At 45.1% G+C, this 72,089-nt stretch overlaps 1 protein-coding gene and 1 non-coding gene across 2 annotated transcripts; both read left to right on the top strand.

Moving 5' to 3' along the window:
* The first annotated feature begins 3,178 nt into the window (after positions 1-3,178).
* AKAIN1 (A-kinase anchor inhibitor 1) lies at positions 3,179-28,191 on the top strand. Its single transcript, XM_029066551.2, has 2 exons — positions 3,179-3,692; positions 27,410-28,191. The coding sequence occupies exons 1-2, from the start codon at positions 3,605-3,607 to the stop codon at positions 27,601-27,603; spliced, it is 282 nt and encodes a 93-aa protein (XP_028922384.1). The 5' UTR covers positions 3,179-3,604; the 3' UTR covers positions 27,604-28,191.
* A 15,311-nt stretch (positions 28,192-43,502) lies between these two features.
* LOC114812708 lies at positions 43,503-43,640 on the top strand. Its single transcript, XR_003760359.1, has one exon. It is a non-coding gene; the product is annotated as a small nucleolar RNA SNORA7 (small nucleolar RNA).
* Positions 43,641-72,089: the final 28,449 nt, after the last annotated feature.

A 72,089-nucleotide genomic window follows, 5' to 3' on the forward strand; every position in this document is an offset into this window, starting at 1 on the left:
CACATACAGAAAGATGGTAGGAGAGGCCATGGGAGCGAATGAGTTCTCCAAGGGAGCAGTTAGAGATGGAGAATAGAAGGGGATTGAGAACTGAACTTTGAGGGACTCCCATTGTCAGAGGATGGGGCATAGAGAGAGAACCTGCAAAAGAGACTGAGAAGAAGCGGTCAGAGATAGGAAGAGAACCAGTAGTGACAATGAAGCCAAAGTTGGATAAAGTTTCAAAGAGAATGGGTAGCCCAAAGTGAGCTGAGAGGTCCAGGAGGATAAGGATGGAGTCTGAGGGCTTTGGATTTGGCAAAAGGAAAGGCATTGGTTACTTTAGAAATGTCTGTTTCCATGGCGTGAAGGGGGAAGATTTGGAACATTGGAGGAGAATTGGAGGAGAAGAAGCAGGGACAGCAGGTGTAGACAACTCTCTCGAGGAATTTTGTTAGGAATTGATAGGAGGGAGATGGGGCAATAACTGGAGAGATCTCTGTGGTCAAGGAAGGTTTTTTTTTAGGATAGGAGATACATAAGCAAGTTTGAAAGCAGTGGAGAAGAATGTCTCCAAATGTCTCCCCCGATTAGACTGTGTCTCCCCCGATTAGACCGGAAGCCCGTCAAAGGACAGGGACTGTCTCTATCTGTTGCCGACTTGTTCATTCCAAGCGCTTAGTATGGTGCTCTGCACATAGTAAGTGCTCAATAAATACTATTGAATGAATGAATGAATGAAAAGAAGCCATTGGAAAGCAAACATTTGAAAATGGCAGTCAAAGGGGGAAGAGGGGAAAAGGAAAGTGTTTTAATAAGGTAAACTGTCGGTTAGACTGTAAGCCCGTCAATGGGTAGGGACTGTCTCTGTTGCCGATTTGTACATAGTAAGCGCTCAGTAAATACTATTGAATAAATACTATTGAATGGAGGTATGAAGGGATGGAGAACAAAGCACAAGTGGAGTGAGTGGATTTTGAAAGGAGGTGATTGCTCTCTTTTTGAGATCCTGCTGGAAATTTTAGGAGAGTCAAAGAGGGTGGAAGAGAAGGGGGAGGACTGGAGAGGAGCAAGGGGGATTTCAGTGAGGTCACATCTTGTGGTTTCAATTTTGTCACTAAAGTATATGTCCAGGTCATTAGGGGAAAGAGATGGTGGGGGCTGCGGGAGAGGTGGATTGAGAAGGGAGTTAAAAATCTGGAAGAGCTTGCAAGGGCAGTGGGTAGGGGAATCAATTAGAAAGGAGGAATATTGCTGTCAGATGGAGGAGAAGGCAGAATGGAAGCAGGTGAGAATGGATTTAAGGTGGATGAGGTCAGACAGGTGTCTGGATTTCCACCAACAGCACTCCACAACTGGAGCCCAGGGACAGAAGAAATATACTGTGGAGGTAGTCCAAGGTTGCCGGTTAGTGATACGAGATCGGTGGATGGACAGGAGAGAGAGTTCAGTGGAGAGGATGGTGTTGAGGGGGTCAGTTTGTGTGTCAAGAGAAGTTCGGATATGGAGACCAAATGGGCCATGATGGCTTTAGAATATTGGAGGAGGTTGAAAGGTCAGAAGTCTCTGCGGGGAACAGGACAGATTAGCTGGGGTTGGGTGTATGGAAAAGAGAGCAAGTGAGGAGGTTGTGGTCTGATGGAGGAATTTCAGGGTTGTCGAGGGTAGAGATTGTAGTGATTAGAGTGGATGAGTGCTTAGTACAGGGTTCTGCACACAGTAAGCACTTAATAAAGACAATTGAATGGAAGTTTGTGATGTTGGGTGGAGCAGGAAGACAGTGGAGTTGAGAAGTGAGAGCAAGTGGACCAGGGAAGTATCCAACCTGATTATTTGTATCAATCCCAGCTCTTAACAATCACCACTATAATTTTCAAGATTGGAAACTCCTTATGTGCAGAGAACGTTTCTAGTGATTCGGTTGTGCTTTGTGCAGTTAGCGTTCAGTTAACACGAGTGATTGATATAAAGAGATATATAGATTCTTTTTAGCTTAATTGACCATTTAATGCCTATCTAATTATACTTTTCAGCTTCACATAGTGTAACCTGAATGATTTTTGCAAAGGTTAAGTAAAATGGATGCTCTATCTATTCACTATAAAGGCTTTACACAAGAGATTCGACTCCTCCCTCGGGTCCAGGTCAGTTCTGGGAATTTCTCTGGGGCCTCTAGGAGACCACAGACTGAAATGGAGGAATAATGCCCACCCAGAAGTGCCTTAGAAGGATGAACGAGTTAATCTTCCTCACTATACTCTGTTGCCTCGTTGTGTTGAATTTCTACCTTGGTCCTTGTCCTTTAATCATTTTAGCTTTGTTATTTTTTATTTTGTCATTTTTTACTGGTATTTGTTAAGCACTTATTATGTGCCGGGTACTGTACTAAGCTCTGGGTTAGATACAACCTAATCAGGTTGGATACAGTTCCCCTCCCACGTGGGCCTCACAGTCTTAATCCCTGTTTTACAGGTGAAATAACTGGGGACCAGTGAAGTGACTTGCCCAAGGTCACAAGCAGAGAAGTGGCGGACCAGGGATTAGAACCCAGGTCCTTCTGACTCCCAGGCCCGTGCTCTAACTGCTGTTATTACATCTCCCCATAGGGGTCTGTCCTCAGACTGTAAGCTCATTGTGGGCAAGGACTGCGTCTATTTATCTTTATATTGCTCTCTTCCAAGTGCTTAGTACAGTGCTCTGCCCACAGTAAGCGCTCAATAAATACGATTGAATGAATGATTAAATGAGTACTCTTTCGTCCCTTTTATTCTAATTTTTTTTGAGCCCCGTGAGAGAGTGGGTCCGTGTTTAATTCCCACCCTGTTTAATTCCCACCATGTATTCTCTCCCAGTGTTTAGGATGGTGCTCTGCACACAGACTGAATTTAGTAAATGCTACTACTAAAGGGATGTAGATCCAATTGGAGAGGCTTATCAGTTGTTCCAACTGTAGATTATTTGCTATTTCCTGTTTTAGTGTTTTCTTTCCTCCATCTTTTGCAAACCACTTAAGATGCACGATATATAATTCATAGCTGGGAATAGCTAAATGGGGGCACTGGACTGATAGCATCAATTTCAAACTGCACCTGGCTCTTTTCCTGTAGGGGGAAAAAAAACGTAGCTTTCTTACCTTTTCATTATTGCATCACCTGGGCTTGCTTTATAAAACTTTAAAGCTAATGGTATAACCAACTCCGGTGATGATGTAGCAGATCTGTGAGTGGATCCCGGGATGAATAAGTAATGAATCACGGAAAGTTGCAATTTGAAGGCTAGCAGCTGCATGCTTGAAAGCAGATGGTCATGTCGCCGATCTGAAGAGACCCGGTGCCTAATTTTAAAAGCGGAATAGGTCTACGTCTTGTCGGTATCTGCGTGAAGGCGGGGGATCACCGGCTCTTTATTTTCAGGTGGAAACGGCCGTAGCCCGGTGTATCGAGGGAGGATAAAGTTTCTTTCTGAGCTAGTTTGTGGTCTTGCGGTCCTTCCGCTGTGGCCTTGTGACACAGCTCCACAGACTTACGCTACTCCGTCACACCTCCGCCCGTAGAAAGCCCACTGCTATTGCTGAGACGGGCTACTGCCCCAAAGGCTTTTGAAGAGGGGCGGGTCGCGGGGTAGCATGCTCTGTTGGAGAGAACCCTGGCCCAGGACTCAGGAAATGTGGGGTGTTTTCTTCAAACTGCTCCTGGCTTGCTACATGACCTTGGGTAAGTCTCTTTGCTTTTCTGTACCTTCCTCATCTGTAAAAATCCGTCTTCCCCCTTCTAGACTGTGAGCCCTTTGTGGGCAGGGACTTTCTTCATTTGTTGCTTAATTGTACTTCGGTTAATTATGCGCTCAGTACAGTGCTCTGCACCCAGTCAAGAGTCACCTTTGGAGGCCGGGGAAAGGGGCGATATCATGTTGGTAAAGACTTCTGTGCTTCTCAGAGGACCATCCGTGGAAAAAAGAAAGAAAGGAGTTTCCTACTGGATGGGACCGGATGTAATTTCTGTTTTCGGCTTTTAGGGCTCTCCCCTATAATGGGAAAGAGAGCAACTTCTTTTTCAATTCCATCTTTGGCTCTTGCATCAAAATGTTGATGTGAGCATTGTTTAACCCGGCAGCAGTATATTCACAAGCTGAGCCTTCTAGGCAAGTATGAAATGGGGGCTCCTTTTAATGAGAAGTACACCGAATTTTGGTTTTTTGCAAAAACTCAGAAGAAGCACCGATTCCTCTTTAAAAAATGACCCGAGATTGAGAATATGGCAGATTGTACTACAATAGTCTGTGTGCCGGTTTGCTCATAAACTAAGATGCGCCCGTCTGCTATTTGGACAGAAGGTCTCAGTGGAATACCCATCTTCTGTTACCAGACATCAGCAATTCATTTTATTCCCCTGAAATTTATGTCTTGGGCTCGGAATCTGTTTCTGCCTTTCGATTTTAATTTGATTCTTCGAGGGCTTCTTTAAGGAGGAAACAGCATATTTACTGCCGTGCTAAAATGGCATTTTAATCAGTCAGATCGGGAAATCTGGGAGTTAAGTTTCCATAGCCGTAATTACAATCCGACTCTTATGTGATAGAGAGGTTCCTTCTCTACTTTATCAAGCTGCAGTATACAAGTCAATCTGTAATTGATAGTTTGTTCATAAAACTGCCTTTCTATAAGAAGAAGGATGTGCATTTTTAGCTAGGGCTGGCCATCCACCCTATGTACCTATACATTACATATATGCAGCGTGGCTCAGTGGAAAGAGCGTGGGCTTGGGAGTCAGAGGTCATGGGTTCGAATTCCAGCTCCGCCACCTGTCAGCTGTGTGACTGTGGGCAAGTCACTTCACTTCTCTGTGCCTCAGTTCCCTCATCTGTAAAATGGGGATGAAGACTGTGAGCCTCACGTGTCAACCCGATTACCCTGTATCTACCCCAGTGCTTAGAACAGTGCTCTGCACAGAGTAAGTGCTTAACAAATACCAACATTATTATTATTATTATTACATGCCTCTTCATTATGTATACCTGTAATTTGCAGGGATTGTCACCGTTTGTTGTATTCTTTTCCAAGCTTAGTACGGTGCTCTGCGCAAAGTAAGTGCTTAGTAAATACAATTGAATGAATGACTATTAATGTCTGTCTCCCCCTCAAGACCGTACACTCGGCATGGGCGGGGAATCTGTCTGTTACGTTGTATTCTCCCAAACACTTACTTAGTACAGTGCTCTCTCTGCCCATAGTAAACACTCAACAGATACAAGTGACTGACTATATCCTGTTCACTAATGGAGCTAAGAAGAAACTTGGGTATTGGAAAATGATCAATGAGAAAAAGAGGGGATGGGGAAGAGTGGCTTTCACGGATCAGACCCTTGTGGGTTGACAACGTGTCTACCAATTGTATTGTATTGGACTCCCAAGTGCTTAGTACAGTATTCTGCACACTGCAGGCTCTCAATAAATACCACTGATTGATCGATGAATAGCAAGGTGATGGGTGGCCAGAGCAGACAGGAAATGACAGTGAGGACCAGAGGGTTTCTTCCACCTTTCAGAGCCATCGTCGCCGTGTGCTGTGTCGGCGTTGTTTTCATTTGCCCGGATCATCTCCTGCGCCGGGATTGTCCGGTGTCACGGAGAGGCCGGTACCCTTGCAGAGTGACACCGTGCCTTGGCCCAGGCTTCTGGGGGAATCCCTCCCTGTGGTAACGGTGGGGAGGCTCCTTGCGGGAAGGGATCACAATAAAAATAATGGTATTTGTTAGGCACCTACTCTGTGCCGGGCACTCTACTAAGCGCCGGGGTGGATACAAGCCAATAGGGTCGGACAGTCCCCGTCCCCACATGGGGCTCGCGGTCTTAATCCTCATTTTACGGATGAGAGAACTGGGGCCCGGTGAAGTGACTTGCCCAAGGTCACACAGCGGATAAGCGGCAGAGAGGGGATTAGAACCCAGGACCTCCTGACTCCCAGGCCCGGGCTCTATCCACTACGTGGTGCTACATCTAGCAACTCTACTATATTGCATTTTCCCAAGCATTCAGTACTGTGCTCTGCACATTAAAAACACTCAATTGATACAGTCGGTCGACTGATTGATTGAGGAAGGATCAATTACTCTTTGGCCACCACTCCTCCGGAATCCAGGGACGGTCCCTGTCCCCCCCGTGGGGCTCGCGCTTTAAGTAGGAGGGAGTAGGATTTTATACCCATTTTACAGATGAGATCACTGAGGCCCAGAGAAGGGGAATGACTTGCCCAAGGTCAAAGAGCAGGCATGTGGCAAAGCTGGGATTAGAAACCCTGTTCTCTGACTCCCAGACCTGTGCTTCTTCCACTAGGTCATGCTGTTTCTCTTTTATGGTATTTATTAAGTGCTGCTTATGTGTCAAGCACTGCTCTAGGCACTGGGGTAAATACAAGATCATCAGGTTGGACACAGTCCCTGTTCCCCATGGCGCTCGTGCTTTAAGTAAGAGGGGGTAGGATTTGATACTACCCATTTCACAGGTGAGGTAACTGAGGCTCAGGGAAGTTAAGCGACTTGCCCAAGGTCAAGTAGGTGAGGTACCCAAGAGTCTTCCCTTGTTCCTTCTGAGGATTTCAGAATTCCACCTTTACCACCAGCATTGATTTGGTGTTTTCAGTCAAACTATAACAATAATAATAATAATAGTGGTTATTTGTTAAGCGCTTACGGTGTGCAAAGCACCGTTCTAAGCGCTGGGGGGGGATACAAGGTGATCAGATTGTCCCACGAGGGCCTCGAAGTCTTAATTCCCATTTTACAGATGAGGTAACTGAGGCCCAGAGAAGTTATGACTTGCCCAAAGTGACACAGCTGACAAGCGGCGGAGCCGGGATTAGAACCCATGACGTGTGACTCCCAAGCCCATGCTCTTTCCGCCGAGCCACGCCGCTTCTCTGTGAGAATCAGTGGGGCCTAATGGAAGGAGCACAGGACTGGGAATCAGAGGGCCTTGGTTCTAATTCCAGCTCCTCAGCTTGCCTGCTGGGTGACCTTGGGCAAATTACTTCTCTGCGCCTCAGTTACCTCATCTGTAAAACTGGGATTAAGACTGCGACTCTTATCTGGGACGGGGACTGTGTCCAACCGGATTATCTTCTATCTAGCCCAGCGCTTAGTACAGTGCCTGGCAAAGAGTAAGCCCTTAACAAAGACCACGATTAGTATGGTTCTGAGAGTCAGAGGATCTGAATTCTAATCCTGTCTCCACCGCTTGCCTGCTGTGTGACCGTGGGCAAGTCGCTTAACTTCTCCGTGCTTCAATTTCCTCATACGTAACAATACCTGTTCTCCCTTTCTCTTAGACTGTGAGCCCCGTGGGGAGACAGGGACTGTGCCTCTTGTATCGACCCCAACACATAGTACAGTGCTGGTTACACAGTAAGTGCTTGCCCAAGACTATAATTGGTATTATTATTATTATTATTAGCAATAATAACTGCGGTATTTGTCAACTGCTAACTTTGTGCCAGGCACTGTATTAAGCACTGGGGTGGATGCAAGCAAACCGGGTTGGATACAGTCCCTGTCCTACATGGGGATCACAGTCTCAATCCCCGTTTTTACAGATGAGATAACTGAGAACCTGAGAAGGGAAGTGACTTGTCCAAGGTCACAGCAGACAAACGGCAGAGCAGGGATTAGAACCCACGACCTTCCGACTCCTAGGCCTGTGCTCTACCCACTGCGCCATGCTGCCTCTCTTATTATTGCAAGAGCGGAAGGTAGGATCAGGGACTGGATCTGCAGTTGGGTAAGACCCTTGTGCATAAGGTCAAGGAGACGCATTCTGTCCTATGCAAAGCTGCAGACAAAAGCTATTTCTCTTAGCTCTTTGTTGCTGATCCCCTACTCTATCCCCTTCTGGAAAGAGGAGGAAAATGGGATCACGCTAAATGTTAGAAAGCTACACATTTCCTCCAACCTTCTTTACCAGCTTGACATTTTCACTGGAGCCAAAATAATAACGTGAAGAAATGAAAACTCCTGCATTCAGTCGTGATTGAAATGTACTGTTCTCTGTAGACTTAGCAGGCCAGCCAAATTCATGTTTAGGATGATTTAACATACAGTTATGCCCAATTCCAGTCTGGAAAAAAACCCAAAACACCCTTGGGCTGAGCTGTCTGGATTCTGGTTAATGGTGATATTCAGACGTAGAGGTAGGAAAGAGGGAAAACCTTTTTTGGTTTTTTTTTTTAGTTGATTTGGGTGGGGTGGACAAGGAGGGGGCTTATATTCCACAAACTTGCTCTTTTTCATAAAGCAGGGCCTTTTGATAGGTTCCAAGTGCCTTGAATCCAGCTCAGGTCACAGATAATTTATCTTGCCAATTTACTTCATATTTTCCTGACTTGCAGTAAGAACTTTCCTCATGATTATAGGGAAATGGAGGGTGGTGACTCATTCTCTTCTTTTCTGTGGGCAAAGTCCTTGATTTTTTTTTTTTTATTTACCAGCTTGTTCTTTCCGGACTGACCCCACAGAGGTCCCAGAACCCCATCCTGGTCCCCCCCGGTTTGACTAATCTTGATGGTCGGCCTTAGAAACAGAACTGTCAAGCCCAGGTCACAACCATAATAATGTTGGTTTCTGTTAAGCGCTTACTATGCGCAGAGCACTGTTCTAAGCGCTGGGGTAGATACAGGGTCATCGGGCCGTCCCACGTGAGGCTCACGGATAATCCCCATTTTACAGATGAGGTAACTGAGGCACAGAGAAGCGAAGTGACTTGCCCTCAGTCACGCAGCTGCCAATGTCTGTCTGTCTGTCTGCCCGTCTCCCCCGATTAGACCGTAAGCCCGTCGAACGGCGGGGACCGTCTCTATCTGTTGCCGACTTGTACATTCCAAGCGCTTAGTACAGTGCTCTGCACATAGTAAGCGCTCAATAGATACTATTGAATGAATGTAGTGGCAGAGGCGGGATCTCCTCCATCTATCTTGGGGAGGCTGTGAGGTTGAATCAGGCAGCATAGAAAAAGTCTCCTGAGGTCTTCGAGAAAGACATTCCAAGATTGCAAGCTCGTTGTGGGTGGACAATGTGTGTTTTGGTTTTTTTTTATACATTGTACTCTCCCAAGAGCTCTGCACACAGTAAGCCCTCAAATATGATCGACTGACTGACTGACAAGAAACCCCGGGGAGGGTAAGTGAGAATCTCTATCCAATTACCTGTAATAGAAGAGTTTTCTGAATCCTCAAACTAGTTTTCAAACTCTCTTTATTTTGTTTTGTTTTTAAGAATATCTGTCAAGCGCTTCGTGCCAAGCACTGGGCTAAGTGCGTGGTAAAGACGACAGAATCAGATTGGACACAGTTCATGTCCCGCACAGTCTTAATCTCCATTTTACAGATGAGATGACCGAGATCCAGTGAAATGAAATGACTTGCCCCAGGTCACACAACAGACAAGTCGTGGAGCCGGGATCAGATTCCAGATCTTCTCACTCGCAGGCCCGGCTCTTTATGCTAGTCCATGATCATTTCGTTCATTCATCGATTGTCATATTTATTGAGCGCTTACTGTGTGTAAAGCACGGTACTAAGCGCCTGGGAGAGTACAGTACAACAGCAAGCAGACATACGCTTCTCGCTAGGCCATGTTTGTTCAGACGGTCTGAAGGTTTTGCAAGGTAGAAATAGTAGCGGCAAGTTAGAGAGCGCCCTCTTAGTGCGGGGCAGTTTACTCGGTTCTAGACTCTAAGCACATTGTGGGCAGGGAATGTTGATTGTTATTTCATACTCTGCCAAGCACTGAGTACCGTAGTCTGCACCTGGTAAGTGCTCAATAAATACGATCGAATGAATTGGGAAGTGCCGTATAAAGAAGTGACCTATTCCCTGCCCACAAGGAACTTCCACCTAACGAAGGAGACCAACCAAAAAATTTCCCGCAGAAGTCAAACTACATTACTGGCACACTCAAGAGTGCCGAAGAGAGGTGGGGAGAAAGAGCATCAGCACATTGGATGATCATAACACTGAACCAATAAACAACGTTGTGTTTCCGTGAATATAGTCTTGGGACTATCACTCCGGGGAAGCAGCGTGGTCTCGTGGCTAGAGCCCCGACCTGGGAGTCAGAAGGATCTGGGTTCTAATTCAGGCTCCGCCACTTGTCGGCTGTGTGACCTTGGGCAAGTCATTTTACTTCTTTAAGCCTCAGTTTCCTTATCTGGAAAATGGGGATCAAGACTGTGAGCTCCATGTGGGACAGAGACTGTGTCCAACCCGATTAACTTGTATCTACCCGAGTGCCTAGCACGGTATCGGATAGACAGTAAGCGTTTAACAAATACCATCATCATCATTTCTATCTTGTGACCCGGAATTGGTGAAGGAGGAGCAGCGTGGCTTAGTGGAAAGAGCCCTGGCTTGGGAGTCAGAGGTCGTGGGTTCGAATCCCGGCTCTGCTGCTTGTCGGCCGTGTGACTGTGGGCAAGTCACTTCACTTCTCTGGGCCTCAGTTCCCTCATCTGTAAAATGGGGATTGAGACTGCGAGCCCCACGTGGGACGGGTACCGGGTCCAACCTGATTGCCTCGTATCGACCCCGGTGCTTAGCACAGCATTTGGCACATAGGAGGTGTTTAACAAATATTTAACAAGTGTTTAACAAATACTATAATTATGATTATTACCATTTGTTCTCCACTGGCGCTAATTGTCTGCAGTGGGCCAGGCTACATATGTCTAAGCAATTCCTCTGTTCGAGCCCTGTCCCTATTCTGCAAGGGGATTTTTCCACCGAAACCTCCTTAATAATGTTGGTATCTGTTAAGCGCTTACTATGTGCAGAGCACAGTTCTAAGCGCTGGGGTAGATACGGGTTATCAGGTTGTCCCACGTGAGGTTCACAATCTTCATCCCCATTTTACAGATGAGGGAACTGAGGCCCAGAGAAGTGAAGTGACTTGCCCACAGTCACACGGCCGACAAGCAGCAGAGCCGGCATTCGAACCCACGACCTCTGACTCCCAAGCCAGGGCTCTTTCCACTAAGCCACGCTGCTCCTCCTTCACCAATTCCAGGTCACAAGATAGAAATGATGATGATGGTATTTGTTAAACGTTTACTGTCTATCCGATACCGTGCTAGGCACTCGGGTAGATACAAGTTAATCGGGTTGGACACAGTCTCTGTCCCACATGGAGCTCACAGTCTTGATCCCCATTTTCCAGATAAGGAAACTGAGGCTTAAAGAAGTAAAATGACTTGCCCAAGGTCACACAGCCGACAAGTGGCGGAGCCTGAATTAGAACCCAGATCCTTCTGACTCCCAGGTCGGGGCTCTAGCCACGAGACCACGCTGCTTCCCCGGAGTGATAGTCCCAAGACTACTCAGGGATGAGTAGCTAAGTGTGGAAGTGTCCCTGAAAACTCTCTCCTGGATCCTCCCACCACCCCCTTTTTTTTTTCAGTTGATCCTTGCTCTCATGGGAAGCTCATCACATGGGGTTGGGGAAAATGTACGCTTGTCTCTCTTTCCTTCAATAAACAAGAGAGAAGCAGTGTGGGATAGTGGATAGAGCATGGACATGGGAGTCATAAGGCTCTGGGTTCTAATCCTGGTTCTGCCACTTGTCTGCTGTGTGACCTAGGGCAAGTCATTTAACTTCTCTGGGCCTCAGTTACCTTACCTGTAAAATGGGGATTAAGACCGTGAGCCCCACATGGGACACGAACTGTGTCCAACCTGATTAACTCGTATCTATCCCAGAGCTTAGAACAGTGTTTATTACATAGTAAGGATGAGAGCCCCTTGTGGGACATGGACTGTGTCCAACCTGATCAATTATATCTACCCACTGAACTCTTTCCACTGAGAAGCAGCGTGGCTCAGTGGAAAGCCCAGGCTTGGGAGTCAGAGGTCATGGGTTCGAATCCCAGCTCTGCCATTTGTCAGCTGTGTGACTGTGGGCAAGTCACTTAGCTTCTCTGGGCCTCAGTTACCTCCGCTGAAAAATGGGGATTCAGACTGTAAGCCTCACGTGGGACAACGTGATTACCCTGTATCCACACCAGCGCTTAGAACGGTGCTCGGCGCATAGTGGGCGCTTAACAAATACCAACATTATTATTAGTAAGTGCTTAACAAATTCCATTTAAAAAAATGAGAAATGAGGAGGTGATAGGCAGTAGGAGAATTCCCAGAACTCCCTTTTCTCTCTCATATTTGTGCTGCTCTACATCTCTGGGACTTCAAGGAGTTCTCTTCCTGGTCTGAGGACTATATCAGTGAACTTTCATTCAGTTGCATTTATTGAGTGCTTACTGTGTGCGAAGCACTGTACTGAGCGCTAAGGAGAGTACAATATAACACACACACATTCTCTGCCCACAGAGAACTCACAGTCTAGAGGGGGGGACAGAAATTGATATACATAAGTAAATCTATAAATTGCAGATATATACCTATGTGCCGTGGGGATGTGAGGAAGTATGAATGATGTGAGCAAGTCAAGGCAATGCGGAAGGGAGTGGGAGAAGAGGAAAAGAGGGAAGGCTTCTTGGAGGAGATGTGCCTTCGATAAGGCTTTGAAGTGGGGGAGAGCAATTATCTGTTAAGTACGAGGAGGGAGGGCGTTCCAAGCCAGAGGTACGGTGTGGGTGTGGGTCGGGGGTGAGATAGATGGGATTGAGGTAAAGTGAGAAGGTTAGCATTAGAGGAACAAAGTGTTTGGTCTGGGTAACAGTAGGAGAGTAGCAAGGTGACATAGGAAGGGGCGAGGGGATTGCGTGCTTTAAAGTCAAGGGTGAGGAGTTTCTGTTTGATGCAGAGGTGGATGAGCAATCTCCGGACTTTCTTGAGGAAGGGGAAAATATGGTCTGAACGTTTTTGAAGGCAGCAGAGTATAGTATGGACTACAATGGGGAACGATAGGAGGCAGGGAGGTCAGCAAGGAGGCTGATAAGGTAATCAGGGTTGGCTAGGACAAGTGCTTGCATTAATGTCGTAGCGGTTTGGCTCATTCATTCATTCATTCAATAGTATTTATTGAGTGCTTGCTATGTGCAGAGCACTGTACTAAGCGCTTGGAATGTACAATTTGGCAACAGATGGAGACAGTCCCTGCCCATTGTTGGGCTTTCAGTCTAACCAGGGGAGACGGACAAAAACAATAGCAATGAATAGAATCGAGGGGTTGTACATCTCATTAACCAAATGAATAGGGTAATAAAAATATATACGAATGAGCAGATGAGGACAGTGCTGAGGGGTAGGGAAGGGAGACGGGGAGGAGCAGAGGGAAAGGGGGGGAAGGAGGGGGCAGAGAGGCAGCAGAGGGAGCAGAGGGAAAAGGGGAAGCTCGGTCTGGGAAGGCCTCTTGGAGAAGGTGAAATCTCAGTTGGGCTTTGAAGAGGGGAAGAGAGTTAGTTTGGTGGAGGTGAGGAGGGAGGGCCTTCCAGGATCGCGGGAGGACGTGGCCCGGGGGTCGACGGTGGGACAGGTGTGATTGGGGGACGGTAAGGAGGTGGGCGGCAGAGGAGCGGAGCCTCCGCGGTGGGCAGCAGAGAGAAGGGAGGTGAGGTAAGAGTGGGCAAGATGATGGAGAGCCTTGAAGCCTAGAGTGAGAAGTTTTTGTTTCGTGCGGGGGGTCGATAAGCAGCCACTGGAGGTTTTTAAGAAAGGGAGTGACATGCCCAGAGCAAGATGATCCGAGCAGCAGAGTGAAGAATAGACTGGAGCGGGGAGAGATAGGAGGAAGGGAGATCAGAGAGAAGGCTGACACCATAATCTAGCCAGGATATTATGAGAGCCCGTACCAGTAAGATAGCCGTTTGGGTGGAGAGGAAATGGTGGATCTTGGTGATATTGTAAAGGTGAGACCGGCAGGTCTCGGTGACGGATCGGATGTGTGGGGTGAATGAGAGAACCGAGTCAAGGATGACACCAAGGTTGCGGGCTTGAGAGACGGGAAGGATGGTCGTACCGTCCACGGTGATAGGGAAGTCAGGAAGAGGACAGGGCTTGGGAGGGAAGATAAGGAGCTCAGTTTTGGACATGTTGAGTTTTAGGTGGCGGGCAGACATCCAGGTAGAGACGTCCCGGAGGCGGGAGGAGATACGAGCCTTAAGGGAGGCGGAGAGGACAGGGGCAGAGATGTAGATCTGTATGTCATCTGCATAGAGATGATAGTCGAAGCCATGGGAGGGAATGAGTTCACCGAGGGAGTGAGTGTAGATGGAGAACAGAAGAGGGCCGAGAACTGACCCTTGGGGAACTCCTACAGTTAGAGGATGAGAGGGGGAGGGGGAGCCCGCAAATGAGACCGAGAATGACCGGCCGGAGAGATAAGAGGAGAACCGGGAGAGGATGGAGTCCGTGAAGCCAAGGTGAGATAAGGTGTGGAGGAGAAGGGGATGGTCTAGTGTCAAAGGCAGCTGAGAGTTCAAGGAGGATTTGGTTGGAGAGGAAGGGAAAGATTTTAGGAGTGTTGTGAATGTAGAACTGACAGGATTAAAATGGGGATTAAGACTACATCCTGACAGGATGTAGTGATGGCTTGAATTGTGGGTTGAATCAGAGGAGTCCAGGATAATTCCAAGGTTACGGGCTAGGATAGCGGTGCTGTCAACAGTGATGGGAAAGTGAGCAGGAGGGCAGGGTTTGGGTAGGAAGATAAGTTCAATTTTAGCCATTTTAAATTCGAGGTGAAGGGAGGACATCCGAGTAGAGATGTCTTGAAGGCAGAAGGAAATGAGAGGCTGCAGAGAGGGAGAGAGATCAGGACTGGAGATGTAGATTTGGGTGTCAGATGTAGATCTGGGTGACCATCGGATCATAAGCGCTACAAGTCCCGGATCAGATCAGTGGTGAGACCTGTGTCAGGCAGTGACCACAGGGGGTTTGGAAGAGGAGTTTGATGACTGCTCTCTCTGATATCGAGCCTTCCCAGGATTTTTTTTTTTTAGTGGCTGTTTTTAAGTGCTTACGGTGTGCAAGACACTGTTGTAAATACTGGGATAGGAACAAGATGATCAGGTTGGACACAGTCCATGTCCCATATGGGGCATATAGTCTTAATCCCCATTTTATAGATGAGGTAACTGAAGCCCAGAGAAGTTAAGTGACTTGCCCAAGGTCACACAGCAGACAAGTAGTAGATCCAGGATTAGAACCCAGGTCCCTCTGACTTCCAGGCCTGTGATCTATCCACCAAGCCACGCTGCTTCCTCACCTGCATTCACCACCTATGTCCCCTGTGGTTGTTTATGGATACATTAAGCACATTTTCTGGGCTCTTTGTTTCAATCAATCAACCGTCGGTATTTATTGAATACTTACTGTGTGCAGAGTACTATACTAAGCACTCTGGAGAGAAAAATATAACGGAGTTCGTAGTCACATTCCCTGCTCTCAACAAGCTTATTCCAGAGGCCGAGCTTACAGTCTAGAGATTTGAGTGCTTACTACAGTACTCTGCATACATTAACAATTCTATAAATACCATTGATTAATTGGATTACATCTGATATTAGATTCTAAACTTCCTGTGGACAGAGATTATATATATACTAACTCTGCATTGTACTTTTCCAAGCACTCAGTACGGTGCTTTGCATGCAGTCAGTGCTCAGTCAATACCATCGATTGACAATGGGCCCTTCATTTAGATGTATAGAACACTGCAACTGTCTCATTTTGTTGATTCGAAATGTGTGTTTCCCTCTCCGCACTGTAAGCTTGTTGTTGGCAGGGAATATGTCTATCAACTCTGTTGTATTCTTTCAAGCGCTCCGTACAGTTCTCTGCACACAGTAAGTACTCAATACAAACCACTGACTGATTGATTGGGAAACTGTGGCTGCTTCGGCATTTTCCCTGGTTGTGACATTCACAGAAAGCCTTAGGGATTCGTATTCCTTTTTTGTCCACTCGATTCTGCAGAATATGAGCTAGTGATTGCTGAGTCAAGGAAAAACTGCATAAATTCCCATGCCTCTCTCCTAAGAACTTTATGTTCAATGAAACTTAAAATGCTGACTTTGAATTTGAACTTTGTTTACGGTTCTGAATAACTGGAAGAAGAAAATCGTGCTTTGGCCAGAGTCAATCAACTGTATTTATTGAATGCTTACTTTGTGCAGAGCACTGTACTAAGCACTTGGGAGAGTACAGTTTAACAATATAACAGACATATTGGCTGCCCACAATGAGTTTACAGTCTAGAGCACTTCCCACCTTCAAAGAGCTTTAAATGGAACAGCGTGGCCTAGTGGAAAGAGCCTGGTCCCGGGACTCAGAGCACCCGGTTCTAATCCTGGCTCTGACACTTTCCTGCTCTGTGAAATCGGTCCAGTCACTTAACTTCTCTGTAGCTCAGTTTTCTCATTTGTAAAATGGGGATTCAGTCCCTGTTCTCCCTCATTCTTAGAATGTGAGTCCCATGTGAGACAGAGACTGTATCCAACCAGATTATCTTGCATCTACCCCAGCGCCACCTGTCAGCTGTGTGACTTTGGTCAAGTCACTTAACTTCTCGGTGCCTCAGTTACCTCAACTGTAAAATGGGGATGAAGACTGTGAGCCCCACGTGGGACAACCTGATTCCCTTATATCTACCCCAGCGCTTAGAACAGTGCTCGGCACATAGCAAGCGCTTAACAAATACCAACATCATCACTTAGTGCTCAACACACAGTAAGGAGCATCATTGTGGTATTTAAGTGCTTACTGTGTGCCAGGAGCTGTACTAAGCGCTGACGTGGATATAAGCAAACAGGGTTGGATACAGTCCTTGTCCCTTATGGGGCTCACAGTCTCAATCCCCATTTTGCAGATGAGGTAACTGAGACACAGAGAAGTGAAGTGACTTGCCCAAGGTCACGCAGCAGACAAGCGGCTGAGCCGGGATTAGAACCCATAACCTTCTGACTCCCAGGCCAGTGTTCTATCCATTTCACCGTAAAACATTTGGAACCATTAAAAACACTTGCCTCTCATTTGCAGAGAATTTCTCTGTGAGTCAGTCCAACTTGGATCTGGTTTTTTCCATTTCTTTCATCTGAGTTCCCACAACCTAATTACATTTCAGACCTCAAAACCAGAATATCTAATTAGGGTGTGATGGATCTGGGGTAACCTGATTGGAACTCTCTGTTCTTCATCTGTTTTCTCTAAACAGACCTCAGATGATCCTGCTTTATTTATTTGCTGCATGCATAGGAATGTGTGCAAGAGCATTATATTGGGGAAATAATTGCAACAGTGAATTATAATCCTATTCTCAGCATTTACGTACATTTTATAGTTTTTATTAATTTAAATAGGTGGTATTTTTAAACACTATATGCCGGTGACATATGCTGTTCTAAGCATTGAGGTAGATACAAGATAATCGGGTCAAATATAGTCCCTGTCCTACATGGAGCTCCCAGGGTAAATTGGAGGGAGACAGGCATTTAATCCCCATTTTACAGTCGAGGAAACTGAGGTCATTGTATCGTCTCCAGTCACACACCACAGTAAAAAAAAATCTCACCAACAGTATTATCATCTAGTTATTAATACATTAGTAAAGAAAGACACTGCCTAGGAGATGAGACCTTGAAAAGAGTAGGTGTTTTGAGGATGATGAAGTCTCCATATTCCCAATTGAAAAGGATAGAACATCCCAGCGCCTAGAATTGATAACCTTGAATTACATGTCTATGTAAGGGATTGGTGATGCCCCTACTTGTCAGACGGGCAAAAGTCCATGAAATAATCCTTGGTCCCAGTTTTCATCCCTGGAAACAGTTGATCTGAGTCATTCCAGGGCAAAAATCCTAACATCTGTTCACTTGGGAGACATTTTCATTCATTCCTTCAATCATATATATTGAATGCTTACTGTGTGCAAAACACTATACTAAGCACTTAGGAGAGTACAATACAACAACAAACAGACACATTCCCTGCCCAGAATGAGCTCACAGTCTAAAGGGGGAGACAGACATTAATATACATAAATTACAGATAGGTACATACTTGCTGTGGGGTTGGGAGGAAGGATGAATTAAGGTGCTTAATATAGTGCCTGACACATAGTAAGCATTTGACAAGTGTCATTGACTTCTTCCTCCTTCCCTCTTCTTTCCTCTTCTCTTTTCCTCTTGTTCTTTCCTTTCCTCTCCTTTTCTCCTTTCCTCATTTCCTTTCCTCTCCTTTTCTCTCCTCCTCTTTCTTCTCCTTTCATCTCCTCTTCTTTCTTCTCCTCTTTCCTTTTCTTTCCTCCCTTCTTCTTTCCTTTTCTCTCTTCTTCTTTGCTCTCCTTTTTTCTCCTCTTCTTTTTTCTTCTCCTCTCCTTTCCTCTTCTCTCTTCTTCTTTCCTCGTCATCTTCCTGCTCTCTCTTCTCTTACCAGATGAGTTTCCCCTTGCATAGGGACAGCTGTAGCAGCTGAAAAGTCAGAAAAGTCAACTGAAAAGCAGCTGAAAAGCATCTGGCCCGGTGTCCACCAAGTCACCTGCTCCGTGTGCCATCCTGAAGGGGCTGATGCCACTGTCCCAAAATTCTGGGGGTCATGGGCCGCTCACACACTCCGTTTCACAGGGACTGGACTATGCTTCTCAGTGATCAGTGGTGTATATTTCAGGCCAGGCGGAAAGGTCCCAGGAGGAGTCCAGATCATGGCCTTTTTATCAAGAACTGACCTAACCCCCTCAAGATGATCAGGGCTCAATCGCTACAAAAATCACTTATAATAATAATAATAATGATATTTAAAAAAATGGTATTTGTTAAGCACTTACTATTGGCCAAGCTCTGTTCTAAGCCCTGGGGTAGCTACAAGCTAATCAGTTTGGACACAGCCCCAGTCCCACATAGGGCTCACAGTCTTAGTCTCCATTTTTCAGATGAGGTAACTGAGGCACAGAGAAGTAAAACAGCTTGCCCAAGGTCACATAGCAAACATATGGCAGAGTTGGGATTAGAATCCAGTTCCTTCTGACTCTCAGGCCTGCGCTCGATCCACTAGGCCGTGCTTCTTCCCATTGACTGGACTGGAATCAGCTTGCAGAATGAGCTCAGATTCTCTTTCTGCCTTTTCAAGCTGTCAAACAAAGCTTTTCAAGCTTTTAGACAACATATTACTCCTTGAAGAATTGCTACCCATAGAGGGAGTGTGGTTTTCCAACTGGGGATTATAATCATAATAATTGTAGTATGTGTTAAGCACACAGTATCAATCAATATTTATTGAGTGCTTATTGTGTGCAGGCTACTGTACTAAGCGCTTGGGAGAATACAGTCTAGAAGAGTTGGCAGACATGGTCCCTGACCACAGCCAGTTTATAGTCCATTCATTCATTCAGTCATATTTATTAAGCACTTACTGTGTGCGAAGCACTGTACTAAGCGCTTGGGAGAGTACAGTACAATAGTAAATAGACAAATTCCCGGCCCACAACGAGTCTATTTGCCAAGCATGGTATGAAATCAGTCAGTAAAATATATTCATTGAGCACTTACTGTGTGCAGGTCACCGCTTGGGAGAGTACAACATAACAATAAACAGACGCATTATCTGCCCATAACGAGTTTACCGTCTAGAGGGGTTTAAATGCAGGAGTTGAAGCAGAGTCAGCAGGTCAGGCACAGTCTCTGAATCACGTGACTCTAACAGTCTAAAGGGGAGTAGGACGACCATTTTATTCCCATTCTACAGATGTAGTAACTGAGCCATAAAGAAGTTAAATGACTCATCCAACAAAGTCAAGTGGCAGAGCCAGAATTAGAACTCAGATCCTCTGACTCACAGGCTAAGGTTTTTTCCACTGGGCCATGCTGCTTTTCCTACCTAGACAATATTTTGAAAGGTCTAGTGATCTCTTCTTATCATCTGATATCCAGGCAGAATTTTAACAAGTAAATATTCTTGTTCTTCAACAATTCTTCAACAATCATTTTTACTAAAAATATCTTGCGGTGCAAGCGGATCACAAAGCCGTTGAGTCATTTTGTTCAACCTTCCAAACAGTGTTACGTCAGTGTCTGTTAGCCATCTTTATATCATTAGCAAATGTTCCCTTCTGATTCACCTGTTTAGGTCTCCTTCACGAAGTAGGTTATGCTTACACTCGTTTTCTTCCTTCCCACCAACAGTTTTAATTTGCTCTTATTAGTTTAAGTCAAATATTCTAAACTTTTACCAGGGGCTCCCCTAAAACAGCAACATGGTGGTCATTTTGAATATGGAGAGGATAAAACTCGAGAGCTTCGTGGAAAAAGAAGCTCCGAAACTGCAGAATCCTGTTATTTGTAACAAGGCATTCCCCCACGCTGGGGAAACATTTTCCACCTGATTCACTTTCTCTTTTAAATGACCCAAAGCATGTAATTTAAGTCTTTCTTACTCCCCTTATGCCAAGCCTCATTCTGGCAAACTCCGATCCCATCTGCCTTGGAAATTAAGCTGTGTTGGGTATCCAATCCATGCTTCTCTCCTGCGTGATTCATTTATCAACAGAAACGTTCAGTTCATGTCTCCCTACTCTTCAGAATCTCCAGTGACTGCCCATCCACCTCCGCATCAAACAGAAGCTCCTTACCATCGACCTTAAAGGACCCAATCCGCTCTCCCCTTCCTCCCTCACCTCACTGATCTCCTACTCCAGCTCAGCCCGCGGCACTCCGCTACTCCAGTGCCAGCTTCCTCACTGAGCCCCTATCTCACCACCGACACCTTTCCCACATCCTTCCCTTAGGCTGGAACTCCTTCCCTTTCCACATATGCCAGATCACAACTCTTTCCACCTTCAAAGCATTACTGAGGTCACATCTATCTGCTCCAAGAGGCCTTCCCCAATTAATAATAATAATAATAATGTTGGTATTTGTTAAGCGCTTACTATGTGCAGAGCACTGTTGTAAGCGCTGGGGGAGATACAGGGTCATCAGGTTGTCCCACGTGAGGCTCACAGTTAATCCCCATTTTACAGATGAGGTACCTGAGGCACAGAGAAGTTAAGTCACTTGCCCACAGTCACACACACACAAGTGGCAGAGGTGGGATTCGAACCCATGACCTCTGACTCCCAAGCCCGGGCTCTTTCCACTGAGCCACGCTGCTTCTCTGCCCTTGCTCTCTCATTTGCATCATCTATGCGCTTTAATCTGTGACCTCTGGACATTTGCTCTCCACCCCACACCCAACCTGTCAACCCTTATGTGTATATATTTAAATTATATATTATAAATTGCTTATTCATTCATATCAATCTCTGTCTCTATAGAATGGAAGGTTATTATGGATAGGGAATTTGTCTGCTAATTATGTTGTGCTGTACTTCTCCAGGCACTTAGTACAGTGCTCAGCACATAGTAAGTGCTCAGCAAATACAACTGATTGATTGATATGATGATGGTTTTCCTCATCGTAAAGAAATTTTGTGTTCGTGGGGAAAGAACATGCAACTCAGTGCTGGGAGACTTGGGTTCTAGTCCCAGCTCTGCCCGTGGCTTGCTGTTTGACCTTCAGGAAATCACTCAGCTCATAGTACAGTGCCTGGAACAAAGTAAGTGCCTAACAAATAACATCATCATCACTTAACTTCTCCCAGCCTTAATTTCCTCATCTGGCAACTGATAATCATAACAATAATAATAATGATGGTATTTGTTAAGCGCTTACTATGAGCCAAGCACTGTTCTAAACCCTGGGGTAGATACAAGGTAATCAGGTTGTCCCACATGGGGCTCACAGTTCTAATCCCCATTTTCCAGATGGGATAACTGAGGCACAAGGAAGTTAAATGGCTTGCCCAAGGTCACACAGAAGACAAGTGGCAGATTGAGGATTAGAACCCACATTCTCTGACTTCCAAGCCGGTGCTCTTTCCATTAAGCCACGTTACTATGAGCTAAACATGGGAGTGGATTCAAGGTTATGAATGGACCAGTTCCTTTCCCATCTTGGGTTCACAGTGTATCTTATCCACATTTTACAAATGAGGAAACTGAGGCAAAGAGATTAAATGACTTGCCCAAGATCACAAAGTATAGCCATTGGTATTGCTGGGCTTTGAACCTAAATCTCCTGATTCCCAGTTCCACACTCTTTCCTCTAGGTCATCCTCCCTCTTCGACTCTGAGCCCTGAGGAAGACAAGGACTCTCAGGATCAGGTCCGGTCCTGAGAGGAGTTTGCGGTGACAAATCCTCTCAGGGCACGAACCAAGAGCCAAGAAGAAGGAGAGATTAACTAGCCACATTAAGCGGTGGCTCTCACGCAGGGACCTGGCCCAGATCGGGTGCAGAATGGCCTAGTGGATAGAGCACGAGCCTAGGAGTCAGAAAGACCTGGGTTCTAATGCCGGTTCCGCCATTTAATAATAATAATGTTGGTATTTGTTAAGCGCTTACTAGGTGCCGAGCACTGTTCTAAGCGCTGGGGGAGATACAGGGTCATCAGGTTGTCCCACGTGGGGCTCACACACTTTTAATCCCCATTTTACAGATGAGGGAACTGAGGCACAAAGAAGTTAAGTGATTTGCCCACAGTCACACAGCTGACAAGTGGCAGAGCCGGGAGTCGAACTCATGACCTCTGACTCCGAAGCCCAGGCGCTTTCCACTGAGCCACGCATTTGTCAGCTGGGTGACCTTGGGTAAGTCACTTCACTTCTTTGTGTGTCAGTTACCTCATCTGTAAAATGAGGATTGTCTGTGAGCCCCATGGGGGACATGGACTGTGTCCAACCTGTTTACTTTGTACCTACCCTAGCGCTTAGAACACTGCCTAGCATGGAGTAGGCGCTTAACAAAACCATAAAAGAAAAGGGATATCGTTTCCAGATCGTTAGTAATCCTGCCGCGGCTTCTGCAGATTTTAAATTGCCAGGGTGACTCGGAGGATCGTTTGATCTCCTCAGTTGTCAACATTGTCCGTGGCAGGGGCAGTTAACATCCATGGGGAAGGAGACCAGGAACAGGAAAAGCATGGAGCTGGGCGGGAAAGAGAATGTGAGAGAAGAAGAAAGATTGCTGTTGGTTGGTGTGGAGAAAGGAGGGCAAATGGAAAAGGACTCCTCTGGACTGTAAGCTCCTTGTGGACAGGGAATGTTTCTACTGACTCTTTCATATTGCACTCTCCCAAGTGCTCAGTCAAGCATATTTATTGAGCACTTCCTGTGTGCAGAGTATTATACTGAGCACTTGGGAGAGTATGATATAATAATAAACAGATATATTCCCTGCCCACAACAAGCTTACAGTCTAATAATAATAATGATAATGTCGGTATTTGTTAAGCGCTTACTATGTGCCGAGCACTGTTCTAAGTGCTGGGGTAGACAAAGACGAATCGGGTTGTCCCACGTGGGGCTCAAAGTCTTAATCCCCATTTTACAGATGAGGGAACCGAGGCACCGAGAAGTTAAGTGACTTGCCCAAAGTCACACAGCTGACAAGTGGCCGATCCGGGATTCGAACCCGTGACCTCTGACTCCAAAGCCCGTGCTCTTTCCACTGAGCCACGCTGCTTGGTCAATAATAGAAATAAATAAATGACAGATATGTACATAAGTGCTGTAGGGCTGGTAGGGGAGATGAGTAATAGTACAGTGCTCCGTGAACAGTAAGTGCTCAATGCATTGCATCGATCGAATGATTGAAGAGAATGAGGTGCTCTTGGGAAAATTTATCTGAAGAATTTATGCAGGGGCGACCTTATTTTCCAATCAGTTACTCATCTTTTCAATTCATGGTTTAAAGAACCCTGGTCCACACACCTTCCACCTCTAACACCAATGGACTTACTGTGCCTTGATCTTGTCTTTCTCTCCATCTACTCTTTGTATACACCTTCCTTCTTGCCCAGAACTCCCTCCTGCTTCGTATCGGACACCTTTCTCCCCATCCTTGGAGCCTGACTAAAATAATACCTCCTTGAAGAAGTCATCTCTGAACAACCTCTCACCTCCCACACTATTTCCCCCTTTCTTCAGCAGTATTTAGGCACTTAAATCCATGGCCCTGAAGCACTTTGATATGGACCCCCACTTGTGTACGTATCCTAATTCTTTGTTGCTTCCTGTGTCTTTAAGGAATTTCAAATTCCATCTCCCTGATTGTAAGCTTAAGGATCAGGATCATGTCTACCGACTCTATAAGAAGTGCTGTTGAGGCCAGGGTTACTTTTGTCTACCAGTTGGGACAAGTCTTTGAATCTTTAGAAAAATATTTGAGCGCTTAGGTATAAAACTGTATCCCAGGGTGGGTGTCACTTAATTTCTCTGGGCCTAAAATCCCTCATCTGTAAAATGGGGATTAACTGTGAGCCTCACGTGGGACAACTTGATTACCCTGTATCTACCTCAGCGCTTAGAACAGTGCTCTGCACATAGTAAGCGCTTAACAAATACCAGCGTTATTATTATTATTATTATCACTTGGTGAGATCGATCCCGATCGTTACAGAGAGGACCCCATCCTCTCCCCATTTCAGTCTATGCCTTATTTCTTTTCTTATGCCTTCGAGTCATTTCACTCCTTTCCGACCCATAGCCACTCCATGGACACATCTCTCCCAGAAAGCCCCACCTCCGCCGGCAACCGTTCTGGCAGTGTATCCATAGGGTTTTCTGGGGGAAAACACGGAAGTCGTTTACCATCTCCTTCTTCCTTGCAGTCTACTTCAGTCTCCGCCCTCGACTCGCTCCCATGCCACTTGCTGTCCAGCACTGGTGGGTTTTAACTTGCAACAGATTACCTTCCACTGGCCAAGCTAGGAATGGAATGGGTAGACCTCTGCTTGGCTTTCCCTTCAGAAGCCAAAACTAGTGGAGTACTGAAAACTCTCCAGGTGTCACCCTGAGAGGGGCTGTGCTTTATACTGCCGCCCAAAACACATCTCTCCACTCGCTGAAAACCTCTAGTGGCCACCTACTTCCCCCTGCATCAAGCCAAAACCTCATACCGTTGACGTCAAGGCTCTCCACCATCTTACATCTGTCAGCTCTCTTCTCCTGCTTACATTCCTCCCCCCCCCCCCCCAACTCTTTCACTTCTGAGCCAGGTGGAAAGATGATACAGAATTTAACATCTTTCTCAGAGTAAGAAAAATTAGGCAGGAACCACTTATGAAGTATACCTTCAAGGTTGCTGTCATAAATGCTAAAAATGTAAGGTCAATCAGTGATGATGCTTTGCACACAGTAAGCGCTCAATAAATAGAATTAAAAATAATAATGTCAACCCTTTCCTTACAATGACTATGAAATGAGGAAAGGGCCACCTAGATATCAACCTTAAACAAAAATGCAGGGAATCAGACACATTGTCTCTTTCGAATAGGGTTGAATTAGAGACAAGTGCCCAAGTACAAAATTTCTCCTTTCTGAAACAACTGATTTCAGAGCAATATATCCTCCTCACAATCGCCAAACTAACTCTCTTCCCCTCTTCAAGGTCCTACTGAGAGCTCACCTCCTCCAGGAGGCCTTCCCAGACTGAGCCCCCCTTTCCCTCTGCTCCTCCCCTTCCCTCCCCCCGCACTCTGCTCCTCCCCTTTCCCCTCCCCTCCGCACTGTGCATATTTGTATATTATTTATTACCCTATATATTTTGTTAATGTGTATATCTCCATGATTCTATTTATCTTGATGTTGTTGTCTTGTTTTGTTCTGTTTTGCTTTGCTGTCTGTCTCCCCTCATTCAGACTGTGAGCCCGTTATTCGGCAGGGACTGCCTCTATCTGTTGCTGAAATATACATTCCAAGCGCTTAGTACAGTGCTCTGCACATAATAAGCACTCAATAAATACTATTGATTGAATGAATGTGCCAGGCAATTTCACCTATCCAATAAACTCTAGCCATGGAGTGGAATAAAATGATGATTATGGCATTTATTAAGCTCTTTCCAAGTGCCAAGCACTGTGCTTTCTGTCTCACAGAGCTTGAGATGTTCCTCTTTCTCCCCAGTATTTTTCCAGCTGAATGTAGACTTTCTAAACAGATAATCAAAATGACCCCGTTGGTAGGTTTTTGTCTCCTCATTTCTTCTCTTCACACATACACAGCTAAGTGGGCTGTTTGGTTTTGAAGGTGTCATTGCTGACAGTGAAATTCCTTTCCTAGGTGTGAATTTTGGATGAATTCCACAAATGTTAATAATAACAATAATAATAATGATAGTATATGTTAAGTGCTTGCGATGTGCCAGCCGCTCTACTAAGCACTGGGGTGGATACAAGCAATTCAAGTTGGACACAGTCCCTGTACCATGTGGGGTTCGCAGTCTCGATCCCTATTTTACGATGAGGTAACTGAGACAAAAAGAAGTGAAGTGACCTGCCCATGGTCACACAGTAGACAAGTGGTGGAGCCGGAATTAGAACCCATGACTTTCTGACTCCCAGACCTGTGGTCTATCCACGATGCCATGCCACTGACTCTGTTGCATTGTACTCACCCAAGAACTTAGTGTAAGCTTTTTGGGGGCAGGAAATGTCCATTTATTGTTATATTGTACTTTCCCAAGTGCTTAGTATGGTACTCTGCACACAGTAAGCACTCAATAAATGCCACTGAATGAACGAATGAATACAGCGCTCTGAATTCACACAGTAAAGACGTCAACTGTACTAAGCACTTGAGGGGGCGTATTCATTCATTTCATTCATTTATTCAGTAGTATTTATTGAGCACTTACTGCGTGCAGAGCACATCCAAACTGCTACCTTTTTAGTAAAATCACCCCTCGTATCCTGACTGGATTACTGCATCAGCATTCATTCATTCATTTATTCAGTAGTATTTACTGAGCGCTTACTATGTGCAGAGCACTGTACTAAGCGCTTGGAATGGACAAATCGGTAACAGATAGAGACAGTCCCTGCCCTTCGACGGGCTTACGGTCTAATCGGGGGAGATGGACAGACGAGAACAATAGCAATAAATAGAATCAAGGGGATGAACATCTCATTAAAACAATAGCAAATAAATAGAATCAAGACGATGTACATTTCATTAACAAAATAAATAGCATCCTTTCTTGTCTCCCAATCTCCTGTCTCCCCCACTTCAGTCTATATTTCACTCTGCTGCCTGGATTATCTTTCGACAGAAACGCTCTGGGCACGTCACCCCCTTCTCAAAAATCTCCAGTGGTTGGGAGAGTACAATGCATCAGAATTAGGAGACATGTTCCCTGCCCACGCCATGGATTAACTGATCGATTGACTGATGAAATGTGGTGCCTGGGGAACTCTGTAGGGGAAAAAAGCCAGACAGGCAGGAAATATTGTCACAGTGTATGCTCCCAGACACTTATTACAGTGCTTTGCACACAGTAAGCACTCAGTAAATACGATTGGGCGGCTGACAAACAAGTTCAGATCCTCTCTGGATTGTGCATTTGATTTAAGGGTGAGCAGAACCAGTCTCTGTGTGTTGAAATTTGTTCCTTCTCCATCCCTCGCTAGGTGAGAAGCCCGGAAATGAACCGGAGGAAGTGAAACTGCAGAACGCTAGCAAACGGATTGTTCAGCAGGCCATCCTGCGAGCTGTGCGCCAAGTCTCCCAGGAGAATCAGCAGTCAGAGACGAGGGCCGGCCACTGCAGAACCGGCCTGCAGCCCGGAGCCGGAGAAGTGACCCAGAAACCCGACGAGAAGTAACGGGAGCGGTCCTCTCCGGTCTATTTCCAGCCTTCTTAGTATTCAATGTGTCGCCTGTGCCACGCACCCGATAGAGCGAACCAAAGCGGCGTTAGCACCTAGAAGTAGAGTTGAAGCCGCAACGGCCTGGCCCCTAAGCGTTATTTTCAAGTGCGTTAGGTAACTCGGTTTCTAGATTACGCAGTGCCTCTTGAACAAGTCGGAAGACAACTTCCGCCGTAACCGTAATTGTTTCAAGCACAACCTCTTAGCATTTTATAGTTCGAAAGCTTGTTTACTGCACTTCAGACTCTCTTGTGCATTGGTTGTATAAATACTTTTAAGTGACGGTCTTCTTTAAACTGTTGGTCTCAGAGCCTTTCAAAGAGACCCGCTGAACCTCAGAAAAACTATCCTTGGAAGTGGCTTTGCAAGATGGATTTGGGGGGGTTTCTGAGTGGAAAGGCTATAAAGGAAAGGCTTGAATCATTTGAAAATTAAAAAAAAGATGTCAAGGGGCCCAGATGGGGAATGTGCCCCTCTGTGGATCTGTCATTCCAGAGGAAGCTCCCTCCCTCTTAACATTTAGGACCCCAAGTAGAACAGGAACTGCATCCAATCTGCTTCTTTGGATCTATCCCAGTGCTTGGTACAGTGCTCTGCACATAGTAAGCACCCAGTCAATACCATTGATTGATTACGTTCTTAACAAATAGCGCAATTATTATCATTATCGGAGAAGCAGGTTGACCTAGTGGAAAGAGCACAGGGCTGGGAGTTAGAATTCCTGGGTTCTAATCCTGGCTCTGCATCTTGTCTGCTATATGAGCTCAGGCAAGTCACTTCACTGCTCTGTGCCTCAGTTTGCCCATCTGTTCAAAGGGGATTCAATACCTGTCCTCCCTTCTACTTAGACTGTGAGCCCCATGTGTGCCAGGGACTGTTTCCAACGTGATAAATGGCATCTACCGAAGCGCTTAGTACAGCGCTTGACACATAGTCCTTAACAAATGCCATCATTATTACTAGCCGTTGCCAGCAGTTTCCAGAGATCTTGGTCACACCTCAGAGCTGCCTCCCTTGTAGTTACTCTCCACCTTCTTCCTTTCATTCAGTCGTATTTATTGAGCACTTTCTGTGTGCAGAGCATAAGACATTCCTTAGGACGAAGGGACTGTTGCCATCCTTGTTCAAGATTGGTAGCTCCAGACTTTGGACATTGGGTTTCATTCTACTTGGGCCTCTGGCTATATTCTGTTCCTCCCGAATGATCCTCAGGCTGATCAAAAGCTATTGATGGGTGAGATTGAAAGAAAACTGGGTTATAAATAAATGTTTGTTGCTATTTCCTTCTTCCTTCCAAATTTTTTTTCCCGTCTCAAACCAGATGTGCACTTTTAAAAAGATAGAGCCTGCGATGAATAAACTCTCCTGGAGAAAATTGTTTCCTCCCTTTCTCCATTTGAATGCAGCATCTGAGAAGTTGGGGCGGCAGCGAAAGCAGATCAGTTACCTAAGTTAATAGAATGTGAGTGCGAGAGTGTTTTTTCTTCAGGAGAGCGGCTTTCTTCCTCCCCTCCACTAGCTGAGCTTTGGATTATCACGTTATTTCTGCTGCCAGTTCTCAGTGCAAAGGAAGAATTTGTTTCTGCAGAGTGGAGTAGAGGGACTTGATCGTTTTTCTATTTCTAGCTTCTCATACCTCCAATTTTCTCTGTAGTCCCAGTGTCGATTCCTTGGTTCTCTTGCTGAAGTGGCAGATCAGAGGCTGAACACAGAGAATATGCCAGATATTTGGGCCTTGTATCCTCATACCCAGAAGGCTACACTTTCTGTAATGACTAGGGTCAAAATCTCTCGGCTCTCAGTGTCTCTTGAGTTGCTTCTTTGTGCACAAGTGCCACAGCACTTATGCCCATATCTGTAATTTATTTATATTAATGTCTCTCTCCCCCTCTAGACTGTAGGCTCATTGTGGGCAGGGAATGTGTCTGTTATATTGTACTCTCCCAAGTGCTAGTCCAGTGCTTTGCACACAGTAAGTGCTCAATAAATACAATTGACTGACTGACTGAAGTGCCCTAAAATCACAGAAGGGAAACAGGGATTTATTTTTGGCCAGCTTAACATCCCTTCCTCTGACAGTTTCAGCAAAACTCATGAAAATCAACCTATTAATTTTCAAATGTCTGAAGAAAGAGTTGTATTACTTTCTTCTGATACGTGAGGTTGAGAGAGAAGTCAGTTGGTATTCTGGGGCACTTGGAACATCCTAAATTCTTTCCTCACACACACTCGAGGTGTCAAATACTTCTTTGTAGCTGAATGACAGTCTATAAGTTGCCTGACAGTTTCTATTTCTCAAAAATGGTCTCCATCACATTTATAATCAAATGCTTGGTGTCTGATCAGCATTGAAAAGATTAGGTTGTTTATATGATGTGATCTATGTTCTGGCTCCTATATTTCCAGACTGTTTGGAAGCATCTCTTTTGCTTAATATATTTCCTGTATCTGAATTATTTATTATTAAAATGATATTATACCCAGACTTAAAGTGCTTTATCTCTTTTTAAAAGTTGTATCCATTATATCATCCTGATAATAGCGTGAATTAAGTTTTATGCCTGTATCTTCTTTTAATATTTTAGAACAAGGTTTACCAATTCTTTGGATGGACTTCTCATCAGCCTGAAAGAAGAAATATGAGTGAGTGCAAGGGCCACTGACTAATGAATATCACTGTAAATGAATAAATGGAATGTGTGGATGTTGTGGTCAACTTCAGAAAAGGTGAATAGTTCTGCCAAGAGGATAATGGCATGACACTTTTATCTGTGAAGTTTCTGTTTTAGGACCGTATCAGCTGGCACGATCTTTTCAAGACCGGAGATCTGAAGCAGGAGACAACGGCTCATCCTGAGGTACTTGAAAGAATAAGAAAATTAAAAATTGCTGTACCAATTTGGCAGGGTGCCTAAGATACTCCAGCTCTTAAAATGAACCCTAATTTTCTTTGGTTTCCTTCCTGGTTGCCACCTTTTTTCTAGAGATGAATCTTGGGGTTAGCAGATGGCCCAGTCAATCAGTCCATCAATCGGTGGTATGTATTGAGCGCTTACTTTGGGCTGAGTGCTGTACTGGGCACTTGCGAAAAGTCAATAGAAATTAAGCCTGCCCTTGAAGAACCTTCAAAGAGCTTAATAATAATAATGTTGATTTTTGTTAAGCGCTTACTATGTGCAGAGCACTGTTCTAAGCGCTGGGGTAGATACAGGGTAATCAGGTTGTCCCACATGAGGCTCACGGTTAAGCCCCATTTTACAGATGAGGTAACTGAGGCACAGAGAAGTTAAGTGACTTGCCTACAGTCACACAGCTAAGTGGCAGAGCCGGGACTCGAACCCATGACCTCTGATTCCCAAGTCTGGGCTCTTTCCACTGAGCCCCGCCGCTTACAGTTTACTGTGTGCAGAGCACTCTTCTGAGCCTCTGTGGGAGTGCAATAAAGTCAGAAGTCTTGATCCCTGCCCTCAAGGAGCTTACAGCTACTGTGTGGGGACCACTTGGCAGACACCAGTAGAGTTAGTAGACAAAATCCCTGTCCTAGAGGAGCTTGAAGCCTACTCCGTGCTGAGCACTACACTACGCGCTTGGGAGAGTTCAATAGAGTTAGCAGACACGATCTGTGCCTTTGAGGATCTTAGAGTCCAGGGTGTTGCTCTCGAGGGTATCTAGGTTTAGTCAAGTTAGATTTCCATTTCTGACAGCCTCAATCCAGGAAGCAACTCCCCTTGATTTGGGGAAAGGTTTTGGGAGCACTTCTTTGAATGCCTCATCTCCTTTATTTACCCTCTGGGACCACAATCTGGGGCTGTTGGATCCCCTCTAGTCTGAAGCCTACTGTGGGCAGGGAAAGGGTTTACCAACTCTCTCATGTTGTGTTCTTCCAAGCACTTAGTACAGTGCTCGGCACACGGTAAGCGCTCAATAAATACCCATGATTGATCGATCGAATGATTAATTGATCCATCTATTCACCAGATCTGCATTCCTTTGTCACTTGGTTATCTGGGCACCTAGCATGATCATACCCCAGGCAGGAGTAACAATAATAATAATAATAATGTTGGTATTTGTTAAGCGCTTACTATGTGCAGAGCACTGTTCTAAGTGCTGGGGTAGATACAGGGTAATCAGGTTGTCCCATGTGAGGCTCACAGTCTTAATCCCCATTTTACAGATGAGGTAACTGGGGCACAGAGAAGTTAAGTGACTTGCCCACAGTCACACAGCTGACAAATGGCGAACCCATGACCTCTGACTCCCAAGCCCGTGCTCTTTCCACGGAGCTACGCTGCTTCTCTGGAGTGCATAAACTGTTTGTGGTGGGTGATTTGGGGAGGGGCCAAAGGGGGGCCGGGAGAGTGAGTGGGATCCAGGGCAGAGTGAGGGTTTATCTGTATCTTTGCCACCTCCTGCTCAGCTGCTCTGGGGTGCCGGGCTCTGAGCATCAGAGCAGACTGGCACAGAAACCACAGAGAATCATATGCAGAACTGGTGCCTGGGGGTGGGGTGTGGGAACGTGGGGGACTGCTAGAGAGGGTTGTGTGGCTTACCAGCCTCCGCTCTGGGTGCTGGAATTGCACTGCCCTTGCCCTGCTCCTCATAGTTGCTTTCCCCAATAATTTATCCACCATAAATAATCCTTTAAATAGATCTGTGACCCCGGGAATCTGGTGACCACAGAAGGATGCAGGGGGCACAGAGGGATGCCACTAAAGTGCTGGCACCGATTCGATGACCCGAAGCCTTGAGAGGAGATCGGGGTGATTGGAGGTTCATTCATTTATTCAGTCGTATCTACTGAGCACCTACTGTGGGCGGAGCACTGTATCCAGCACTTGGGAGGGTACAGTACAAGAGTAAGCGGTCTCATTCCCCACCCACAATGAGCTTGCACTCTAGAAGGAGAGGGAGACAGATATTAATATAAATAAGTAAATTACAGATAGGTATGTGAGTGCTGTGGAGTGGGGAAGAACAAAAAAAGTTTTGAAAAGGGGGAGAGTAATTGTCTGTCGGATTTGAGAAGGGAGGACGTTCTAAGTCAGAGGCAGGAGGTGGGCGAGGAGTAGGGGGCGAGGTAGGAGAGATGGAGGCACAGTGAGAAGGTGGAGGGGAAACGTGGAAAGGGGAGGGGACATGGTGATGGACCCCTGATGCTTAAGTCACAGCAAGCATCAAACAGAAGCTCCTCACCCTTGGCTTTTAGGCTCTCAATCAGCTCTCCCCCTCCTACCTAACCTCAATTTTCTCCCCCTGGAATCTAGCCTGCATATCAAGCGGTGTGGTTTGGTGGTTAGAGTTTGCCCATGGGAATCAGAAGCATCTGATTTTTAATCCTGGGCCCACAACCTGTCTGCTGTGCGACCTTGAACAAGTCACTTAACTTCTCTGTGCCTCTGTTATCTCATCTGTAAAATGAGGATTAAGACTGGGAGCCCCATGAGGGGCAGGGACTGTGCTCAATCTGATTAGCTTGTTTCTACCCCAGCACTTAGAACAGTGCTTGGCACACAGGAAACTTTTAACAAGTACCATTGTTATTATTATTATCCTCTAACCCCAACCTACTTAATGTGTCCTGACCTTGTTTCACTCCCCATCTTCAAAACCCTTCGAATATATCTCCTCCAAGGAGCCTTTCCTGACTGTCCTCTCATCTCCCACCCTATTCACCCATGCTTCTGCATCACCTATACACTGTTCTAGGAATGGGAGAGTACAAATTTATAGAAATAAGCCCTGCTCTTAAAGGACTTACACTCTCCTGTGCGCATAGCACTATACACAGCATTTGTGGGAGTGCAATAGAGTTAGTAGAAACAATCTTTTGCCCTGAAGGAGCTTGCAGTCTACAGCTTAAGCACTTTGTTACTGATCCGACCCATACAGCGTTTGTGAACCAATCACTATCCTCTTTCGATTCACCTATCTGTAATTTATTTTTATGTCTGTCTCCCCTACTTAGGTTGTAAACACCTCAAGAGCATGGATTGTGCTTACCATGAGAAGCTGTGTGCCCTAGTGGATAGAGCACGGGCCTGAAAAGTCAAAAGGATCTGGTTTCTAATCCTGACTCTACCAATTGTCTTCTGTGTGACGTTCGGCAAGTTACTTCACTTCTCTGTGCCTCAGTTCCCTCATCTATAAAATGGGGATTAAGACTGTGAGCCCCATGGGGGACACGGATTGGGTCCAACCTGCTTAGTTTGTATCTACCCCAGTGTTTAGGACGATGCCGGGCACACAGTAAGCACTTAATAAATACCCAAAACAACAACAACAAAAAACTGTGATATGTTTCAATGGACTTAAAGTTTTCCAACCTATCCTCTCCTCAGGGAGGGAACCAGGTTGCCAAAGCAATGAATTCACTTTTCCTCCTCATTTTACAGAATCATTACTATCTTTGTGACATTGGCTATATGCAGGGCTGTTTACGGTGACCATGAACAATACCCTAAAGGGCAACTTTCCGTTTTCAACTGGCTTTTGCGGAGGTGCTATTAAAATAATATAAAAGAATGTGCTTCTCCCAGAAGCCCCCGGCAGGGTTTTAAATGTCAGATGTTGACTCTGAGTGGGTCCCGGGTAGAATAAACTACATGTAATAGAAGGGATAGAGATGAGTTAAGTGTAATTTCTCAGCCTCAGCCTAGAGCTGAGCCTCAAGTGTTGGCATAATGAAAGTGCCCGACCTCGGGTCAACTGCAGCCATTTGACATCTTTCTGAGCTCAAATAAGCCCCCATAATCTAGGCCTGGGTCAGTTTTTAAATGGAACAAACTTGTAATGCACCAGAAAGTGGTGTGAGTGACTCATTTTGACTCAGGACCGACCTCTGCCCGAGTCGGAAGTCGAGATATTGGCTAGCCCATAAAACCAAAGGGTCCGCCTTGGTGTTGCTGGAATATCTTGGGTCAGTGGAGATTTCTTCTGTGAGCGCCCTCCGATTGGATATTTCTCTGAGTTGGAGGAATTGCCTTCTATCTGAAAGTGGGTGGTGACTCCCTACCCCAGAGATGGCTGTGATTCCTATGTTCAGTCTCTGAGCGTGGCTCAGTGGAAAGAGCCCGGGCTTGGGAGTCAGATGTCATGGCTTCGAATCCCCGCTCTGCCACTTGTCAGCTGTGTGATTGTGGGCAAGTCACTTCACTCCTGTGTGCCTCAGTGACCTCATCTGTAAAATGGGGATGAAGACTGTGAGCCTCATGTGGGACAACCTGATTGCCCTGTATCTCCCCCAGCGCTTAGAGCAGTGCTCTGCACATAGTAAGCACTTAACAAATACCAATGTTATTATCTGGTCTGAGTGAGAGGAAGGAGTCTGGTAATCTTGATTCTTCTTCCTCTCAGAGACATTTTAACTAGTAGGCTGATAAGGTCCCCGGCTCAAAATGCCACGTGTTCAGCAGTTTCTCCTAGATGCTAAAAAATGATTTTGACAAAGGTACAGCTGTTTTCGAAGACCCTTCATAGCATCAAATTTAGTAGTCAGCCATAACACACACACAGACACACACATTCAGCTCCAGTTAGTATATTCATTCATTCATTCATTCATTCATTCATTCATTCATTAGCATTTATTGAGCGCTTACTATGTGCAGAGCACTGTACTAAGCGCTTGGAATGTACAAATGGGCAACAGATGGAGACAGTCCCTGCCCATTGATGGGCTTATAGTCTAATCGGTGGGAGGCATATGATTATAGTGGTGTCTTCCAAACTGGAAGCCATACGAGCCTTGATCCTCTGACCTTGAGTCTGACAAGGTGTGTGGAGGGATTGATTATGATTCTGCTCATGTTGTATAATGCCAATGATTCTATCTTTTCCTTGCCTGTTTTGTACCCACTGAGGCACAGAGTGCTGTGAACAGGTAGGTAGGCAAGTGGGTTGCACATGGTCTCCATTTATTGATTGATTTATTCATTCATTCATCCATCCATTCATTCATTCATTTGCCCATACTCTATAGATCTGTTTTTTCTCATGCTCCCATTGTTCATAAACAACTTACCTGTGCCTGCCTCTCCCTTTAATCTGTCAATTAATAAATGGTGTTTATTGCACATTTACTGTGTTCAGAGTATTTTACTAAACACTTGGGAAAGTACAACGCAGAAGAAAGAGCATGGCCTTTATTGCTATATTGACTCCCCCAGGCACTTAGTACAGTGCTTTGCACACAGTAAGCGCCCTGTAGATACAATTGAACTGAAGAATGAACGGAAAAAGCACGAGCCAGGAAGACAGAGGAACTGGGTTCTAATCCCAGCTCTGCCACTTGTCTGCTGTTCGACTTTGGGCAAGTCACTTAATTTCTCTGAGCCTTAGTTTCCCTCGACTGTGCAATGAGGAGCCATTACCTGTTCTTCCTAGTTAAACTGAGAGCCCCCATGAAGTTGTATCTACCACAGCACTTAAAAAAAGCCAGTCTCCTCCAAGAGGCTTTCCCAGACTAAGTCCCACTTTTTCTCAACTCCCTCTCCCTTCTGTTTCGGCCTAACTTACTCCCTTTGCTCTCCCCGCCTCCCAGCCCCACAACACTTATGTACATATCTGTCATTTTATTTATTTGTATTCATGTCTGTCTCCCACCGCTCTAGACTATAAGCTCACTGTGGGCAGGGATTGTCACTCTTTATTGTTATGTTGTACTTTCCCAAGCATTTAGCGCAGGGCTCTGTGCACCGTAAGTGCTCAATAAATACGATTGATTGAATGAATGAATAAATAATGCTTGACCTACAGTAAGTGCTTAACAAATACCATAAAAAATGCAACAAAATTCTAAGCCCTTCAAGGACAAGGGATGTGTTTTCTACTTTTGTGCCTCAAAGTGCCTAGTTTATCGCTTCATGCACAATTATTTGCTCAATAAATATATTCTGAATGAAGGAATGCATAAATGAAGATGAAAGGAAACAAAGAAGTTCAGAACCCTCTGAGGACAGTGGCTGAGTTCTAAAGCAAGGACTCTATAGTGGCTCAGTGGAAAGAGCGCGGGCTTGGGAGTCAGAGGTCATGGGTTCGAATCCCGCCTCTGCCCCTTGTCAGCTGTGTGATTGTGGGCAAGTCACTTAACATCTCTGTGCCTCATTTACCTCATCTGTAAAATGGGGATTAACTTGTAAGCCTCATGTGAGACAACCTGATTACCCTGTATCTCCCCCAGCGCTTAGAACAGTGCTCTGCACAAAGTAAGCGCTTAACAAATACCAACATTATTATTATTATTGTTACTAATTTTTCTCTGAGAGTCCTGTAAGATGCTGGGGGCTGGGATTTTTCCTACCTACTTTTTTGTATTATACTCTCCCAAGAGCTTAGTACAGTACTTTGCACACAGTAAACCCTCAATATTTTAAAATAATAATTATGGTATTTGTTAAGCACTTACTATGTGCCAAGCACTGTTCTACTTGCTGGAGTAGATACAAGGTAATCAGGTTATCGCATGTGGGGGCTCACAGTCTTAATTCCCATTTTACAAATGAGCTAACTGAGGCACAAAGAAGTTAATTGATTTACCCAAGGTCACACAGCAGACAAGTGGCAGAGCCAGGATTAGAAACATGACTTTCTGGCTCCCAGGACCAGGCTCTATCCAGTATTGGTTGACAGTGCTGTCTAGAAAGCACACCTAGACACCTAGAATAAAAGTGTAAGCACCTTGCAGTCTTCCACACTGGATGCATGAGGATCTGTGGTGAGTGGAGAATTCTCTACAAAACATAGAAAAGGTAAATTAGATGAAAAGATGCCAGTGAGGGAAAGTTCAGAATCCAGAGAATCAGTTCGGCTCATGGTTCATTCCATCATTCATTCAGTCACATTTATTGAGTTCTTACCATGTGGAGAGCATGGCTGAGCGAGATTGCTGAGTGGGATTGCACAAGGGCCAAGGCTATAATAATTCCTAATAATAATAATGATAACTGTGGGTTCTGTTTAGTGCTTAGCAGGCACTGTACTGAGCACTGGGGTAGATACAAACTAATTAGGTTGGACACAGTTCTTGTCCCAAATGGGACTCACAGTCTTAATCTTCATGAGGTAACTGAGGCACAGAGAAGTGAAGATTCTTGCCCATGGTCACACAGCAAACAAGTGGTGGAGTCAGGATTAGAACCAGTTCCTTCTGACTCCCAGGCCTGTGCAATAGTCATCTGGCCACGTTGCTTCGTTTTGGAAAAGAGGGAAATTCAATCTGATCGATGTCATAAAACCGATGCTAACTGAGGGTGGAATTTCAAATTAGGAATTTCATTATTTGATACAAAAGAGCAGCAGTCACCTTATTTAACACTGTGCCACTTTGAACAAGCTCTATTTGAAAGTTGGACGTCAACTAATGACCTTCGCTTTTGACTTTTCTTCAAATGTTTATTAATAAGAAAAACATCAAACACAACTTTATTCTATGATTCATAAACCAGAATTTACTCAATCTGCTTTTAACATGACCCCACCAAATCCGTATGTTAGTGTTGGATCGAAGGAAGCATCAAATTTATAGTCATAGTAAGAGCTACCAAACATGGTGAATCAGCTTTCTGAGTTGTACTCAGCATGATAGTGATACATTTCACAAGATGGTCGTTCTCAAAAATCATCACCTATGCAATTAAAAACCAAATATCTTCAGTGTTCCCATTTGACATTTTGTTAATCCCCAAACCCACCTAAATAGCTTCAGAGTTTATATATGTCCTCATAGTTACATGGCAGAAATAATTCATCTGTCCAGCTGGCATTTTCTATCAAGGGGACTTGAAGATTATAATGAATCGCTTCTATTTGCAGGCAAATCATATTGCCCTTTTGCAGTGAAAATCTGCTCGGCCAACCATTAAACCGCAGTTGGAATCGATCAAAACAAATCATGAAAATGACAGTCTGTTGGTTAAATTTAAAATTCAGACATGTTGTACATTTCCATTTATTATGGGCATCTGTTGCTGCTCTGAGAAATGGCAAAGAGGGGAACTGCCTGCAGAAAATTTAAGAAATCCAAGAGATGTGGTCTACCATTTGGAAACATACCAAGCTAACTTAAAGGATAACAGTTTCCAGCTTTTTGTCTGGGTGAACATCATCATCGGTGGTATTTATTGATTTCTTACCATGTGCAGAGCACTGTATTAAGTGCTTGGGAGAGCATATTACAACAGGGTTGGCAAGACACCATTCTTTTCTAGTGTTCAGATTCACTAAACAGAGAGAAATGAAGCTTAGGTGGATTTCCAAAAGCAGTTTGTTTCTATGGATAAAGAATTTCAGTTCTGTGGACGATAGAGCCCCAGGAGCAAAGAGTAAGATGTCAGGATGATCTAGGAATGCCTGGCAACAACATTTGGACAATCACAGGGCTAGTACAACCTTGAAATGCCATTTAGTTACTTAGGTTTTTCCCTGCCTTCAGGGCGAAAACTCATCAATTCCAGTCCTGTAAAATAGATGTGAGCAAATTCACTAACCTAGTCCTAGAGATTTTCTGGAATGGTCTTTGTTAAGTACTTGCTATGTACTCAGCTTTAGGGTGGATACAAGTATATCTGGTTGAACACAGTCCCGGTCCTCCGCGGGGCTCACAGTCTCAATCCCCATTTTACAGATGAGGTAACTGAGGCACAGAAAAGTTAAGTGACTTGCCCAAGGCCACACATCAGACAAGTGACAGAGCCAGGATTAGAACCATTTGTTAAGCACTTACTATATACCCTTTCCACTCCATCCATACCGCTATCACGTTAATACAATTACTCATCTATCCCGGCTGGATTACTGCATCGGCCTTCTTGCTGACCTCCCAGACTTCCGTCTCTCCCCACTCCATTTCATACTTCATTCTGCTGTCCAGATTATTTTTCTACAAACTCCTCAACAAACTCCAGTGGTTCCTATTCACCTCTGTATTAAAAACCCCACTCCTCTCCAATGACTTTAAAGCAGTCCATCACCTTGCCCCCTCCTACCTCACCTCATTTCTCTCCTCCACAGTGCAGCCCCCACACTTCGCTCCTCTAGTGCTGACCGGCTCACTCTGCCTCCATCTCTCCTGTCTCGCCACTGACCCCTAGCCCATGTACTGTCTCTGGCCTGGAATGCCCTCCCTCTTCAATTCCACCAGACAATCACTCTCCCCAACTTCAAAGCTTTTTTTAAGGCACATCTCCTCCAAGAGGCCTTTGCAGACTAAGCCTCGCTTTTCCTCATCTCCCACTCCCTTCTGTGTCGCTCTGACTTGCTCCCTTTGCTCTTCTCTTCTCCCATCCCCAAAGCATTTATGTACATATCTGCCATTTTATTTATTCCTTTGTTCTTCCCTACTCCCCACCCCCAAAAGCCACAGAGCACTTATGTATATATATATATACATATGTAATTTTATTTATTTGTATTAATGTCTCTCTCCCCCACTCTGGACTGTGAGCTCCTTGTGAGCTCTGCACGAAACAAAAGCTTCTCACTCTGGGCTTCAAGGCTCTCCATCACCTTGCCCCCTCCTACCTCTCCTCCCTTCTCTCTTTCTACCGCCCACCCCTCACGCTCCGCTCCTCCGCCGCCCACCTCCTCACCGTCCCCCGTTCTCCCCCATCCCGCCGTCGACCCCCGGGCCACGTCCTCCCGCGGTCCCGGAACGCCCTCCCTCCTCACCTCCAACAAACTCATTCTCTTCCCCTCTTCGAAGCCCTACTTACAGCTCACCTCCTCCAAGAGGCCTTCCCACACTGAGCTTCCCCTTTTCCCTCTGCTCCCTCTGCTGCCCCTCTACCCCCCTTCACCTCCCCTCAGCTAAGCCCCCTTTTCCCCCCACTTTCCCTCAGCTCCTCCCCCTCTCCCTTCCCCTCCCCTCAGCACTGTGCTCATATGCTCAATTGTAAATAGTTTGTATTACCCTATTTATTTTGTTAATGAGATGTACATCCCCTTGATTCTATTTATTGCTGCTGTTTTTGTCTGTCTGTCTCCCCCAGTTAGACTGTAAGCCCATCGGTGGGCAGGGACTGTCTCTGTTGCCGATTTGTACATTCCAAGCGCTTAGTACAGTGCTCTGCACATAGTAAGTGCTCAATAAATACTATTGAATGAATGAATGAATGTGGGCAGGGAATGTCACTGTTTATTGTTGTATTGTACTTTCCCAAGTGCTTAGTACAGTGCTCTGCACACAGTAAGTGCTCAGTAAATATGATTGAATGAATGAATGTGCCAGACACTGTACTAAGCACTAGGGTGAATATAAGCAAAATGAGTTGGACAGAGTCCCTGTCCCACATGGGTCTCACAGTCTCAATCCCTATTTTACAGATGAGGTAACTGGGGTACAGAGAAGTGAAGTGATTTGCCCAAGGTCACACAGCCAAGTGGCAGAGCTGAGATTAGAACCCATGATCTTCCGACTCCCAGGTCCATGGTGTAACCACTGCGCCATGCTGCTTCTCATCATCTTCATCATTAAACGTGCATCTACCTCGAGGCCGTCCCTGACTAAGCCCTCATTTCCTCTTCTCTCACTCCCTTGTGAATTGTCCTTACACTTAAATTTGCACCCCCTATTCCACAGTCATTCATTTATTTATTCAATGATATTTATTAAGCCCATGACACTTATGCACATATCTGTAATTTTTTTTCTTTATATTCATGTCTTTCTACCTCCCTGCACTGAAAATGGCATGGGTCTACCAACTCTGTTTTATTGTACTCTCCCAAGTATTAGTACAACGCCCTGCACAAAAGGAGCTCTCAATAAAGGAAGCAGCCTGGCTTAGTGGTTAGGAGTCAGAAGGATCTGGGTTCTGATTCCACCTCTATCACTCTACTGTGTGACCTTGGGCATGTCACTTTTCTCTTTGCCTCAGTTACCTCATCTGTAAACTGGAGATTAAGACTGTGAGCCCCGTGTGGGACAGGGACTGTGTCCAACCTGATTAGCTGATTCTAGCCCGGCGCTTGGTACAGTGCTTGGCGGAAAGTAGACGCTTAATAAATACCATAAAAAAGAGTAGGGGAGGAACAATCAAAACAGCAGCTTCACTTTTGGCCCCTCTCCTGCCACCAACACCAGTAGGTTCTCTCTCCCCCTCCTCACTGGGTCAGCGTGGTCTAGTGGATAGAGCCCGGGAGTCAGAAGGACCTGGGTTCTAATCCCTCTTCCGCACTTTCCGGCTGTGAGATCTTGGGCAAGTCACTTCACTTCTCTGTGCTTCAATTCCCTCATCTGGAATGGGGATTAATTCTGTAAGCCTCATGTGGGACTTGGACTGTGTCCCACCTGGTTAGCTTGCGTCTCCTCCAGCCATAAGAACAGCGCTTGACACATAGTAAGTGCTGAATTAATACCATCATCATCGTTATTATTACTATTATTGTTCTCTCTCTTGCTGGGCTCCAGACACAGGTCAGAGGTTTCTCTTTTCCACAACCTTGGAGTTAATAATTCTTATAATAATAATAATGGCATCTGTTGAGTGTTTACTATGTGTTGGTATTTGTTGGTGTTTGTTAAGCGCTTACTATGTGCAGAGCACTGTTCTAAGCGCTGGGGTAGACACAGGGGAATCAGGTTGTCCCACGTGGGGCTCACAGTCTTAATCCCCATTTTACAGATGAGGGAACTGAGGCACAGAGAAGTTAAGTGACTTGCCCACAGTCACACAGCCGACAAGTCCAAGCCCTGCCAAGCCCTGTTCTAAGTGCTGGGGAAGATACAAGGTTATCGGGTTGTTCCACATGGGGCTCAGTCTTAATCCCCATTTTACAGATGAGGTAAAAGAGGCACAGAGAAGTGAAGTGACTTGCCCAAAATCACACAGCTGACAAGTCACAGAGCCGGAATTAGAATCCACAATCTCCGACACCCAAGTCTGTGCTCTTTCCACTAAGCCATACTGCTACTCAAGCAGTGTGTTCTAGAAGCAGCGTGGTCTAGTGGAAGAGCACAGGACTGGGAATGAGGCCACCTGGATTCTAGGGCTGGCTCTTCCATTTTCCTGCTGCATGACCAAGAACACGTCACCTAACTTCTCTGGGCCTCAGTTTCCTCAACTGTTCAATGGGGATCAAATGTCTGTTCAACCTCCTCTTAGACCATGAGCCTCAAGTAGGACAGAGATCGTGTCTGATCTGATTACCTGGTATCTCCTTCAGCACTAAGCCCAGTCGGCACTTAGTAAGGGCTTAATAAATACCACATCAATCATTAGGGAGCCGTCTTTTGACAGTTCGTTCCTCTCATGCTAACCTATGCTCACCGTACCTCGATCTCATCTCTCTGCCACCGATTCCTTGTCCAGTTCCTGCCTTTGGCCTGGAACTACCTCTTCATTTGTATTCTATTAAAAATCGCTCTCCCTACCTTTAAAGGCTTTTTAAATTCCATCTTCTCCAAGAGGCCTTCCCTGACTAAGCCCTCATTTCCCCTACTCCATCTCCCTTCTGCATCACTCCAGCACTTGGATTTGTACCCTTTACTCAACCCATCCTCAGCCCCACTGCACTTAGGGACTTATCTGTCATTTATTTTAATGTTTACCTCCCCTTTTGGATAGTAAGCTCCATCTGGATGGGAAAATGTCTACCAGCTCCCTTCCAGTGCACTCTCCCCAGTGTTGGGAAGCAGCATGGCTTAGTAGATAGAGCCCGGACCCGGGAGTCAGAAGGACCTGAGTTCTAATTCTGGTTCTGCCATTTGTCTGCCGTGGGACCCTAGGCAAATCTAGGAGCCTCAGTTACCTTATTTGTAAATTGGAAATGAAGACTGTGAGCTCCATGTGGGACAGGGACTGTGTCCAATCCGATTTACTTGTATCCACCCCAGCACTGTCTAGCAAAGAGGAAGGCCCCTCTCAGGGTCACAACTGGAGAGTTCCCAGTACTCTACCAGTCTTGATTCCGGCAGGGTAAGTCAGACAGAGGCCTATCCATTCCATTCCTAGCTTGGGCAGTGGCTAGCGAGTGGCAGGCAATCTGCTACAAGTCAAAACTCTCCTGCGCTGGGCAGCAGCGGCATGGGAGAGAATCAAGGGCAGAGACTCAAGTTTACTGCTCGGAAGGAGGCAGTGGTAAACCACGTCTGAATTTTTACAAGAAAACTCTATGGATCCACTACCAGAATGATTGCAGATGGAGGTGGGGCATTCTGGGAGCGATGTGTCCATGGCATAAGACAATATAGAAATAACTCAACCCACACTACTATTAATACAGTGCCTGGCACAGAGTAAGTGCTCAAAATACTTAAGCACTTTAAGTAAGTAACTTTAAGTGCTTAAAATACTTAAGCACTTTAAGTAAGTGCTTAAAATACTACAATTATTATTAATTATTATTAAGTACACTGCTCTGCACCCAGTAAGTGCTCAATAAATATGATGGATGAATTGACCGTCTGGTTCCAGAGCATTGGTTGTGCCCAGGATCAAGTTCCCTAAAGTATGTTTTCCTTCACATGGGGTTCTGCAAGAACACAATCCACTTGTCATAGGACAACTGGGTGCCTTATTATTATAAAATATTTAGCACTTCGTGCTTCTGGTTGGCAAAATGTTAATCTGCCTCACCCGGATCCACTACCTGGGAACTAGAACAGTCAGCGAGGACGGTTGGTTGGGTTTGTCCACTGCGGTTGCTTTGGGTAAACTTGGCTAGTAAGGCACTCCGGGATATCTCCCGGTACCCTCCGTTTCTTAGTATTGCCAGCAGGACACAGTTGCCTTAGAGGAGTGCAGTTCCCCTGGTTTCCCTAGGAAAAGAAAACTCTGTTCGTAAGACAGATCTTGATCTATATAGCAAATGTAGAGTTTGGTAAACTCTATTTCAAACACATCGACATCCTATCTCATGTCTTCCATTACTTTACCTGAGATTGAAAATGAATTATATCAGATATCTGGGTCTTTCTGGTTACTATATAATAGAGTACTCTGAAGGAAGGGTAGTTTTTCTACACTTGTGATGAAGGCATGAAGGAGCATACTGTTATAGAAGAGCTGAGGAGGAATCAAATTCTCGTGCTGTGCTGCACATACAAATTTATGGCACCCGGAAAGGCAGTGACTCAACTTCAAAATATAAATTGTCATCCCCGGGGCCATGCTGTGAGAAGCTCTTCTAATGAATAAACGGCCCCCGCACAACTAATGTTGGTAATTTTCGATATTAGCCAATAAGCTAGAGTTATTATTATTGAAGGTCTAGTTATCCTGGATTTAATATTTGGCTAGGTGATTTCTGGGAATATTTATCCCTTCTATAAGGAATAGATATTGTGATCCCAAGATTTCTACTGCCAATTAAATTGGAGAACAGAATCCTCACAGATTTGAGAAATCATTTTATTCGATAGCTTTCATCTCAACATGAAAGAGTCCCTTCAGTGCTCCCTTCAGTCGCCTAGTCACCGTACCAGACTTCTTTTGAAATATTGAAGAGAAGGGCAGAAATGACTCAATGTGTTCTCTACCAGTTACAAAGAATATTTTCACTGTCAGGCTTTGAGTTGTGTAAGCTATGGCCTTTTCCTCTGCATTTAATCTTCTGATTTCCATTTTAGATGATTTGTACAATTCAGTTATTTATTCAATCAAATTATTTTTTTGATTACTCATTTTGTAAGTATGTTTATGTCTCTTGCTTCCATTAGGTTGTAAGCTCCTTGTGGGAAGGTAGTGTGTCACTCGCTTGTTTTTATTTCCCAAGGCTTAGTACAGTGTGTTGCACCCAGTGGACAGTCAAGGAATGTAGCTACTATTACTATTACTAATGATAACGACCGTGGTATTCGTTAAGCGAAATGTTCCAGGCACCGTGCTAAGTGCGTGGCTCAGTGGAAAGGGCACGGGCTTAGGGGTCAGGGGTCATGAGTTCTAATCCCTGGTCTGCCACCTGTCAGCTGTGTGACTTCGGGCAAATCACTTAACTTCTCGGTGCCTCAGTGACCTCATCTGTAAAATGGGGATTAAGACTGTGAGTCTCACGTTGGAAACCTGATTACCCTGTCTCTACCACAGTGCTTAGAACAGCGCTCGGCACATAGCAAGCGCTTAACAAATACCAACATTGTTATTAAGTGCTGGAGTGGATACAAGGAAATCACGTTTTCACAGTCCCTGTTCCATGGGGGGCTCACAGTCTCAATCCCCATTTTCCATATGAGGTGACTGAGGCCCAGAGAAGTGAAGCGACTTGTCCAAGGTCACCCAGCAGGCAAGTGGCAGAGCCGGGATTAGTACCCAGTTCCTTTTAAGTCCCAGGCACATGCTCTATCCAGAACGCCTACTACTACTATGATGACTCCTACTAATTGTACACATTTCCCCTATGTCTACCCCAGCGCTTAGAACAGTGCTCGGCACATAGTAAGCGCTTAACAAATACCAACATTATTATTATTATTATTTTGAACACAATCTGATTTTAATGGGCTTTTGGAGAAAGGTAAATTGATAAGGACGTGATCTTGTCTTGTTATTCAATTTCCTTTGACTTGGTTTTGACTTAAATGCAATAAGGGGAGTAACTTTGTGAGGTAGATGCTGAAAAATAATAATTTTCTCATGGAGAGGAATGGTAGTGACACCGTCGGTGAATATTAGTTGAGTGCCATAGGATCTCATAAACAAAGTAGCACCTGGGATAAAAATTAATAATAATAATAATAATAATGTTGGCATTTGTTAAGCGCTTACTACGTGCAGAGCACTGTTCTAAGCGCTGGGGTAGACATTAGATTAGATAGAGATTAGATATTAGAGATATTAGAGATATTAAAAATTAGATAGTATCCCTGCCCTTGAAGACCTTTTAGAAGAGAATAAACAGTACCATACAATCAAAATCCCTCTAGACTTTAAGCTCGTTGTGGGCAGAGAATTTGTCTGTTTAACGCTGTACTCTCCCAAGCGCTGGGGTAGATACAGGGTAATCAGGTTGTCCCACGTGGGGCTCACAGTCTTAATCACCATTTTAGAGATGAGGTAACTGAGGCACCGAGAAGTGAAGTGACTTGCCCAAAGTCACACAGCTGACAAGTGGCAGAGCTGGGATTAGAACCCACGACCTCTGACTCCCAAGCCCGTGTTCTTTCCACTAAAACACCCTGCTTAAAGCAGGAAGAGTTTACATTCTAACAAGGGTGACAGGCACAGAAGTATTTTTAGAGGAGTTGGAATAAAGTATAGACCGTGCAATTACTTAGACAATCTTTGAGTGCTGAAAGTGGGTAGGAATGAAAATAATAATAATGGTAATGATAATAATGTGATTTGTTAAGTGCTTTCTATGTGCCAAGCACCGTTCTAAGCCCTGGGGTAGATATAAGGTAACCAGGTTGTCTCACGTGAGGCTCACAGTCTTAATCCCCATTTTACAGATGAGGAAACTGAGGCACAGAGTAGAGATGTGACTTGCCCAAGGTCACATAGCAGACAAGTGGTGGAGCTGGGATTAGCCTCTGACTCCCAAGCCCGTGCTCTTTCCACTAAGCCACGCTGCTTCTGGTGGTGAGGTGGCCGTTGGTCAGACTCATTCATTCATTCATAGTTATTGAGCACTTACTGTTTGCAGGGCACCGTACTAAGCGCTTGGGAATGTACAATATAAATGTGACTTGGGAGTTACTCTGGGAAGGCTGGTTGGAGGAGGTGAGGTTGAAGGAAGGCTCTGATAGAGAACCGTGTTTCATTGCATTCATGGTGGGGGCACTTATAATGCTCTGCACTTTATTGAGTAAGTGCTCAATAAATATGATTGAATGAATATCTATTACCTCTGGATATTTGATATTCTTCCTCCCCAGCATTTAGGTGCATTTCTTTAAATTAGATATTATATCTTATTTATTTATGCCTCTAATTTATTTATGTCTCCCTCTCTAGACCGTAAATTCATCATGTACTGCACCGTCCTAAGTGCTTAGTAAAGAGCTCTGCACATAGCGAGGGTTTAATAAATACCATTGATTGATTGATTAGGTGGTAGCCAGGACCCCAAGCAGACTCCTGTTACTACTAATAATAATAATTATGGTACTCGTTCAATGCTTACTATGTTCCAAGTACTGTTCTAAATGCTGGAGTAGATACAAGATAATTCTTTCATTCATTTGTATTTATTGAGCACTTACTGTATTCAGAGCACTGCACTAAGCATTTCGGCGCATACACTACAATGATAGACACATTCCCTGCCCACAACAAATTAAGTTGGACACAGCCCCCGTTCCACATGGGGCTCTCTCTCTTAACCCCATTTTACAGATGAAGTAACTGAGGCACAGAGAAGTGAAGCAACTTGCTCAAGGCCACACAGCAGAAAAATGGTGGAGCCCCCATTAGAACCCAGGTCCTAATGACTCCCAGGCCCATGCTCTATCCACTAAGACGCACTGTTTCTCCTGTTTTCTATCCAAAAGGGAACCAGTTGTCTTGGGGAATGGCCCTTAACAGCTCTAAATGATCTGACAGCAGACGATGCTGTTGTGTGACTAGAACTGAGTTCATTTTTTGGGTCACCCACAGACCTTGGGGCGTCTCGTCTCCCGGTCCCCCCCACAAAGAGAGCCCTGTCGAAAGACCCAAGGATCAAGTAGCCCATGTTGACCACCGTGTCCAGACCCCAGTGCCCAGCCCTGCACCCAGGCTCACATTTTCTCCTTTTCCTCCTCTGTTCCCGAAACCACCTCCAAGAAGGTGGAGTGATGGGGGTGATTTCCTTCTCCTCCCTCACAGTTCGCTATGCAGGCTTAGTGTGTGTTTTTGTTTGTTACATATATAACACATATGTGCTTGGCATGACCATTCCAATGAGCCTCTTGTTATGAGAAAAATATCATCTCTTTCACTGTGTGTTTATCCGCTGGTTAGGGTGAAGGCACAGGTCAGCTGATAGCTGGTCAACTCCAGAGGGTTTCCTCAACAATTTCCAATAGTTGCCAGCCAGTTACTTTCAGAATTGCTCTTTTACACAGAATTCTACCATCATCCTGAGGAGCTGGTTCCCTTAGTAACAGGGAAGCAGCATGACCTAGTGGTTAGAGTACAGGCCTGGGAATCAGAAAGAACTGGGTTTTAGTCTCCGCTCCACCACTTGTCTGCTGTGTGATTGGAAAAGTCACTTCACTTATTTGGGCCTCAGTTACCTCATCTATAAAATGGGGATTGAGACTGGGAGCCCCTTGTGGGACAGGGACCGTGTCCAACCAATAATCTTGTATCCACCCCAGTTCTTAATACAGCGTTTGGCACATAGTAAACACTTAACACTTACCATAATTATTAAACAGGATCCTCCGCTTCCCAAACAGGGGCATTAACCCTCCACATTAAGCTTCCCCCTACCCACCTCCCCGGAGAGCAGTTAATAATAAAAATGATAATTGTGGCATTTCTTAAGGGCTTATTATGTGCCAGGCATTGTACGAAGCACTGGGGTGGATACAAGCAAATCAGGTCAGACACAGTCCCTTTCCTGCGAGGGGCTCACAGTCTCAATCTCCATTTTAAAAACGACATAACTAAGCTCCAGGTAAGGGAAGTGACTTGCCCAAGGTCACACAGCAGAGAAGTGGAACAGTCAGGAGTAGAACACTTGACCTTCTGATTCCTAGGCCCCTACTCTATCCACTACCCCCTACTCCAGGCTAGCAGATGGGGAGTGGGTAGAGTTAACCCAGAAAGTAGGGTGAAATAATAATGGAATTTATTAAGTACTGTATCATGTAGCATGTATTGAGCTAAACCCTGAGGTAATACAAGATAATCAGATGGAGCACCAACCCTGTTTCACCTGGGGCTCACAGTGAGAATTGAAAAAAGAAAGAGATAAGGCATAGAAGCCAGGAGAAGGAAAACAACGCCATTTATTATTATTATTATTTTCATCATCATGATCATCATTAATTATTATCATTGCTAAAGTCTTGAATTTGTATAGTTTTTCTATTTTTCTAAAGCACTTCCATATCACTTATATCAGTTCCACCGATTTACTTGGGATCATTAATCCTGAGGGTTAAACACACAGATGCTTTGAGAAAGTGCAGAACCTTAGTGATTATTAATGCAGAAGAAAGCTTACAGAACCATCTTAGGAAAGGAATGGAGTATAACCGATACTACATTATGGAGAGCATTATGAAGAAATAGTAGAAAAATCTAAACTCAGAATAGACGACTTTTATAAATGGCAAAGTCTAACTATAGTTAGGTGGAGGGGGTGAGGAAGAAGGAAGAGATGTTATAATGCCGAGGGCAAAATGGTCATTAGGCATGGGAGGAAACTGGATAATCACATCTGTGACATGAAGGATGAAGCAGAAAGTGAATTTAGTGACAACAAGTATCTCATACTCAGGGATCAAGGAAAGGCCAGACAGGTCAGCGAGAGTTGGTCAGCCTGGGTTGTTAATAATATTCATAATAATGATGATAATAGTGGTATGTATTACTTACTATGTGCCAGGCACAGTACTAAGCGCTAGGAGGGGGGTACAAGCAGCGTAGCTCAGTGGAAAGAGCACGGGCTTGGGAGTCAGAGGTCATGGGTTCGAATCCCGGCTCTGCCACTTGTCAGCTGTGTGACTGTGGGCAAGTCACTTAACCTCTCTGTGCCTCAGTTACCTCATCTGTAAAACGGGGATTAAGACTGTGCACCTCACGTGGGACAATCTGATTACCCTCTATCTACCCCAGCACTTAGAACAGTGCTCTGCACACAGTAAGCGCTTAAGAAATACCAATATCATTATTATTACAAGCAATTCAGGTTGGACACAGTCCCTGTCCCAAATGGGGCTCACAGTTTTAATTCCCATTTTACAGATGAGGGAGCACGGAGAAATGTAGTGACTTTCTCAAGTCACAGAGCAGACAAGTGGCAGAGCCAGGATTAGAACCTATAACCTTCTGACTCCCAAGCCCATTCTCTATCCACTAGGCCATGCTGCTGGTTGAGCTGGATGTTCAATCAATCGGTGCTATTTGTTGGGCACTTATTGTGTGCAGAACACTGCGCTAAGTGCTTGGGAGAGGATAATATAATAATATAAAAGACAAATTCCCTGGCCACGGTGAACTTTCAGTCTAGGGGGGAGACAGACATTAATATGAATCAATGAATTACGGGATATGGACATAAGTGCCGTGGGGCTGAGAAGGGGGTTGAATAAAGGCAGTAAGAGAGGGTGATGCAAAAGGGCAGAAGGGAGTGGAAGAACAAGAGAAGAGGGCTTAGTCAGGGAAGGCCCCTTGAAGGAGAGTGCCTTCAAAAAGACTTGGAAGGTTGGTCAGTCGATTGCTGTCGAATCCTTTCTGAGTCAAAGAGAAGACTTCGAAAGGCGGGGAGAGTAATTGTCTGGGGGATATGGAGAGGGAAGGCGTTCCGGGCCAGAGGCAGGTCGTAGGCGAGAGGTCGGCAGTGAGACAGGTGAGATCAAGGTCCAGTGAGTATGTTGGCTTTAGAGAAGAAAAGTGTGTGGGCTGGGTTGTAGTAGGAGAGTAGCGAGATGAGGTAAGAGAGAGCAAGGTGATTGAGCGCTTTAAAGCCGACGGTCAGGAGTTGCAATTACCATTGACCGATCGATTGCCGGAACGTTTCTCCGTAGGAAGCCGCCCACCCCAAACCTGTTCTTCATTCAATAGTATTTATTGAGCGCTTACTATGTGCAGAGCACTGTACTAAGCACTTGGAATGTACAAATCGGTAACAGATAGAGGCAGTCCCTGCCCTTTGACGGGCTTACAGTCTGTTCTTCTGTCACTGTGTTTTCTTTCCAGGCCCTTGTGCACACTGTCTTGTCTTATGCTGTTGAGTAGTTTCCCACCCGTAGCGACATCACGGACACATCTCTCCCAGAACGCCCCGCTCTCCATCTGCACTCATTCTGGTAGTGGATCCACAGAGTTTTCTTGGTAAAAATACAGAAGTGGTTTATTGCCTCCTTCCATGCAGTAAACTTGAGTCTCCACCCTTGACTCTCTTCTGTGTTACTGCTGGCTAGCACGGGTGAGTTTTGACTTGTAGCAGATGGCCTGCCACTAGCTAGCCACTGACCAAGCAAGGAATGGAATGGACAGGCCTCTGCTTCACTCTCCCTCCCAGAGCCGAGACTAGTAGAGAACCGGAAACTCTCCAGGTGCCACCCTGAGAGGAGGGGCACCCTGTGGCCACATCCAAACCGGGGAATGTGGCAGTCACAGCTGTGACAAAAGGAAGCTGAAAAATAAGATTTCAAACATAATATATATTATATGAATACATATAGGGTATTTGTTAAGCACTTGTTAAGCTAGGCACTGTACTAAGCACTGGGGTGGCTACCAGCAAATCGGGTTGGACACGATCCCTGTCCCACGTGGGGGCACAGTCTCAATTTCTATTTCACAGGTGAGGTAACTGAGGCACAGAGAAGTGAAGCGCTTGCCTAAGGTCACACAGCAGATAAGTGGAGAGTCAGGATTAGAACCCTTGACCTTCTGAAAGAGCACGGGCTTTGGAGTCAGGGCTAATGAGTTCGAATCCCAGCTCTGCCACTTGTCAGCTGTGTGACTGTGGGCAAGTCACTTAACTTCTCTGTGCCTCAGTTCCCTCATCTGTAAAATGGGGATTAAGACTGTGAGCCCCACGTGGGACAACCTGATTCCCCTGTGTCTACCCCAGCGCTTAGAACAGTGCTCTGCACATAGTAAGCGCTTAACAAATACCAACATTATTATTATTATTATCTGACTCCCAGTCCCACGCTCTATCCACTACGCCATGCTGCTTGCCAGAGGATTGGGTAGCCAGAGTGGTACCAGTAGATGGGAAAGATGAAAACTGGACCAAGGTCATGCAAAGTTTGGATTAGCAGTGGCTCTATTAGCTCCTGGTGTTGCCCAAGGGCAGGAAGGAGCTTTGCACATATTAAGCGCTCAATCAATATGATGGAATGAATTGAATGAACTCAAGTTTCTTAAAAGAGGTAATGCTCCTTTGCCCAGACAAACCTAGGAGGGTGTTGCCAATTTGGGGAAAATAGTCAAATGCCCAGAAGATAATCAATCAATCAATCACTGGTATTTATTGAGCACTTATTGTGTGCAAAGCACTGTACTAAGCACTTGGGAGAATACAGTACAATATCAGACACAATCCCTGCTCATAATAATAATGATAATAACAACTGCAGAATTTAAGAGCTTGCTTTGTGCCCAACACTGTATTAAATGTTAGGGTAGATAGAATCACTCAATCACTCAATCAGTCGTATTTATTGAGTACTTACTGTGTGCAGAGCACTGTACTAAGGAAAGTACATTATAACAGAGTTAATAGACACATTCTCTGCCCACAACGAGCTTACAGTCCAGAGGGAGCTTACCGTCTAGAGCAGTACCAGTTAATTAGGTTGGAATAAAGCACCTGTTCCACATGGGGCTCACAGTCTAAGTGGGAGGGAGAATGCATATTTAATCCCCATTTTAGAGATAAGGGAACTGGGGCACAGAGAAATTAAGACTTGTCCAAGGTCACACAACTGGCAAGTAGTGGAGTGGGATTAGAACCAAGGTGCTCTGACTCCCCAAACCCCTGTTCTTCCCTCGACACTATGAGTACAGTACAGAAGAGTTGGCACACACGATCCTTACCCTGGAGGAGTTTTCAATCTAGTGTAGGAGAAAGACATTAAAATGCACTGCATATAAGAAAAATGGCACAGTATCAGGATTACATACATAAATGCTGTGGGACTAGAGGTGGGATATTAAGCAATTAATCATATTTATTGAGTGCTTAATCTCTGCAAAGCACTATACTAAATGCTTTGGAAGAAAACAATTTAATAGAGTTGGTAGGCACGCTTCCTGAGTAGCAAAGAGCCGAAGAGGTACAGGCTAAAGTGCTTAGGTTATGCAGAAGCTAATGAGTTCAAAGATAATGAGCTCAAATCCTTCTCCTTTGGGGCAGTAATGGTCATCATGATCTTTTTCCAATTAAAGAGTGAGATGAACAAATTGACTTTTTGAATTCTTCTGACTAAACTGAGTCTGCCCATATAGGGCATAATGAGTGTTTTCCCTCATTTTCCCCTCATTCCTTATCAGGAAGTTGTCGTTTGACAGGGAGTCTTGAGTGGAGGATCAACAAGACAGCTGGCAGGTGTGTGAAACCACAGCTGAGAAATAGCTGGGAGTGGGTGTGGGTTTGGTTGAGACTGAAGAAGGGTAGATGAACTCAGTCACCTTGAAGGAAGCTTGAAAGTAGGTCGGAGAAATCACAAGGTGAAAGCCATTTTATGGGTGAGTGCTGAAGAGTTTCTTTTCTGTGTTTATTATGGCTCATATAAGAGGTGAACAGATGTAGCTTCCCTTGGGTGGTAGGCATTGCTGTTGTCTGGAAACTAATTTCTTCTGATTTCTAGGGAAGCAGTGGGGCCTAGTAAAAAGAACAAGGGCTTGGTTTTCAGGACCTGGTTTAGTCATTCATTCAATTGTATTTTGTTTTGTTGTCTGTCTCTCCCTTTCTAGACTGTGAGCCCATTGTTGGGAAGGGATTGTCTCTATCTGTTGCTGGATTGTACTTCCCCTGTGCTTAGTACAGTACTCTGCACACAGTAAGTGCTCAATAAATACAAATAATAATAATGTTGGTATTTGTTAAGCACTTGCTATGTGCAGAGCACTGTTCTAAACACTGGGGTAGATACAGGGTAATCAGGTTGTCCCACATGAAGCCCCACAGTCTTAATCCCCATTTTACAGATGAGGTAACTGAAGCACAGAGAAGTTAAGTGACTTGCCCACAGTCACAGAACTGACAAGCGGCAGAGCCGGGATTCAAACCCATGACCTCTGGCTCCCAAACCTGGGCTCTTTCCACTGAGCCCTGCTGCTTCTCTAGTGAATGAATGAATTTAAGTGCTTACTGTGTGCAGAGCACTGTACTAAGCACTTGGGAAAGTACAAAACAACAATAAAGAGTGGCAGTTCCTTCCTACAAGGAGCTCACAACATGGCTTAGTGTAAAGAGCTCGGGCTTGGAAGTCAGAGGTTGTATGTTCTACTCCCGGCTCTGCCACTTATCAGCTGTTTGACTTTGTGCAAATCTCTTAACTTCTCTGGGCCTCAGTTACCTCATCTGTAAAATAGGGATTAAGACTGTGAGTCCCACGTGGGAACCTGATTACCTCGCATCTATGTCAGTGCTTAGAACAGTGCCTGGCACATAGTAAGCACTTAACATATACAATAATCATCATCATTATTATTATTAGAGGGGGCAGAGACAGACATCAGTGCAAATAGACATCAGTACAAATAAATAAAAGTACAGATATGTACATAAGTGCTGTGGGTCTGGGAGGAGAATAATAATAATAATGATCGGGGTATCTGTTAAGTGCTTACTACGTACGAAGCACTCTTCTAAGCGCTGGGGGGATACAAGGTGATCAGGTTGTCCCACGTGGAGCTCACAGTCTTCATCCCCATTTTACAGATGAGGTAACTGAGGCACAGAGAAGTGAAGTGACTTGCCCAAAGTCACACAGCTGACAAGTGGTGGAATTGGGATTAGAACCCATGACCTCTGACTCCCAAGCCCGTGCTCTTTCCACTGAGTCACGCTGCTTCTCATAAGAAGCTTCTCATAAGACAAAGAGCAAAGGGAGAAAGTCAGCTCTGCTGCTTCCATCTAATTGACTTTGGGCAGGTCACTTAACTTCTCTGTGCCTCGGTTTTCTCATCTATAAAGTGAGGATTAAATCCTACTCCTTCCTACTTAAACTGTGAGCTCAGTGTGGGACAGGGACAGTGTCCAACCTGATTTTCTTGTATCTATCCCAGTGCTTAGCATGGTGCTTGGCACACAGTAAGATCTTAACAGATATCATTATTGTTATCATTATTGTTATTCCATTCCCTGCATCAGCAAAATCGTTTCTGGAGCTTCTATTTGAGTGATGCTGCAGAGAGCTAAGTAGGTAAAGGCTCGGTTAAAGTAGCTTGTCATGCACAGAAAGCTGACCTGCTGTATTGTTCAGGTAAAGAGATAAATGCATATCGAGAAGTGTGTGTGTGTTGGGTCTTGGAAAATGCATATTTTGATAAAAATGGGTTCAGTGGGGAATTTCCCATCCCTTTTTCAAGTAGAAAGGGGAGGTTACAAAATAATGACAGACAGGTTTCCTGGAACAGAATCAGTATTTCTTTGCAGTATATTTTGTTAGACACCTCTCAGGGTCATATCAGGAGAGTTTTCAGTCCTCTACCAGTCTCGGCTATGGCAGAGAGAGTCAAGCAGAGGCCTGTCCATTCCATTCTTAGTTTGGCCAGTGGCTAGCGAGTGGAAGGCAATCTGCTACAAGCCAGAACTCACCGTGCTGGGCAGCAGCGGCACGGGAGAGAGTGAAGGGTGGGGACTCAAATTTACTGCACGAAAGGCGGCAATAGTAAACCGCTTCTGTATTTTTGCCGAGAAAACTATGGATACACTCCCCAGAATGATTGCAGATGGAGGTGGGGCGCTCTGGGAGAGATGGGTTCATGGCATCGCTATGGGTCGTACAAGAGAAGCAGCGTGGCTCAGTGGAAAGAACCCGAGCTTGGGAGTCAGAAGTTCTGGGTTCGAATCCTGGTTCTGCCACTTGTCAGCTGTGTGACTATGGGCAAGTCACTTAACTTCTCTGTGCCTCAGTTACCTCATCTGTAAAATGTGGATTAACTGTGACCCTCACATGGGACAACCTGATGACTCCGTATCTCCCCCAGCATTTAGAACAGTGCTCTACATATAGTAAGCGCTTAACAAATACCAACATTATTATAACGCGACAGCATAAAACAACAACGTTTTGTTAGAACAGATGGGTTTTGAAGGAACACTGCAGCGTAAGGTGTTAAAAAAAAAAATCCTTTTGTTTGAGGGATCAAATACTTGCAAGGCCAAGATGTTTATGACACAAAGATGTTTATTAAATTATATTGATTGACTTCAGGATGCTTAAGGATCTAAAGTATATTGTTAGTGTTCATTAAACATGATTTGAAATTTACATTGGTAATTGAAAGGTGTGGTGGGATTGTAGCATGAAGCTGTGATAGCATGAGAAGCAGCGAGACATAGTGGAAAGAGAATGAGTCTGGAGTCAGAGGACCTGGGTTCTAATCCCAGGTCCACCACATATCTGCAGTGTGGTATTGGGCAAGTTACTTCTCTGTGCCTCAGTTCCCTCATCTACAAAATGGTATTCAATACCCTTTCTCCCTCCTACTTACAATGTGACTCACACGTGGGACCTGATTATTTTGTATGTACTTCAGGTGTTTAATACAGTGCTTGGCAAATAGAAAGCACTTAACAAATACCACACATTATTATACTCTCCATTCCCTTTAAGGGATTCTTTATCTGGAATTCCTCAAATGTCCCTTTCAGCTGCAGGGCCATGTTAAGAAAAACTTTCTTTGCCCACTGAATTGAGGGTATGACGATAGATCATTCAGAGGTTATACCTATTCACTAGACTCTTCCTTCTCTTATTACGAGGTGACATACTGAGAAATTCAGTCTTTTCCAGTGTCAGTCTTTCTGCAGAGTGCTAATGCTCTCTGCAGGGAAAGATGTAGACAAAGGTGACCAGCCAAAGGCCTCGAAGAGCTTCTGACTGATGCAATTTAAGAAACTGGCTGTTAAGGTCATGTACGTATGTATGTAGAACCTTACCACATGAATTCTGGTTTTGACCAAGTCACTGATGAAACGTTGCAGCCATGTTTCCATTCAGAGCCATGAAGGCAAACGGTGCATTTTTGCAGAGGGAGGAGAAAGAGCTGAAGGATTTCACTTGCTTTCTCATCCAAAGGACATTAAATATCTACTTTTTCATGTTAGACTACAAAGTTGCCATGCCTAGTCCTAGAGGGCAATAGGACAGCCAGATGTTAAAAGTGAGTTAGAAGGGAGTTGGTGGTAATAATAATGATGATGATATTCGTTAAGCACATACTATGTGCCAAGCACTGTTCTAAGTACTGAGGTAGATACAAAGTAATCAGGTTGCCCCCTGTGGGGCTCACAGTCTTAATCCCCATTTTATAGATGAGGGAACTGAGGCCCAGAGAAGTGGCTTGTCCAAGGCCATACAGCAGACAAATGGTGGAGCCGGGATTAGAATCCACATCCTCTGACTCCCAAGCCCGTACTCTTTCGACTTAAGCCATGCTACTTCTCTAGACACTATCCTTACCCCTGCCCTCAAGGAGCTTACAATCCAACCAGGGAGACAACCACTATAATACGTTACAGCCCCACAGCACTTATGTACTTATCTCTAATATATCAATTTATTTTAATGTATGTCTCCTCCTGTAGACTCTAAGTTCACTGGGGGGGGTGGGGGGGGGGGAAGGGACTGTGTCTGTTTACTTTCCCAAACCCTTAGTACAGTGCTTTGCAGTAAAACAGCATGGCTTCCTATAGTAAAGAATGAGGGAGGCAGGCGTCCTAGAATGCGTGATCTTTCATTTCGCCCACATCCTGCCTCTGGCCTGGCATGTCCTCCCCATTCTTATCCTACAGACCATTATTCTTCCCACCTTAAAAGCCTTTCGGGGCATAGCTCTTCCAAAAGCACTTACTTTGGGTGGGACACTGTATTAAGTGCTTGGGACAGTTTAATATAACAGAGTTGGTAGAGGACGTTCCCTGCCCACAATGAGCTCACAGTCTAGAGGGGAAGATGAGCGTCGGTGTAAATTACGGATATGCGCATAAGTGCTGGAGGCTGAGGGAGGGGTGACTAAAGGGTGCAAATCATAGAAGGGAGTGGGAGAAGAGGAGAAGTGTCAGGCCAGAGGCAGGACATGGGCTAAGGGTTGGCATTGAGATAGACAAGATCAAGGTACAGTGAGTAGGTTGGCGATAGAGGAGTGAAGATTGTGGTCGCAGTCAGCGTGTGAAATCGGGAATGTGAGGTAGGAAGGGGCAAGGTGATTGAGTGCTTTAAAGCCGATGGTAAGGAGTTTTTGTTTGTTGTGGAGGTGGATGGGAAACCACTGACAGTTGAGAAGTGGGGAAACGTGGACTGAACTTTTTGTAGGAAAAGTGATCCGACAGCCGAGTGAAGAATGGACTGGAGTGGGGAGAGACAGGAGGCAGGGAGGTCAGCGGGGTAGGATAAGAGTTTAGATTAACGTGGTAGAAGTTTGAATGTAGAGGAAAGGGAGGATTTTAGCGATATTGTGAAGGTTGAGCTGACAGGATTGGGCGACATACCGAATACGTACTTTCCCAAGTGCTTAGTACAGTGCTTTGCGTATAGCAAGTGCTCAATAAATACCATTGATTGAGAGAACCAAAGTGTGCGAGTTGGGGTGTGATGGAAGATGTGGGAATGTGGCCGGGGGGGTGGGGGGTGGGGCTGAATTCTTTAGAGTCAGCGGGACTAGAGGATGGTGCGATTTATAAATAATCTTTGAGGAGAAACCCAAGGCAGATGTGACTTTAACAAGAAAATGGATGCTAGGGGAGAGGATTATTATTTAGGGCAGAAAACATCAAGCTCCTCGTGGGCAGGAAACATATCCACCAGCTCTGTTGGGGTCTCCGTCAAGAACTTAGTATAGAACTCTGCTCTATTCAGTAAGCACTTAATAAATAACAGTGATTGATCAGTGCTATTGGCCAGCAGCCATTTACATTTGATTTTGATGGGAGGTGATTTAAAATCCATGTCCTATACATTTTTAATGGCATGGAGGAGAAGGGTACTGTGTTCCCTATAAAGCCTAGGCAGAGAGGGGAGAGAAAATGTTTTTTATTGAGTACTTACAGAGTGCAGAGTACTGTAGTAAGTGATCACGAGAGAGCAACACAAAAGAGTTGGTAGAAACAACACCTGCTCTCAAGGAACTTAAAATATAGCTGGGGGAAACAGACACTGAATTACAAGTAGGGGAAGCAACACAGTGTTAGCTCAATGTGGTCAGGCAGGGCATCTATCAGTTCTGTTACACTGTTCTCTCATTCATTCAATCATATTTATTGAGTGCTTACTGTGTGCAGAACACTATACTAAGCGCTTGGGAAAGTACGATACAGCAATAGAGACAATCCCTGCCCACAACGAGATCACAGTCTAGTACTTAGTACAGTGCTCTGCCTACAGTAAAAGCTCAGTAAATATGTTTGCTTGATTGATCCCACAGAGAAATGTCTGTAAATTTGCCAATGAAACTTCAGATTATCTGCTTATTGGAATAGTTAAGGCTGCTTGTGTTTGTATTTCTGAGCAGGTTTTTTTGTTCAAGACTAATTCAACAGACAGATTGCTTCCCTCTGTAAATCCCGCCCTATAGCGAGGCGATTATTCATCGTGAGCAAAACCCAGGGCAAAGTTGGACCGTATAAGCCGAGTTCTGCAAAATGGAGCGGGTGCCAGTAGCATCAGTGTGCTAGGAGAAACAGAGCAGAAGATAGGTCAGTAAACATCCTCGGGGAAGAGACAGCCAGGAGAGCAGCAGGCAAGTGCAAAGCATTTCACCAAAAAGCCTCCTATTCAGCCGTTTTTGATGAATTCCCTCCGTCTCAGGTAACAAAATATTAACACAAAATAACATAAGTGCAGAGGAGTCATTCTCCTCAAGACATAAACTGCTGACCCTCCAGTCCCAGGAGAGGCTTGGATGAATGGGAACAGGCCATTCTAGGGCAGTTCCTCAGCGTCTAGGCTCCCGGCTATTTTCAAAGGGATGAAGTGAGACTTGAAGATCATTAAAGCTGAAGGGAAGTAAATCCTTTGTGTTTTCTTCCTCCCGTCTCTGTGATCGAAACTTTCTTTCCCACTGATGTCTTTGAGAAAGGGGAGAAAAAGGGAATCCCACAGATGTTCATATCAGTGATATTTATTTTTTACTGGTATTTAAGTGCTTATTATATGCCAGACACTGTAATAAGCGCTGAGATAGATACAGGATTATCAGGTTGGACGCAGTCCATGTCCCACATGGGGCTCACGGTCTCAATCCCCATTTGATAGATGAGGTAGTTGGTCAAGTCACTTCACTTCTTTCATTCAATAGTATTTATTGAGCGCCTACTATGTGCAGAGCACTGTACTAAGCGCTTGGGATGAACAAGTCGGCAACAGATAGAGACAGTCCCTGCCGTTTGACGGGCTTACGGTCTAATCGGGGGAGACGGGCAGACAAGAACAATGGCACTAAACAGCGTCAAGGGGAAGAACATCTCATAAAAACAATGGCAACTAAATAGAATCAAGGCGATGTACAATTCATTAACAAAATAAATAGGGTAACGAAAATATATACAGTTGAGCGGACGGGTACAGTGCTGTGGGGATGGGAAGGGAGAGGTGGAGGAGCAGAGGGAAAAGGGGAAAATGAGGCTTTAGCTGCGGAGAGGTAAAGGGGGGATGGCAGAGGGAGTAGAGGGGGAAGAGGAGCTCAGTCTGGGAAGGCCTCTTGGAGGAGGTGATTTTTAAGTAAGGTTTTGAAGAGGGAAAGAGAATCAGTTTGGCGGAGGTGAGGAGGGAGGGCGTTCCAGGACCGCGGGAGGACGTGACCCAGGGGTCGACGGCGGGATAGGCGAGACCGAGGGACGGCGAGGAGGTGGGCGGCAGAGGAGCGGAGCGTGCGGGGTGGGCGGTAGAAAGAGAGAAGGGAGGAGAGGTAGGAAGGGGCAAGGTGATGGAGAGCCTTGAAGCCTAGAGTGAGGAGTTTTTATTTGGAGCGGAGGTCGATAGGCAACCACTGGAGTTGTTTAAGAAGGGGAGTGACATGCCCAGATCGTTTCTGCAGGAAGATGAGCCGGGCAGCGGAGTGAAGAATAGACCGGAGCGGGGCGAGAGAGGAGGAAGGGAGGCTCTTCTCTGTGCCTCATGGTCACACAGCAGAATAGTGGTAGAATTGACATTAGAACCCGGATCCTTCTGACTCCCAGACCTGTGCTCTGAGAGAAGCAGCGTGGCTCAGTGGAAAGAGCACGGGCTTTGGAGTCAGAGGTCATGGGTTCGAATCCCCGCTCTGCCACTTGTCAGCTGTGTGACTGTGGGCAAGTCACTTCACTTCTCTGTGCCTCAGTTACCTCATCTGTCAAATGGGGATTAAGACTGTGAGCCCCACGTGGGACAATCTAATTCCCCCGTGCCTACCCCAGCGCTTAGAACAGTGCTCTGCACATAGTAAGCGCTTAACAAATACCAACATTATTATTATTATTATTATTACTGGGCCATGCTGCTTCTTATAAAGTTTCTTATTTATCGAGTGTTTATTGAATGCGGAACATTGTGCTAAACACTTGGGCGTGTACAGTACAACAGGGTTGGTAGAAAAAAATCACCGCCCACAAGGCGTTTACAATGTTGTCCCTCGATCTCTACTCACTCACCATTGACCCTTTGCTGATCCTTTCTCTCCAGCCTGGATCTCCCTCCCTCTTCGTATCTGAACACCACTTTTTCTCCATCTTCAATTAATAGTAATTGTGGCATTTAAGTACTTCCTGTGTGCCAGGCCCTTTATTTATTATGTGCTGAGGTGGAGACAGGCAAATTGGGTTGGACACAGTCCCTATTCCACATGAGGCTCACAGGCTTACTCCTCATTTTACAGATGAGGTGACTGAGGCACAGAGAAGTTAAGTGACTTGCCCTAAGTCACACAAGCAGAAAAGTGTCAGAGCTCGGATTAGAACCCAGGTTCTTCTGATTCCCAGGCCTGTGTGCTATCCACTATGCCATGCTGCTTCAAAGCCCTATTAAAATCAGATCTGTTCCAAAAAGCCTTCTTTAACCTCTCATCTCCCCACTCTATTCCCTTTCATCTGTGGATTTAAGTCTCCTACACATCTCCTAAGCGTGTTGATATTGATTCCACCCCAACAATACTTCTGTACATATCTTTATACTGTTTTTCTTCATCAACCTATAATTTTATTTCCTTATCTGTCTCTCCCTCTAGATTATCCTTGAGAGCAGGGATTTTTACTATCTACTCTATTCCTTAGTCCAGTGGTCGGCACATAGTAAACACTCAATAAAAACCATCGATTGTTTGACTGATCATACTTCATTATAGAAGATGAGGAGTCCATTGGGAATGACAGATCGGCCTTGATCCTGAGATTTCAGGACCGAGGACCTGAGAGAAGGAATTGATTGCAGTGCTGATGGTTTGCTCAGTGTCCTTCCCGTTCTTCTTGTCCATGTCAGTCGTCATAATAATAATTATTACAGTACTTGTTAAGAGCTTACTATGTGCCAAGGACTGTTCTAAGTGCTGTGGTACTCATTTAGTCAATTGTATTTATTGAGCGCTTAGCGCTTCCTATGTGCAGAGCACTGTTCTAAGCACTTAAAAGTGCTTAAATAGTGGTAGATATGAATTAATCAGATTGGACACAATCCCTGTCCCCCATGGGGCTCACAGTCTTAATACTAGTTTTACAGATGAGGGAATTGAGGCCTGAAGATATGAACTGATTTGCTCAGGGTCACGCAGCAGACAAGTGGTGGGGGCGGGATTAGAATCCATGACCTTCTGACTCCCAGGCCCCAGCTCTAGAGACTAAAATCACACAGCTTCTCTGTGTTCCCGCTGGGAACAGACTGAAGTGCAGGATGTTACAAAGAGCACATCGAGGCTTTTTTTACACTGCAGGACCAGTTGCAGTCAGAGTGACCCCAGGATAGTGTTTTTGCTGTGCCCCCCGACCTCAGAGCCCACAGCTTTCGAAGCTACTCATGTCATTGCTGGGCACAGTGGCCAGTTCTTTTTCAGTAAGCTCTCTGTAAATATGACGGAGTGCAGAGCTTTCTACTAAGCACTTGGGAGAGCATAATACAACAAAATTAGCACTGAACCAGTGGAAGGAGCATGGATTTGGGAGTCAGAGTACCTGAATTCTAATCCCAGATTCTCCACTTTCATTCATTCATTCGTATTTATTGAGTGCTTACTATGTGCAGAGCACTGTACTAAGCTCCACTCACCTGTTGTGTAAACTTGGGCGAGTCATTTCACATCTCTGTGCCTCCGTTCCCTTATCCGTAAAATGGGGATTAAGCCTGTGAGCCCCAAGTGGTACAACCTGATTATCTTGTATCTACCCTAGTGCTTAGAACAGTGTTTGACACATAGCGTTTAACAAATACCAACGTTATTATTATTATTATTACCACAGACCCTGAGGTAAACACATACGTATCTGAAAAGGCCACATGGCACCAGAAATCCAACCACACAATGAATGTGTACACCAAAATCTTCTCTTGGGAAGGTATTTGTTTACTTACTATGTATCAGGCACTGTTCTAAGGGCTGGGGTAGTTACAATTTAATCAGGTTGGGCACACCCAGTTCCTGACCTATATGGGACTCACATTCCTATTTCCATTTTCCAGATGAGGTAACCGAGGCACTGAGGGAAGTGATTTGCCCAAGGTCACACAGCAGATACATGACAGAGCCGGGATCAGAACCAGGTCCCTGTGACTCCCAGGCCCGTGCTCTATTCATTCAATAGTATTTACTGAGCGCTTACTATGTGCAGAGCACTGTACTAAGCACTTGGAATGAACAAGTCGGCAACAGATAGCCGTTTGACGGGCTTACGGTCTAATCGGGGGAGACGGACAGACAAGAACAATGGCAATAAATAGAGTCAAGGGGAAGAACATCTCGTAAAAACAATGGCGACTAAATAGAATCGAGGCGATGTACATTTCATAAACAAAATAAATAGGGTAATGAAAATATATACAGTTGAGCGGACGAGTACGGTGCTGAGGGGATGGGAAGGGAGAGGGGGAGGAGCAGAGGGAAAAGGGGAAAAAGAGGGTTTAGCTGCGGAGAGGTAAAGGGGGGGTGGCAGAGGGAGTAGAGGGAGAAGAGGAGCTCAGTCTGGGAAGGCTTCTTGGAGGAGGTGAGTTTTAAATAGGGTTTTGAAGAGGGGAAGAGAATCAGTTTGGCGGAGGTGAGGAGGGAGGGCGTTCCGGGACCGTGGTAGGATGTGGCCTGGGGGTCGACGGCGGGATGGGCGAGAGTGGGGGATGGTGAGGAGGTGGCTCTAGCCACTAGGCCATGCTGCTTCTCTCTGTGGAACGTTGTCGTTTTGGTTTTCACCTCTGATTGCCAATCCTGTCAGCTTTTCTTCTCTTAAAGCTCTTCTCTGTTGCCTTAGGCTTCATTCACCTCAGAGCCCTCTCAGGTCCCCTGACTTTCAGACAGAGGCTCTTCCTACTAGACTCTGCTGCTTCTCAGCCTCAAAAGAACTCAGCTCTAAGTGGGAGAGTCGAGCTTTCCCACTGTTGTTAGGGAGGGCCATTAGTGGATAGAGCCCAGGCTTGAGTCAGAAGGACTTAGGACTTGGTCAACTGTCTGCTGTATGACCTTGGGCAAGTCACTTCACCCCTCTGTGAACTCCATTAACTCATCTGTAAAATGGAGATTCAGGCTGTGAACCCCTTTGTGGGACAGGGACGGTGGCCAGCCTGATTAGCTTATATTTACCCCAGAGCTTAGAACGGTGACTGACACATAGGAAGTGCTTAACAAATCCCATAAAATTTAAAAAAGACCCCAGGAGATCCACTTACTGTTTTGAAAATATAGGCAAAACCGGTCTCTTTTCTCCATGGATATCGTAGTTTTGGGCTTCTGTTTTCTCCTCCCGCCGGCAATCCTCCTGCCCTGCGAATTCTGACAACGTTTAAAGCGTGGCTGTGACCTTGCTTTCTTGCACAGTTTCTCGTGGGGGCAGAGAGAAATATGTATATTTAGAAAAATTATTTTGTTGTGTGATTGTGTTTGCCTGAGGCACACAGACGTAAGGAAGGGCTCAGTTAATATAGTCTTTTTCTGGTCTATTAACTGAAAATAGTTGGTTTTTGTTCTTGTTGGCTTCTCCAGTGATATGTGCTTTTACCTAATGCAGCAGTAGAGTTCTTGAAAAACTGTTGCAGGAAAGTCATGTTTGATTAACAATTGACTTGATGGGAATTAATGGATGGGTGGGATTGGTCTTGAATCTAATATCAAAATGAAATGAGATTTAAGTAAATATAGAGTATGTATTTTTATCTTTCTCCTAATTATAGCACAAAACTGTTCCTATTGATTTCTTAAAAATCAACAATAATTAAAACTGTGGAAGTTAAGTGTTGACTATGTGCCAAGCACTGTGCTAAGAGCCGGGGAAGATACCAGATAATCCGATCAAGCATAGACCCTGGCCCACATGGGGCTCATAGTCTAAGTAGGAGGGAGGACCAGTATTAAATCCCCATTTTGTAGATGAGGAAATTGAAATACAGAGAAGTTAAGTGACCTGTCCTATGTCACACAGCAGGCAAGTGGCAGAGGAGGAATTCTTGTCTAGCTATTTAAGTATGCTATCCATGGCCAAAGTCACATAGTAACTTTATTACAGTTATATTTTTTTCCAATTGTTTCCCGATAAGGAATATTTTTTAACATTTTATAGCACTGTCTATCATAAATTCTGTGGTTAGAAAGTGACACTAATAAAAGAGGTTTTTATGGGGTATTAATTTTCAGTCTATTTTTCCTCCGTCACTGCGCGTGTGCATCTCCTGTTAAATAGGTTATACACTTAAATGAGTTCTTGATAGTATTTTGGACTATCATTTAATGATCCAAAGTCAGAAAAAGAATGATATCCAATAAAGACTGTTGGAAACCTATTCCCCAGAGTTCAGATCCTCTTTACCACTTCCTTTCTTTAAGGACTGACAGTCATCTGGAAAAAGCGTTTGATTTATTTTGATTTTTTTATAACCCGAATCAGTAATGCTGTCAGACTACACCCAGGATGGCAGAATATTCAGTAGAGTTTATCATCATTATGAATAATCAGTAAGTAATATTTATGGAATGCTTATTGTGTCTCGAGCTCTGTTCTAAGGGCTTAGAAGAGTACAATAGAGTAGGCATGATCCTAGCCCTCAAGGAATTTATTACCTAGTGGGGGAGACCCACACTAAAAGAAAGTTCAAGGAGAGGAAGCAACCAAATATAAAGAAAAGTATGGACTGCTGTGGGTGTGTTCAGGTAGGGTGAGTACAAATTTAGGTACAGTCTCAAGTGCATGGAAGGTACAGGAGGAAAGAATAACAGAATCAATCATGCAGTGGTCTTTATTAGTGGGGAGATGAGAGTTTAGTTAAGCAGCATTGTGGAGTGGATAGAGAATGGACCTGGGAGTCATAAGGTCATGGGTTCTAATCCTAGCTCCGCCACACCTCCGCTGTGTGACCTTGGGCAAGTGATTTAACTTCTCTGGGCCTCAGTTCCCTCATTTATAAAATGGGGATTAAGACTCTGAGCCCCATGTGGGACAGGGACTGTGTCCAATGTGATTATCTTGTATCCACCCCAGCGCTTAGAACAATGCCTAGCACATAGTAAGCACTTAACAAATACCATTATTATCATTATTTTTTATTCAGTCAGGAAAGGCTTCCTGGAGGAGAGGCAGTTTTAATAATCTTGATGACATTTGTTAAGCACTTTAAGAAGCTCCACAGTCTAGTGGAAAGAACACTGACCTGGGAGTCAGAAGGATTTAAATTTTAATCCCAGATCCCCTAATTGTCTGCTGTGTGACCTTGGGCAATTTATTTCACTTCTTTGTCCCTCAGTTACCTTATCTGTAAAATGAGGATTAAGAGTGTGAGCCCCAGGTGGGACAGGGACTGTGTCCAACCTGATTATCTTGTATCTACCCCAAGGCTTAGAAGAGTGTCGGCGACACAGTAAGCATTTAACAAAGGCCATTAAAGAAAACAAAAAGCAAATTTTTTAAAAAAAGCACAGCTTCTGCAAAGTACCACAGTACCCGTTGGGGAAAGGTACAAGAGATAGTCAAATCCAGACCCCGCCTCCCAGGGAGCTCACAAAGTAGAAGGGTAGATGTTGAGATCGAGAAGTGGCTGACAGGGATGTGGGGTAATACTGCAAAAATAAATTATCAACAGTGACAGCTAAAGCTGTGTAGGGAAGCAGTGTGGCCCAATGTAAATGATTATAATACTAATAATATTTGTTGAGCGCTTACTATGTGCCAAGCTCTGTTGTAAGCACTAGAGTAGATACAAAGTTATCAGTTTGTCCCACGTGGGGCTCACAGTCCTCATCCCCATTTTCCAGATGAGGTCACTGAGGCCCAGTGAAGTGACTTGCCCAAAGTCACACAGATGACAAGTGGTGGAGCTGGGACTAGAACCCATGGCCTCTGACTCCCAAACCCGGGCTCTTTCCACTAAGCCACAACACTGAAAGAACGCATACACCCGGGAGTTAAGGGACTTGAGTTCTAGCTCTACTTATAATAGTGCTTGGCATATAGTAAACCCTTAACAAATACAACAATAATAATAATAATCAATACGCAACAGTGATGGAGAAGAGGGAAGCACAGGGTATCTGGGCTTCTAAGGACTGTCAGTGAAACATATTTATTGAGAGCTTACTGTGTGCAGAGCACTAAAAGCACTTGGGAGAGTACAATATAACAATAAACAGACACATTACCTGTCCACAACCAGCTTACAGTAAAGGACTGGGCATTAACTTCCCAGTTTGATTTGAAAAAGCAGATATTCAATCCACTTTGGATAAGAAAGAAAGTAAAACCCTTCAGCTCTCTCTCCTCCCTTTGCAAAAGCCCACCAAGTTTTCCTATCAGGCCTCTGAATGGGAGCGTGGCTGCGAAGTTTAATCTGTGACCAGCCGGGAGGACTCTTGTTTTACAAGCCTGAAAACTTCCATTTCTACTCTATTTTCCCTCTCTGTAATCTGTCTCCCCCTCTAGGCTGTAAACTCCTTTTCCAGTGGCAATGTGTCCACCATTTAGGATTGTATTGGACTTTCCAAAGTGCTTCGTAGAGTTCTCTGGAGAAACTATGTCCTCAATAAATACCGTTGATTGACGGAATATTTAAAATCCCTTTTATGGGATTAAACGCTAGGACTTCATTAAAGTTTACGTGAACTGCTTCCACTCAGCAGAAACCCTCTTAAAACCACGGAAATACAAATTCCCAGTGATAATCCTATTAATTTCATACTATCAATCATATTTATTGAGCATTTAGAGTGTTCAGAGCACTGTACTAAGCGCTTGGGGAGAGTACAGTTTGCAGAGGGCAGTAGAGAAGCAGCATGGCTCTGTGGATAGAGCACGGGCCTGGGAGTCAGAAGAACATGGGTTTCAATCCCGGCTCTGCCACGTGTCTGCTGTGTGACCTTAGGGAGGTCACTTCACTTCTCTGGCCCTCATTTAGCTCGTCTAGAAAATGGGGATAATAATAATAATAATCATGATATTTGTTAAGCGCTTACTGTGTTCTGTTCTAAGCACTGGAGAAGATGCAAGGTAATCAGATTGCAGATGAGGTAACTGAGGCACAGAGAAGTTAAGTGACTTGCCCTAAATCACACAGCTGATAAGGGGCAGAGCTGGGAAAGAGTGAGAGCCCCATATGGGACAGGGATCGTGTCCAACCTGCTTAATTTGGATCTACCCCAGTGACTAGAACAGTGCTTGGCACATAGTAAGCACTGAACAAGTACCATAATAATAACACCTAGTAAGCACTGAACCAGTAAAAAAAAAAAGTTGGTATTTGTTAAGCGCTTACTATGTGCGGAGCACTGTTCTAAGCGCTAAGGTAGATACAGGGTAATCAGGTTGTCCCACGGGAGGCTCAGAGTCTTCATCCCCATTTTACAGATGAGGTAACTGAGGCACCGAGAAGTTAAAGTGACTTACCCACAGTCACGCAGCTGACAAGTGGCAGAGCCGGGATTTGAAACCATGACCTCTGACTCCCAAGCCCGGGATCCTTCCACTGAGCCATGCTGTTTCTCTTATAATAATGATGGTATTTGTTAAGTGCTTACTATGTGCAGAGCACTATTCTAAGTGCTGGGGTAGATACAGGTTAGTCAGATGGTCCCACGTGGGGCTCACAATTTTTAATCCCCATTTTTACAGATGAGGTAACCGAAGCACGGAGAAGTTAAGCGACTTGCCCGAGGTCACACGGCATCCAAGTGGCGGAGTCGGGATTAGAACCCTCGACCTCTGACTCCCAAGCCCGGGCTCTTTCCACTGAGCCACGCTGCTATAATAATTATCATTCCAATAGAGTTGGTAGGCCCATTCCCCGTCCACAACAAGCTTACAGTCTATGGGGAAATACCAGGAAACCTTTGAAGTTTTAATAGTTTAAAACTATTTCTGGAATAATAGGAATGCAGAACACGCCAACGCAAATTCAGATGTAACCGAAAATTCTTGGAATGATAGACTACTTCAGTGCAGGGGTAGAATTTTGGGTTTTTGTCTTTTGCGGCAGAAATGTTTAAAATCCCGTACCAGGGTCACACAGCTAAAGAACTCAAGGTGCAATGGTGACACCTCCTGGCCAAACTTTAAATTTACAAGACCAAAGCCCGAATTTTGCTTTTTCCTTTCCTATTTTCTGTCAAAGCCTCCCTTCCCGATGCGTCTAGCATTTTTTCCACTTGCCTCCTCCACCCTCTTCAAGCATGGGATTCCTTCTGAAAGCAGAAAGAACGGATCATCGGGGAAATGTCTTGGAATCATCTTCAGAAGCAGCGTGGCTCAGTGGAAAGAGCCCGGGCTTTGGAGTCAGAGGTCATGGGTTCGAATCCCGGCTCGGCCACTTGTCAGCTGGGTGATTGGGGGCAAGTCACTTCACTTCTCTGTGCCTCAGTTCCCTCATCTGTAAAATGGGGATTAAGACTGTGAGCCCCACTTCGGACAACCTGATTCCCCTGTGTCTACTCCACTGCTTAGAACAGTGCTCTGCACATAGTAAGCCTTAACAAATACCAACATTATTATTATATTTATTTTTATTCATTTTTTAAAATGGTATTTGTTAAGCGCTTACTCTCTAATAATAATAATGGTGGTATTTGGTAAGCGCTTACTATGTGCAGAGCACTGTTCTAAGCGTTGGGGGGATACAAGGTGATCAGGTTGTCCCACGTGGGGCTCACAGTCTTCATTCCCATTTTACAGATGAGGTAACCGAGGCCCAGAGAAGGCAAGTGACTTGCCCAAAGTCATACAGCTGAAAAGCAGCGGAGCCGGAATTAGAACCCATGACCTCCGACTCCCAAGCCCGGGATCTTTCCACTGAGCCACGCTGTTTCGTGCTGGGGTAATAATAATAATGTTGGTATTTGTTAAGCTGTTAAGCGCTTACTATGTCCAGAGCACTGTCCTAAGCGCTGGGGGAGATACAGGGTCATCAGGTTGTCCCACGTGAGGCTCATAGTCTTCATCCCCATTTTACAGATGAGGTAACTGAGGCACAGAGAAGTGAAGTGACTTGCCCACAGCCACACAGCTAAGTGGCAGGGCTGGGATTCGAACCCATGACCTCGGACTCCCAAGCCCGGGCTCTTTCCCCTGAGCCACGTTGCTTCTCCGTGGAAAGAGCTCAGTGGGTAGATATAATTGATCAGGTTGGACACAGTCCATGTCCCACAGGGGGCTCTCATCCTTACTATGTAATAAGCACTGTTCTAAGCTCTGGGATAGATACGGGGTAATCAGGTGAGACACAGTCCCCGACCCAAGTGGGGCTCACTGTCTTAACCCTCATTTTACAGATGAGGTATCTGAGGCACGGAAAAGTTTAATGACTTGCCCAAGTTTACTCAGCAGACAAGCGACAGTGCTGGGATTAGAACCCAGGTCCTTCTGACTTCCAGGCCCGTCCTCTATAATAATGTTGGTATCTGTTAAGCGCTTACTATGTGCAGAGCACTCTTCTATGAGCTGGGGTAGATGCAGAGTAATCAGGTTGTCCCACGCGAGGCTCATAGTCTTCATCCCCATTTTACAGATAAGGTAACTGAAGCAAAGAGAAGTGAAGTGACTTGCCCACAGTCACACAGCTGACAAGTGGCGTGGCTCAGTGGCAAGAGCCCGGGCTTGGGAGTCGGAGGTCATGGGTTTGAATCCCGGCTCTGCCACTTGTCAGCTGTGTGGCTGTGGGCAAGTCACTTCACTTCTCTGTGCCTCAGTTACCTCATCTGTCAAATGGGGATTAACTGTGAGCCCTCGTGGGACAACCTGATGACCCTGTATCTCCCCCAGCGCTTAGAACAGTGCTCTGCACATAGTAAGCGCTTAACAAATACCAACATTATTATTAAGTGGCAGTCGGGATTTGAATCCATGACCTCTGACTCCCAAGCCTGTGCTCTATCTACTGAGCTACACTACTCCTCATATCGAATCTCATGTATTGAGTATTTACTGTGTGCAAAACACCATACTGAGCACTTATGCTTCAGGTGTTCAGCTGAAAGTCGTAAACCTCTTGGTAAAATTGTATTTTTTAAATGTCAGATTAATTTTTTCTT

This window comes from Ornithorhynchus anatinus, chromosome 5 (assembly GCF_004115215.2).
Source record: "Ornithorhynchus anatinus isolate Pmale09 chromosome 5, mOrnAna1.pri.v4, whole genome shotgun sequence".
NCBI classification, from domain to species: Eukaryota; Metazoa; Chordata; class Mammalia; order Monotremata; family Ornithorhynchidae; genus Ornithorhynchus; species Ornithorhynchus anatinus.

Coding starts and splice junctions, on each gene's coding strand:
- AKAIN1 (XM_029066551.2), top strand. CDS start 3,605: ATGCTCTGTTGGAGAGAACCCTGGCCCAGGACTCAGGAAATGTGGGGT. Junction 3,693..27,409: donor GGCTTGCTACATGACCTTGG/GTAAGTCTCTTT, acceptor ATCCCTCGCTAG/GTGAGAAGCCCGGAAATGAA.